The 56,129-nt window shown below is 41.4% G+C and overlaps 2 protein-coding genes across 5 annotated transcripts; one reads left to right on the plus strand and one right to left on the minus strand.

Moving 5' to 3' along the window:
• Positions 1 to 3,386: 3,386 nt before the first annotated feature.
• Positions 3,387 to 40,670, plus strand: LOC138962608 (uncharacterized). 4 transcript variants are annotated; one of them, XM_070334482.1, is made up of 7 exons: positions 3,387 to 4,009; positions 4,605 to 4,683; positions 29,947 to 30,298; positions 30,670 to 30,863; positions 32,466 to 35,145; positions 35,913 to 36,020; positions 36,946 to 40,670. In XM_070334482.1, the coding sequence occupies exons 3-7, from the start codon at positions 30,001 to 30,003 to the stop codon at positions 37,638 to 37,640; spliced, it is 3,975 nt and encodes a 1,324-aa protein (XP_070190583.1). In that variant the 5' UTR covers positions 3,387 to 4,009; positions 4,605 to 4,683; positions 29,947 to 30,000; the 3' UTR covers positions 37,641 to 40,670. The 4 variants fall into 4 exon arrangements, with proteins under 4 accessions (XP_070190583.1, XP_070190585.1, XP_070190582.1 ...); XM_070334484.1 differs by lacking the exon at positions 4,605 to 4,683; XM_070334481.1 differs by lacking the exons at positions 3,387 to 4,009; positions 4,605 to 4,683 and adding an exon at positions 28,967 to 29,104.
• LOC138962609 (fatty-acid amide hydrolase 2-like) lies at positions 14,384 to 28,812 on the minus strand. Its single transcript, XM_070334485.1, has 9 exons — positions 28,685 to 28,812; positions 24,682 to 25,316; positions 23,519 to 23,738; positions 22,501 to 22,710; positions 21,078 to 21,197; positions 18,912 to 19,066; positions 16,893 to 16,991; positions 16,208 to 16,389; positions 14,384 to 14,819 (listed from the first exon to the last, which is right to left on the minus strand). Exons 2-9 carry the CDS (start codon positions 24,862 to 24,864, stop codon positions 14,384 to 14,386), a joined length of 1,605 nt encoding a protein of 534 aa, XP_070190586.1. The 5' UTR covers positions 24,865 to 25,316; positions 28,685 to 28,812.
• Positions 40,671 to 56,129: the final 15,459 nt, after the last annotated feature.

Raw genomic sequence — 56,129 nt, forward strand, 5'->3', positions numbered from 1 at the left:
GTTACATAAGAGTTCCTGGGTATGATATCCCCAGACGGTTTTTTTTCTCATTTTTTCGATAAATGTCTTTGATGACGTCATATCCGGCTTTTTGTAAAAGTTGAGGACCTAGTCACACCCTCATTTTTCAATCAAATTGATTGAAATTTTTGTAAAGCAATCTTCGACAAAGGCCGGACTTCGGTATTGCATTTCAACTTGGTGGCTTAAAAATTAATTAATGACTGTGGTCATTAAAATTCTGAAAATTGTAATAATATTTTTTTTAATATAAAACGATCCAAATTTACGTTCATCTTATTCTACATAATTTCCTGATTCCAAAAACATATAAATATGTTATATTTGGATTACAAACAAGCTCTGAAAATTAAAAATATAAACATTATGATCAAAATTAAATTTCCGAAATCGATTTAAAAACAATTTCATCTTATTCCTTGTCGGTTCCTGATTCCAAAAACACATAGATATTATATGTTTGGATTAAAAACACGCTCAGAAAGTTAAAACGAAGAGAGGTACAGAAAAGCGTGCTATGCAGCACAGCGAAACCACTACCGCGCTAAACAGGCTCATCAGTTTCACTCCGCCGGTTTTGCACAAGCGGCGGACTACCGGGTCATTGTGAAAAAATGCAGTGCGTTCAGTTTCATTCTGTGAGTTCCACAGCTTGACTAAATGTAGTAATTTCGCCTTACGCGACTTGTTTATTCTACCTTGAATAATTATGATAACATACATTTTATTTTTTTCGGGTGAAGCGATATAAAGAAGCCATTTAGTCAGTCCGTATCAACACCGCCAACCTAACCATACCCGAAGACCGTGACGGGTCACGCTCGTCTCCGCGAAGCATGCGATCGTTGTACTTACTGAACATATTTTCTTTCATTCAGAGCACATTTTTAGAATAAACATGACATATCTATATATTTTTGAATTCAGGGGAAGATGAGGAATACAATGCGATCATTTTGTAATCTGCTTCTAATAATTCGGTTTAATGACAACTTTATTGAGCTAACTAATGAACTAATTTCGAGCTGAAACTCTTGTGTGAAGTTTCATGTGAAGATCGGCCGAGTAGGTTTTCTCGGAATTGATTTATACACACTGACACACACACACACACACACACACACACACACACACACACACACACACACCCACACCATACATACATACATACATACATACATACATACATACATATGTAGAGAGAGAGAGAGAGAGAGAGAGAGAGAGAGAGAGAGAGAGAGAGAGAGAGAGAGAGAGAGAGAGAGAGAGAGAGAGAGAGAATTGAATTGAATTGCAATGCAATGCAATGCAATGCAATGCAATGCAATTCCAATTCCAATTCAATTTTATTTTACGAGGGTGACGGAATAACCTTTTTTTCATCCGGCCCTCGCCCATTGAGGGGTAAGAAACAAGAAGAAATAAAAGATAAGTTTAACTATAGTACAAATGACATATTTACCATAATTAACATGTCAAGCAACCAATAAGACATTTTAAGATGCATTAGGATTCTTTAGCAATGCTTGAAAATTATATATAACAGAGAAATATGTGTTTGTATAAAAAAATTAAAAAATAAATTAAAAAATCCTTCATGAATTATATATAATCATGTTTTTTAATATAATCAGAGAGTACAGTTATATTTTGCCAGCTGCTTGATAATATTTCTTATAAGTTTTGTAAAAGAAACAGCATGTAATATTCCTTGAATGATGTTTCATGAATTCGTAATTTAATTATATTTGGAATGGCGTTCCACATAATTGCTCCAGAATATGATAGACTCGACTTGTACAGGTCAATTCTTGGAGTTGGGGTAATTAATTTGTTACATTTTCTATAATGATTTATTTTGAAATTTGACTCGAGGCATTCCCTGACATAATTCTATACATCATCCCACCTTTGTTATATGCAAATCTATCTTTGATAGGAAGAATTTGCAATCGTTTATAATCAGTCATGAAAAGAGATGTATTTTTTAAAATAATTAATTTAACAGCTCGTCTATGTAAACTGCCCAAGTGTTTCAAAGTATTTGCACTTGCAGAGTCCCACACTGTGGAAGCATAGTCAATAGCTGACTGAACTTATGTGCCTGAAAAAACAGTTTTCTTGTGCGAAGGTCTAGAAAGTGTTTGATTTTTGATAACTGAAATATTTTTTTGGATGTGTTTTTACAAAGTGTATCTACATGTTTTGACCAAGACAGGTTATTGTCAATAGTTATTCCCAAGACTTTATGGCTATCAACTTCGGTAACATCTTGATTTCGTATTAGCAATGTCGGAAATCCAGATGTTAGATTTTGTCTTTTTTGCCTCGTGGTAAGTAGCATGCATTTAGTTTTATTTGGATTCAGTGACATATGGTTTAGTTCTGACCATTCAAGTAATCGATCAATGTTTTCTTGGAGGATATTTGCTAGTTTAATAAGATCTTGGTGACAAGAATGAATTGTAGTATCATCTGCAAATAGTTCACACATGCATTTTACAAATAGAGGTAGGTCGTTTATATATATAGAAAATGGTAATGGACCAAGAATAGAACCTTGTGGTACTCCAAACCTTACTCGGTTTGCTTACAAGAGTATGATTGTTTCAGATAAGTACTTTGCTGTCTGTCTGACAGGAAAGATGTTAAAATGTTTATGGAATCTGTTGCAATTCCATAAATCTCAAGCTTTTTGATAAGGAGTTTATGGTCAATTAGGTCAAAAGCTTTAGCAAAGTCAACAAATAGAGCAGCACAGAACTGATTATTATTAATGTTTGTCAGCCATTGGTCTACTAAACTAATGAGGAGAGAGAGGAGAGAGAGGAGAGAGAGAGAGAGAGGAGAGAGAGAGAGAGAGGTGGAGAGAGAGAGAGAGAGAGAGAGAGAGAGAGAGAGAGAGAGAGAGAGAGAGAGAGAGAGAGAGAGAGAATAATCTCTATCACTCTCACACGCACGGCATGCAAGCCGTACACACTCACACCCATTCACACACACACACACACACGCACACACACAGTGGAACCCCCTTTTACGACCCCTCACTTCAGGACACCCCCCCCCCCCCCCCCTTATGACTGTACTCATGGTTTAAGTGCAAGCACTATAAATGTGCCAAGTTATAACCCTGAGTCACCCTGTGATAGAATGATCTCTTGAAACCGTGATACACATTTTATCGGTCGAGAAATTTAAGTTTTACGCCCTCACGGCAAAGTCATTAGGCGCAGTTTATCGGTCGGTCAATGCCTTCATGCTTGTGGGTGCGTGGTGTGGGAGGGGTACTCCATGATAACTGCGCAACTTGATCACACGCCTTGTGACATAGCTAGGGCATGCTGTCTGTAAAATCAGTCGTCATTTCGGAAATTTCCGATTGAGCAGAACCTATTTATATTCTAATTCAAACAACAATATGCCGGCGGCATTACTTGTCTTTAAAAATAGAAAACAGCGGCTAAGTTGGGTATCCCAGTAACCAGCCTATTCTACGTTGTCATTCAAATCAAAAGAAGGATCTACTTAGCAACTGCGCCATACGGAAACGTTCTCTACGTGCATAACTCAACGGAAGAGCAATATCAGGACTAATCATATTGATTCTATGGTGTAGCCTACTGTGTCCCACAAAGCACTGATTGACAAGTGTGATCATGTGCGGTTTCGTTTCACCATCAACGGACACCTGATCGAGCCATAACTCACGAGTCTCAGTTTCTGCTGAAAACAAAATCCTACCAGTGCAGTGACTAAGTTTATCGTGATATAAGCAGAATTGAAGACCGTTTCTGTACTGAGTTGCCGCAGTTCCTCAAAGTTCCAGTGACTGAATTTTCTTTACCAAGTCGGAATTTGTTTATAGTTTCACAGGCAACTGAATCAGTCAAAACACATTTCCAGGAACGAAAACAAAACCGAATCAGCCACCGTGACGAATTTAAGCCGCTCAGTGAACTTTACTGCCTGCGGAATGCTTCCTCTGTCGGTAAGTCCAAGTAATTTTGTGATTCTAGCCAAGACTAAGTCTATAAATATAATTGTAACTTCCACATCAGCTCCGTCGACCTATCTTACAAGGACTGAAAACAAAACCAGCGATCACGATAAAAAGTAGAATGGAACCGATTACCCTACACCCTACACCGGAATGCTTCCTCTTCTCAATTTAGTGGAAGGCAGTATAAAGTGGTCACTTTTTAGCAGGACCAGTGCTGGTTTTAGTGCTTCCGCCCCTCTGTGAGTCCAAGTCATTCTGTGATTCTTAAACAAGGCGTGTAGCTTCCACGCCAACCGTACCCAAACCTCTCCGAAAGATAGGACTGAAAACAAAACCGAATCGCGGATCGTGATATAAACAGAATGACTCGAATCGCCAGAGTGCTTCCTCTTCTCTTTTAAGTCAGAGACCCATTTTTAGATAAAGTTCTATAGATCTTCAAGTGAACTGTTTGTATTTCATTGCCGCTGGGTGTTATTGCAGTTTAAACCGGTAACACACATTACGCAACGTGTATGATTCACGAACGAAGACGTGCACTTTATTCTGTTTGTCTAAAACCACATACCTTTTCGACATTCAGTAAGACCGTCGGACGGTATTAGTACGCAGTACAGCAAACACTGAGGAGGGAAGTTAAAACTCAGCTGTGAATGTGCACGGTAAGTCAGTTTTTCATGCTAACTTGTTTTGTTTTTTTCTTCTGTAGCCGCTTTCAGCCGTTTAGACTGAATTGCGTATCCATTCCAGGTACAGTAATTGGCGAAAACAAATAGCCCGGACGCATCACAATATTGAATTTGTCTTATTTGAAGCTATTTCACAGTGTAACACGTATAATATTCAGTCAGTAATTATGGCAGAAATTAAATAACAAAAACCGTGGTATCTTTACATTATTCAGTGTTGGTTACACTTTCTTGATCTCAACTAACAACTTAAAAAACTTGACTGAAACTGAGACTTAGTTTCAGTCTATGTTCAGTGTCAGCTGATACTATTTTCACTTAGCACCAGTTTAAAGGTACTGGCACCAAGAAACTACTCTGACACGCTGCGACTTGTTTATTTTCTGTATGTAAGTTTGACCGGGAGGGGGGTACCAATAATTAGTCCATCAGCGACCCTCTCAGTTATGTAGAGGCTTCTTCTAAGATAAAAAGCCAATCTCAGCAATTTCGTCGATTATTTAATTGGTACCTTACGCTTCTGTCAGGCCGATTCAAGTTGAGCGGCGGTCACGTGACCCCTCCTAAAGAAATGTTTGATCCAAAAAGTATGCCAGATATCGATAGCGAAACTGAGTGTTTTAAAATGGCATAGAAAATTCGAATGAAATGACACAGGAACAAATGCTTTAAGAGGGGTACGAAAGTTGTTGCAATATGTGTGTGTGTGTGCAGTTTATATCAACGTTTAGCAAACTTGTAATCATGTGTGTGTTATCATGACTGGTACGCGCGCAGGGAGATATTTAGAGAGACGGTACAAGCCAATGGAATCCGGGAAGCCACACACGTTTCGTAAACTAAAATAGTTATTGCTCTAGTAGCTGAGTCGCTTTCATCACATCGTATTCTGTTGGTACTGAGAAGAGTTAGTTTCTCTTTTTCTTAGGGCGGTTTGGTGAACTTTCTGAAACTCTTATTCTGCTGCTTTTTGTTCTTTTTGTGACGATAGCGCCCGAAAGCACGGTTTATACACGTACTGAGAGAAGAGAGAGAGAGAGAGAGAGAGAGAGAGAGAGAGAGAGAGAGAGAGAGAGAGAGAGAGAGAGAGAGAGAGAGAGACTCAGAGAGTTTGTTTGTTTGTTTGTTTGCTTAACGCCCAGCCGACCACGAAGGGCCATATCAGAGAGAGAGAGAGAGAGAGAGAGAGAGAGAGAGAGAGAGAGAGAGAGAGAGAGAGAGAGAGAGAGAGAGAGAGAGAGAGAGAGAGAGAGAGAGAGAGAGAGACAGACAGAGAGAGAGACAGAGAGACAGACAGAGAGACACAGAGAGACACAGAGACAGAGAGACAGAGAGAGAGACAGAGAGAGAGTAGTATCACTCTCTAACACGCATGCAAACGTACACACGCACACCCATTCACACACACACAGTCAATCAGATTCAATTCATTTTTGTACTTTTATTATCAGCTGACCTTATCAAATGCTGTCATGTTGAAGATGTATGTGTACATGTTAACATTCTGTTGAAACAAATGGACTGATCCAAGCACAGTTGGGTCAGTTTAGATTGATGCATGTGTCACATTTGAGACTTACTTCATCAAAATGGCAGGAATGTGCCTTGGATGGCAGAGGTGGCACGAAATATTAGATTAGTTTCTGTTCAACCTGGCTTTTCATTTTTCTCTCAAATTCTTTGTTGAAAAAAAATGCTAACAAAAGTACATGTAGTTTTTTGTCACAAAAAGTATTATTTACATGATTTATGATTTAATGGGTCAGACTTGACTTTTTTTGCAACCTTACAAGGCAGTGTGACAATATATAGTTGCAATCACGTTCAAAACACACATTTATGTGATCAATTCATACCTATTATTAGTCTACATTTACATCTGATCGTATCTATGACAAGATGAAGGTTTTACATATCATTTTCGCTTGTATAATTTGGTCTACATAAACGTAACTTCACTTGGTCAGCAGACTTGTTCTCTGTTCCAAATCTTTTGAGCATCTATAGAAAAGCAGACAGTAAACAAAAGCGTTCAGACATAAACTATGCACACAAAAAAGACAAGAAAATGTAAGACAAATATTCAAAACGCTTCCAGCCATGCCACTGTAGACACACTAAATATACGTACATACTGATAACACTTTTGAAAAGCTCTAGCTTATCCCAAGGCCTACCAAAAGTGCCGACAGTACAGCCTGATGAAATGGGGACGGGGACGTAGCTCAGTTGGTAGTGTGCTGGGTTTGTAACCAGTTCAACGCTATTAGCGCGTGTTCAAATCCTTGGTTCTGCAACTTTGTGCAGACTCTCTTTGGTGTCCGAACATCCCCCGTGTGCACACATGCGCACAAAAAAGATCCCAAGTTCACAGTGAAAGTCTCAGGGCTTGAAAAACACAAAGACATGCATGCATCATCTCTCGTCTCTGATTATCATGATCGTATCTCAATACCGTATTTGACGGACTACAAGCCGCGACTTAAAAAAAAAAAAATCGCATTGCGGCTTATAAAAAGATGCGGCTAAAACGTTACCTAACCTTGAATAGCATTCCCCTAATGGAAGTCGCCGCGGATTTTCATTTCGCTCGATTAGCGATTACCGGTACTTTATTAGCTCTCTACTCAAGACTCGGCGCTTTTCTCTTTCTTTCGCGAATCTTCGTTTGTCAACAAGTCATCGTGACAAGATAGCGTACAGAGAAACACCGGATGTATCAGGATCTCGCGCGCGCGAGATTTCGTTTTTTTGTGTCTCGCGATAGTTGGAGGAGCGAGAGCCGCCATGTTGTGTCGAAAATGTGCGCAAAAGTCGTAAATCATCCCAAAAAAGATTATTCTGGGCGGGACTACATGTGTGTGTTGGTTACAAATTGTGTGTGTGATATTTTTCTTCAAACTTTTTCACTTTTCTTCTTTGTTTCACTTGTTTATTCTCGGAGCCGATTTCGCCAAATACCGTACTTTCGTTTGCCTGGTTGTTTTGATTGATTGACACGATTTGATTATATTTTTTTCGACGGCGGCTAATATAGTGACGCGGCCTATACGTGGCTCGTCCCAATTTTTTTGTTAAAAGTCGGGGGTGCGGCTTATAAAACGGTGAGTCTTGTAATCCGTCAAATACGGTACTTTGACCATGCTGCCATGTCAAAGAAGACAGCCACAGCGGGCTTGTTCGAGTCAAAGTATCCTCAGCGTGTTACTAATACCTGTCCCAATATAGGCCAACTGGTCTAAGAGGACAGTCAGTCTGATCAAATCGGGGCGGGGATGTAGCTCAATCGGTAGCGCGCTGGATTTGTATCCAGTTGGCCACTGTCAGCGTGAGTTCGTCCCCACGTTCGGCGAGAGATTTATTTCTCAGAGTCAACTTTGTCTGCAGACTCTCCTCGGTGTACACGCAAGCACAAGACCAAGTGCGCACGAAAAAGATCTTGTAATCCATGTCAGAGTTCGGTGGGTTATAGAAACACGAAAATACCCAGCATGCTTCCTCCGAAAGCGGCGTATGGCTGCCTAAATGGCGGGGTAAAAACGGTCATACACGTAAAATTCCACTCGTGCAAACCACGAGTGCACGTGGGAGTTTCAGCCCACGAACGCAGAAGAAGAAGAAGTCTGATCAAATGAGAGCAAGCGTTGCTTCATTAAATTGTTCGGTTAAAGGCATATGTACTCGATGACTATACACGCTAATTGCTTTACCAACAGCTGGAGACATGCTAAATTAAGTTCCCTGCAAAATATTGTGGTCTGGGACCCCTTCAATGTTGAGATATGTTAATTTTCATTTTGATCTGGATCGTCCTATTTATAGATTTGGCAACACATGTAACGTTGATGCAAGGGAGCTAACACCGCGGCTTTGTTGACATCCTCACTTTTTCAGAGGCTAGAACAAGCTGTAATGCATGAATTATGGTCCGCGCATGGTGACATATCGTCATTATATGGTCTTATGGTGCGTTTGACATCGATTATGGGCAAACTACACTTTGTAAACACGGGAGCGCGTACATATGCCTTTAAATCTGTTCTGAACTGCATAGGACATAGCATGAATCTGTGAGGAAGAGAAAGTGTTATGAGCCTTCAGTCCCATCATGGTAAGGATATTGTTGTCATATGTTACTATGCCTTGGTTTACCCAGCTTTCCGGAATCTGTAAGTGCTAGTACAGTGGTACCTGCCATGAAAGGACACCCTTGGGACCAGCTAAAAGTGTCCCTTCATTGCAGGTGGCCTGTCATGACAGGTATATTGTGGTAGAGATAATAGACAAAGGGACTCCAAAATGAGTCCTTCTTCTTCTTCTGCGTTCGTGGGCTGAAACTCCCACGTACACTCGTGTGTTTTTTTTGCACGAGTGGAATTTTACGTGTATGACCGTTTTTTACCCCGCCATTTAGGCAGCCATACGCCGTTTTCGGAGGAAGCATGCTGGGTATTTTCGTGTTTCTATAACCCACCAAAATCTGACATGGATTACAGGATCTTTTTCGTGCGCACGTGGTCTTGTGCTTGCGTGTACACACATTGGGGGGGTGTTCGGACACTGAGGATCTGAGAAATAAATCTCTCGCCGAACGTGGGGACGAACTCACGCTGACAGCGGCCAACTGGATACAAATCCAGCGCGCTACCGACTGCGCTACGTCCCCGCCCATAATGAGTCCTATTAAGGGAAGTGTCCTCTCATCAGAGGGGCCCCACATCGCAGGTACCACAGTACATGTCAATTGTATCTCACATAAGTTTGGTAATACTGGTTTGCAAAACATCACAGTTTTGTCAAGGAGTCATTGGTAACTAATGCAAAGTTACTAGCACATAATTGTCTGATAAATGTACATAGCAAAACGGCAAACATGCAAAACATAAAAAAAGTAAATACACTTTTCTTGGACCAGAACAACAGAGGGATTTTCTTTGCACATTGGAAAGACTGCAGGGATACACGCACAAAAGTATGTACAAAATTCAACCACATGCAGAGCACAACAAGGACCAAACTATAGTATACCTCAAAGGGATGGCCAAATCGTCCGCACGATCGCCAGGGGCGAGTACAAAATCTGCCGGGCTAGTAGAAAACGCGTGGCAACTCGCCCAGCTTGCCATTAACAATTCTGGTCTAATGCAAGTCACTTTTGGTTGTAATATCGAGTTTCAAAGCCATATATAAACACTGCAGTTGCAGCAACTGTGGTATATACCCGGCCAACAAAATGTTTAGCCGGGAAGTAACTTTCTTGAAGTTACTCACCCGGTTGGTGAGTTAACATTTTGAGATTTGGCCATCTCTGCCTCACAACAACAAGTACAAGAATCCTGAAAAACAAACCCCAACTTTATTCCAATAAATACAAACCGCATATCTATGAGTTAAAATATTGCAAAATACAGTGGTTTCTGGTGCATATCATAAGACACCACAGAGACTAGATGAAAATGTCCTTCTGTCACAGGTGATCTTTCTTTGCAGGGTTAAATTCCCAAACCAATAGAAAAACTCAACTTGTACTTTTATTTGGAAGTGTTCTATCCCTGAAAGGGGTGTATGGGGTGGTTATACATGTATAATTATATAATAAATAAATAGTATGGAATTTTGTGTGTGTTTACAAATCTCTGACAATACAAAGACAGAGCCCTTGCACCCTCCTCTCAAAGCAATCCATTTTCTTCACATCCCCCTGTAGGAAAAAGAAACAAGTCGCGTAAGGCGAAATTACTGCATTTAGTCAAGCTGTGGAACTCACAGAATGAAACTGAACGTAGTCCGCCGCTAGTGCAAAAGGCAGTGAAAGTGACGAGCCTGTTTGGCGCGGCAGCGGTTGCGCTGTGCTTCATAGCACGCTTTACTGTACCTCTCTTCGTTTTAACTTTCTGAGCGTGTTTTTAATCCAAACATATCATATCTATATGTTTTTTGAATCAGGAACCGACAAGGAATAAGATGAAATAGTTTTTAAATCGATTTCGGAAATTTAATTTTGATCATAATTTTTATATTTTTAATTTTCAGAGATTGTTTTTAATCCAAATATAACATAAGCTACTCACAAAAAGTTAAGGATCACTTGCACACAAATTCATAACTTTCCAAATAAGAAAGCCAATGCGTTGGTATTTGGCAAACGTTTAATTCAATGCTTTAGTGATAACGATACAACATTTCCTTCAATTTCGAGCAATCGTTTGGTCTGTACATTTTATCAAAGTGTGTACGTATCGAAATTTAATTTCACAAAGTCTTTGAAATCACAAGACATGGCATTCAGATGCTCCCAAAAGTTCAGTAACGCGTGTAACCGCCCTGGCTGTTCTGGCACTCGACTCAGCGAGTCCTCATAGAGTTGACCAGGGTGGTGAAGATCCTCTGTGGAAGCGTCTGCCACTCAGCCTGCAGCATCTGGTAGAGGTGCTGGACATCCCTGGGAGGGGGGTGGTTGCTCCTCACTTTGCGATCCAACTCATCCCAGAGGTTCTCAATCGGGTTGAGATCGGGACTGCATGCTGGCCACTCCATTCTATTGACTCCAGACTGCTGCAGGAAGTCGTTGACCACCCTTGCCCTGTGGGGGCGAGCGTTGTCATCCTGGTAGACAGCCTGCGGTCCCATCTGCTGCAGTGTAGGCACAGCCAGCGGTCGAAGGATCTCATCCCGGTATCGGAGGCCAGTAAGGTTACCCTGTACATGAAACAAGGGTGTTCTGTGGTGAAGGCTGAAGGCCCCCCAGACCATTACAGAACCTCCACCAAAGGCCACCTTTTCTTGGACAGTGGCGTCAATGTAGCGTTCCCCTTGGCGCCTCCAGACCCTCAGTCGGTCGTCGTTGTGGTTCAGGGTGAAGCGTGATTCATCACTGAACAGGACCTGGGACCATTGCTGACGTGTCCACCTCACGTGACGTCTGCAGAAGGCGCGGCGTGCTGCCCTATGGGCTGGAGTTAAGCGTGGCCGTACAGCTGGGCGACGACAACGGAGGTTAAACCCATGAAGGCGATTCCGTATGGTCTGCTGGCAGATGTTGGTGTTAGTAGCCATCCTCAGCTGCCTTCGAATAATGCTGGAAGAGGCTGTTCTTGTTTGAAAGGCTAGTCGTTCAATGAGACGATCTTCACGTGGAGTTGTCTTCTTTGGTCGCCCAGGTCTGCGTCTTTCCTGGACCCTCCCAGTGGCTGTGAAACGTTGAATCCGTCTGACAATGACCGAGATGGACACGTGAAGTCGCCTGGCCACTTCTCGCTTGGGGACACCATCTTGGAACCATGCAACAGCTCGTCCCCTCTCAAACTCGTTCAATTTTCGTCGTGGAGGCATTGTCAGATAATGCCTAATACTGGTGGTATGTCTTCTCAAAAAGCCAAGCAAGTGACAGCATCTCACACATAAACAGCAGTGCTTGCACGTGCACACTGGCTTTTCCTTGTGGCTTGTGCAATGTGTTCGGGCTGAACGGTCCAAAACAAGGTCCTTTTTCGCAAGTTTCCACTTTTTCTTTTGCTACCAAGCTCAGTAGTAGAGAATCCCGTGCAATTTTCCCACTAATACAACATCGCCCACTTACAGCTGAACAAGAATTCATAACAATTTTGTTTGACTGAGAAATAAATAACAGTAGCGAACTGATTTTATTGAGCACCTGTTTTCTCATAGTGATCCTTAACTTTTTGTGAGTAGTGTATGTATATGTTTTTGGAATCAGAAAATGACGAAGAATAAGATGAAATTATTTTTGGATCGTTTAATAAAAAAATAATTTTAATTACAAGTTTCCGATTTTTAATGACCAAACTCACTCATTAGTTTTTAAGCCACCAAGCTGAAATGCAATACCAAACCCCGGCCTTCGTCGAAGATTGCTTTGCCAAAATTTCAATCAATTTAATTGAAAAATGAGGGTGTGACAGTGCCGCCTCAACTTTTACAAAAAGCCGGATATGACGTCATGAAAGGTATTTATCGAAAAAATGAAAAAAACGTCCGGGGATATCATACCCAGGAACTCTCATGTCAAATTTCATAAAGATCGGCCCAGTAGTTTAGTCTGAATCGCTCTACACACACACACAGACACACACATACACCATGACCCTCGTCTCGATTCCCCCCTCTATGTTAAAACATTTAGTCAAAACTTGACTAAATGTAAAAAAGAACCCGGTATGGAAATAATTCAGTGAGCAAAAACAAAGTCGGTTTTCCCCCAGTCTCATTCTTTGCTTTATAGTCAGCATTTCAAACTTGTATGAAAGGGAAAGGAAAGGTAAAGTTGTTACAAAAAAGTATCCAAACAAAAACATAACTATATAATTTTATATTGAAAAATACATCTTAACACATTGACAAAATGTTACGTTAAACAATAACAAGCTAGCTTGCATACTGCATTACTCATTTAAAGAAAGACAAAGAATCAAAAACACAGCTGTACATGATTTCTACAATATATACACAACAAAAAAGGATGTTCTTTATTCAGCACCGCAGTCCGTAACATAGACTGTTGGACTAAAGGTAAACAATTACATGTAATGAAACCATCTTGGGTTCCTCTTTCCTCTGTTACAGTACTTGAGATACTGTGAAAACTGAACATCCAACTGGCACAAAATAATCAATAAAGGCTCATGTATAACATCCAGTGATGTCGCTAGTATATTTTCAAACCGGTATGCAAACAGTCCTGAAATAAACGGTAGGCTGGTCATTGGAACCAGTAAGAGTCCAACTCAGAGTACTAGTTTTGCTCTTTTACCAGCGAAAAAAACAGGTAGTTTTAAACATCAACCGGTAGGTCATACAGACTGCCAATTTTGTTCCGGTATTTTCTTATTTCAACCGGTAAATTACCGGTAATTACCGGTTAACACCAATACTGACATCTTGCTGACATAATGTTCTACATGATTCATGCTTTTCTCTACACTTGGCAATTCTTTCTCCAGTCCAATTTTTTTTCTCTTGGAATCTTACCTTTAACAAAGTTACTCAGAAGCTTAGGAAAATGATCTTACAGCTGACATATACACTAATTCCTGGGATGTCCAGCATCAAAGCTATTTGCTATTCTATTTCATTTTGAAATTAAAAATAAACACTAACAAAAACGAAATATCAGTTAGAGTCCAATACATCTTTATTCACAGCATTTGCTGTGAGGTTTCTGAGATTGGCCCCTCTCTCCCATCCTGAGGTGTATTTGACGTGGTTCTTTTTTTTCATCCATTCTTCGTCCCTACCTTTCTTTGGTCTTTTATCTTCTCATCCATTTGTCCGTGATTATCTTTCCACCACTTAAATCCACAGAACCTAAAGCAATAGACATTGTTCTGAAATAACTCTGTTGGGGTATATGCAAAAGTCGCACCCCTAAAAACAGATTTACAAATATTGACACTGATAAGGTGTGTCAAGCAATCAAAATCATCACAGCAAAAATAGAGCTCCAATGCGTATTTTGAGCAGATTCCACTCAAAATGATACCGTTTTCACTCGGATACTGCACCGGATGCACATGGCAGCTAATTTTTCCGTGTGATGATTCTGATCACTTGTCCCAATTCATCATATTTGCCTCAGTTTTTGTAAGGGGCGTAACTCCCACACAGCCCGTATAAAACCCAACAGACTTATTCCCAGAAAACATCTATCACCATCCTAATCCTCCTTCCTGCTCTCCGCCTCCCCCACTCCAGGGGGCACCCAGCCCCCGAACCCTTTCTCCAGGTACTGAGCCACGGCGATAGTCAAGTGATCCTGGTAGGGGGCTCCCACCACCTGCAACCCCAGCGGGAGCCCTTCACGGCTCAGCCCCAGGGGAACCTGGGTAACAGGCAACCCCAGGGCGTTGAAGACGGCTGTGTAGGTGAAGTTGAAGGGTGTGAGGATGGGCATGTTGTGGTAGGGGGCGGGGTTGGGGTGGGAGGGGTAGAGGAGGACCCCGGAGTCGCCCAGGAGGGATGTGAGCTGGTCGTGGAGGGCCTGGAGGAGGATGAGCAGCTTGGGGACGTTGGGGTCTTCCAAGGGAGTGAAGGTCTCCACGATGCCCAGGCCGATTGCGGGTAAGGTGTGGTCTGACTGTCGCACCACCCACCTGTGTGTCAGTTTGGATTGAGATAAAGAATCTAGTCTGAAGTTAGAGTCTAATCTGAGATAAATATGACCGGTTGAAGAAATGCACACATCGATACATTCAGGCGCTGAGAGCAAAATTATGAATATGATTAAGCTGTTATGTTTCGTCATGTTTTGACAGACACACACACACACCCATCCCCCCCCCCACACACACACAGCCCCCCCCCCCCCCCACACACACCCATCCCCCCCCCCCACACACCGGGGGTGCGACATTGATACTTTCTTGGATTTGAACCCGTGACCCGCGGATCACAAAGTCCAGTGCTCTACTATACTAGCTGTGCTACCTGGCCCCCTTCATAAATCATGAGTGGGACTCAAAAATGTCATGAATCCTGAAGAATTTAAGGGGGGGGGGGGGGTCTTGGGGCCCCCAGACGATGAAGGATTTGTATAATTAACAACCAAAAAAACGTCACCACAGACATTACGAATCCGGATTTCCGGCATATACCGCGTACCGGAAGAATCCCACCTATGATTAATTGAATCCTTTCCTCTTTCAAATTTTTGTTGTAAACTGCACACTAAACGCACACATGCATTAAACCATACAACTCTATCCATTTTTTTTAAACACATCTAAATTCTACCTTCAGTCGGCTCTGCTAGCTTGTCTAATTCATTGAAAGAAAATCTTGTGTGTGCTTATGTCAGCCAAGCAGTTACATTAACAGTCTCTTGTTACTCTTATTTACGATACAGGACTGGGTCCTTCAGCTGTTATTCTGTCTGTGCTGACATAAGCATTTCTCATGCTTATTAATAAGTTATAATCCAGCCTTTACACTTACCATGACAAAGTTCTAAATATAACATTAACACAGGACACTTCAAACAAATTCTTTTTAGGGTGAAACACCAAGTTCTGTTTAGGAGAATAAAGTTATACTTCCTTTTGATCCAGCTATCACAAGGAAATAAATCAAATACGGACTTTGTAAATCATGCATCTTTAAACATAAGAATCAAAAAAGAAATAGGGATAAAGGTAATGCCCATTTCTCACAGATTTTGTTACTATGGGTTACAGACTCAAGAGTACTCTCTCTCTCTCTCTCTCTCTCTCTCTCTCTCTCTCTCTCTCTCTCTCTCTCTCTCTCTCTCTCTCTCTCTCTCTCTCTCTCTCTCTCTCTCTCTCTCTCTCTCTCTCTCTCTCTCTCTCTCTCTCTCTCTCTCTCTCTCTCTCTCTCTCACTCCTGGGAACACTAACTGCGAGCCCCACACACAGTGTCACTCTCTCTCATCTCACCCCCAAACATACACCCACACACACGCCAACACACACACATCATCTCACACTTGCAAAAACAAATATACACCACACAAAAACACACTCACTTCAAGATTTCCAGGAAGCAGTTGACTTTGGCCCCAGTTTTCTCGCCTTGTGCCATGAAGCAAGCAAACTTCAGACCCTTGCCTGCCGCCATCTTGGCTGACCACATTTCTAAGCTGTACTTCATTAGGTTCAGATTCACAGGTTCCGCTTTGGCGCCCAAGCTGGCTAAATGCTGGAAAGCCTGGAACATGATTTTGGGTAAACAATCATAAAAACCTGAATGAGGCATAAGCTGAAGCAGTAGTTGCTACTGTTTGATGTGTTTAAGGCGATGCGTGGCACTAAAATTTAACTTGGAGAATACACGGAATAACCTAGTTTTCTGGGTAGTTATTGAAGTGACTTATAAAAATGAATGAAAAAATTGTGAAAATTAATGGCCACAGATTGCCGTTGCTATGGAAACAGCCGCCATATTGGATTTCTAGGAAACGGTTTTACAGCGACATTATACATAAGAAATGCATGATATTTGACACAAAGATTCACAAAACTTTTATCTACAATCATATAGAGCGATTTTTTGACAAAAGACTACAGTCAGGGGTCCTTTTGGGTGGTCGTAATGGGCAGGTGGTCGTTATCGAGAGGTGGTTGCCAGGGCAGTTTTGACTATATATTTGATCATTAAGGCAACCCTTTCCTTGCTGATTCTGGCTTTTTTCTCCATCAGTGGATACTCACCTTACGCTGCGCTTGTTTGAGCTGGGTGTCCACTCTGCCTGTGAGCAGACTGCCCCCATCCTCCTCCATGCTGTAAATTCTCAGCTGGTTGATGTCTACCTGTATTCACCAACATTAATTTAGTTCATCATTTTTGTTGGGCAACATTTTTCTTTCATATCACAGGTGTGCATGCATTTATTGGTGGACCCCCTCTCTTTTAAGACCTGCGCCGTTTGAGAACATTACCCTTTTTTCCCACATTTTCTGTTCATAACATACATTTATATGCAAATTTACCTCAATTTTAAGACGTTTTTATTCTTGAGGTCTTAAAAGGGGGGGGTGCATTGTACTGCTCTGTGCTAAGCATGTGAATGTGGATACAGTTGCGACTTTCTTTACCGTTCCTTGCTCTCTCAGACTGTACAGAATAGAGAGTTTGCTCTCAGTCATTTGTAAAATGAAGCAGAACAGATTACAAACAAACAAGGCCGTCAAAAACCAAGTACTTTAAGAGCTTAATATGTTATTGAATGAAGTGTAAGACAACAATGTATCTGATTTGTTTATTTAACCACAACAACCATCTCCCAGAGAACAAACAACAAGAACCTACATCACTCATAAAGATACCTTTCATAAACAATCAAGGCACTACAGCAGTCCCTGCAATGTACGGCCCCCGGCGTGAGCGGACACCTGACATGTACGGACACATTTGCTCGGCACGGAGTGTTTTCCTTCTATATTTGCCCCCCCTTAAACGGACACCTGCAAAACGTGGACGCGGACACTCATTTTCGGTCCCAACAGCAGGTCATACCTCCAATGTACGGACAGACCATCGTCAAATTTTCACCACAACAAAATCGATAACAGAGCAGTCCGGCTCTTGGTACAAAGATCACAGCCGCAATGGTGTGATGACAGTCACTGATAACTTGAGTGCACGTGTACCCATCGTGTGTCTGTGTGTAACCTCTTTCATTGACAAGATACTCTTGTTTCCCCTCAGCCTTGACCAGTGAGTCGGTTGCCTAATCTATGAACCCTTCAGTTGTCTTGCTTTGTCAAAAGTTACCACACAGTCAACTGGTTTTGCTCTGAGTGAACAGTGCAGCTGGCCTCGATCTCTGGCCACAGCCCCCAACAGTACATGGCTGGAGGGAGTGAGAGAGAGAAAGGGGGGGGGGGGGGGGGTGGAGGGTTAGCTGGCTAAACTCTGTGGGGTGTCCGGTGTCACCGCATGTCAGCAGGAAGAGCATTGGAGAGAAATAGAGAGGTGTACTCTTCCACACTATTTCCAAGCATCAGTTGTCACGGCTTGGGGTAGGCATTAGTGAGGGAGAGTGGGAGCTGTGTTATGTACAGTGTATTTCCGACTGAAGAGTGAAAAGTCACTGCCATGCCACATGATCGGCATGCAGTCAATAAAGCCAGACAAGAAACAAATAAATTACTTGATTATGACATGCAGCTCTATCTGCTGCTATTTATTCAAACTGGTTTTCAAGCTTATTCTTGCAAAGCATCTGCACACGCTCATCTGTGCTGTGTTTGAGTGGCTGCTTTCGTATGTCAGTGCATGGTGAGTGTGTTCACTGCCTTGAGGATTTATTTTATCTCTTCTTTTCAACACTTTTCATACAAATCCTTTTTACAGAACGTTTAAAGAAGTATTAGGAGTTTATTGTTATTGTTTAGTAGCCACAAGAAGTGATTAGCATAGACTCAATCCTGTTGTTTGTGTGTCTCTGTGTGAGTGTATGGGGGAGGGGGTGGTGTGGTCACCCCTCCCGTGACCGGACACCTGCAATGTACGGACAGTTTTGCTATGGCCCAAGGGTGTCCGTTCATGAGAGGGACTGCTGTAATAGATTTTCTTCAAAATCTGCCACACAGAAACGAGCACACTTTTTCTCCTAAAGCCTGATAATCATATTATTTGGGCGAAGTCTTCTTCACGAAGCTTATGCACTGAATTTTTGGTAAAAAAACGTTGCGAATTCAACTCAATTAAGGAAGTCCTTTACATACCTTGGTGTCTAGTTTGATCTTGGAAGCGCCGGGACCAGCCATGATTCTAAGTGATGGAGCAAGATCTTCAGCGTAGCGGCATATAGGCCCTGTGGCCAAAAGCTCCACCTGACCTCCTGTGGCGGGTGGGTGCTGTCCCTCGTTCGGTACTATATCTGTGCAAAGAAAAAAGCATGCATTAACCCTTGAAGCTCCAATGCTGCAATTTCGCCACAGCATATCTGAGTCCTATTTCTAACATGGCTTGATTTACTTGTCACATACAGCAGTACCTGCGATGTGTGGACCCTCCCATGAGAGGACACCTCCCTTAAAAGGACACCTGCTCTTGTCCCTGTTTATATTATCTCTACCAAAGTATACCTGTCATGACAGGCCACCTGCAATGTAGGGACACTTTTGGCTGTTCCCAAGGGTGTCCTTTCATCGCAGGTACCACAGTAGAACAATGCATTTAAAGCTTATAAAATATCTAAAAAGTAAAGCAAGTCAATTTGTTTTTAGCTACAGTAGTACCTGCCATATCCGGTCACCCATTAGTCATTGCAAAGGTGACCGCAAATATCAGGTGGCCGTTCATTACAGGCCCCATCCTCCTCCAAAAAAACCCAAAAAACACGATCAAGTTTTCATGAAGAAAAGAAAGCGATCATCCACGAGCCGCCGATTCATTGTCTCTGTTAGTTTTGCTTTCGTTTATACATCTTAATTATTTGCGTGTTTAACTCGATCGTCCTGGCTAAGCTATTGTTTCGTATGTTTCTATGTGTGTTGTTTGGATTATTATATATGTATTTGAGTGTCAGATAAACAAGTGTTTCAAACTCACATCAGCTGTGATCGATCCGGAAGTGACTGCCGTAAATGTACATGTATGCGCATGTCTGTATTTACAGTTTGCGCATGCGTAAGTATTCATGTCGTCTGCTCGTGCTGTGCCGTCTGTGCACACAACACATCTTGAGTTTGACTCGTCAGCTTTATTAACAGGCGATACATGTGTTAACAGTTATAGAAAGTGGACAGGTGCTGATTTCTAACGGCCAGATAGCAGGTGGGAGGTGGGTGGGCGGGGAGAGCCACAGCCGCTCGCCCGCGAAAGTGACAAGTGGCCGTTAAGTGGCCGCTCCTGTCGAGTAAGAGGGGCACCTTAGGGCAAAAATCAGTGACCGTTGACCGCGTCAGACAGGTTAACGGCCATTAAGAGTCAATTATAGAAGGAAAACTCATTAGTCATGGGAAAGCTGGCCGCTCCGGGCAGGTTCACGCCCACGAAAGGGCCGGAAATGGAAGGGACTACTGTACTTCAAAGTATATAAGCAGTTGAAGATTGTAAGTAAGGTTTTGCAGATCTTGTAATCTTCTTCTTCTTCTTCTTCTGCGTTCGTGGGCTGAAACTCCCACGTACACTCGTGTTTTGCACGAGTGGAATTTTACGTGTATGACCGTTTTTACCCCGCCATTTAGGCAGCCATACGCTGCTTTCGGAGGAAGCATGCTGGGTATTTTTGTGTTTCTATAACGCACCGAACTCTGACATGGATTACAGGATCTTTTTCGTGCGCACTTGGTCTTGTGCTTGCGTGTACACACGGAGGTGTTCGAACACCGAGGAGAGTCTGCACACAAAGTTGACTCTGAGAAATAAATCTCTCGCGGAACGTGGGGACGAACTCACGCTGACAGCGGCCAACTGGATACAAATCCAGCGCGCTACCGACTGAGCTACATCCTCGCCCCTATCTTGTAATCAATCTATTGCTATAACTCAGGGTGCTTGTTCCAGGCCCTGAGCTTGGCTCTTCTAAACAGCGAAGCAGACACATATCATGCCGTGCCATGTGCATGTTGCAATGTATGGACAGTGGAACCCCTCTTTTAAGACGTTCAAAACTCTCCGTAAATCAGGTCTAAGGCAGGAGTCTTAAAATGGAGGTCCAATTTATCGAGCTTATGAACAGAAAATCTAAAAAAGCAAAGTCTTAAAATGGAGGAATTCTTAAATTGGGGGGTCTTAAAATGGAGGAATTCTTAAATTGGGGGTCTTAAAATGGAGGAATTCTTAAATTGGGGGGTCTTAAAAGGGAGGTTGCACTGTAGTAAATATTTTTGCTTCACAGAAACACAGACAGACAGACAGACAAAATGCTGCACTTATCTACTGACCTTTACTAGGACGATGGCCAAACACCCCGTTGAAGAAAGCTGGCATACGTATACTGCCTCCAATGTCTGACCCCACCCCCATCAGGGATGCTCCGGCTGATATTATGCAGCCCTCTCCTCCTGCGGACAGTCAAATACATGTACATTGTAATTTGTAAGTAGCTAAACAATTGTACATGAAAAGGAGCCATGGACTAGAACACGGAAAAGAAAGATTTCAGAAAGATTTTGATTATACACGTTTATTACCAATTCAGTGCCCCATATGGCTTTTTGACCAATCAGGACGGATTCTAGGTGACCCTCTAAATGTTATAACATTCAGGCAGGGACCCTTTTTGTTTATCACGCTAAAAATTAACAAGACAAAGTAAAAATGTAATTCAACAATATCAGCGTGATTTATTCTAAAGAATAACACTTCAAATGCTGTCAGGTAATACTCTCTTTATCTACAAAAAATACTGATAAGCGATCAAGTTTTGTCGGTGGGTGCGTAACGGAACAGCAAGGCACCGCCCATCGTCTGAGTGTGCAATGCCGACCGCTTACTTGAAATCTAAATGATCAAAGTTTGGAAAAATCAAGTGAAATTGTGCCACTCGCTTTACATCAAATGTATCTTTACTTCATTTCCCATCCGCCTAAATCTGTCGCTCTCTGTTCATCGAGAAAAAGCGAAGCAACCGAAACGCATGTTCAACATGGTTTATCTTGTGAGATTGTTGTGTGTCAAAGGCATTTGACCTGTGAATATTCATCACGTAAGATGTGTTACTCTGATTGGCTGACTCAGGTCACGAGAATTCTTTGACTGACAGGCATAATCAGGTAGAAGCGCTCAAGTTCCCATTGCGGCTGTTCTGTCTAATTCGCGGGGTTGCTTCGAAATTTCTTTTGGTCGAATTAAACGGTAATAAAACCGTTATTTCTAATATGCTGACTCTTAGCAAATGATAACAGACATGTCTCACAAACGATATCAGCATTCGCCTAAAAGGCTCATGCTTGATATCTTTTTTCTCGACATGTCTTGTTATCATTTGCTAACAGTCAGCATATTAGAAATAACTCATAATATTATTGCAGGGATCAAACATCACATTCTTATTAAGTTATTCACATCAAAGGTGCTTCATTTTTCTTTTTAACACAACAGTGCAATCTCTCTTAAAAGTGACAGATACACAATACAAAAGCAACTTCTACAGTAGCTGAAAAAACAAATAATTATGCCTTGAAGGGGGGAGAAACACTCAGAACGAGATTGACTTTTTTCCAATGATTTTAGTAGTATTAGTACATCCAAAAATATCGAGTTTCAAAATCTGTACCATAACATGAAATCACACACTGTTTGCTTTCAAACATATATCATCACAAGCAATCATAGTCATTCCACCTCCCACACACACATACATACCTGAGCTTCCGCCAACAATCTTGGTGTCATCGTAGGCGTTCTTGGTTCGGCCGTAGACGTTGTTGGCGGACTCGTACCACATGCACAGTTCACTGGTGTTGGTGCAAGCGAAAGGTATCATGCCTGCCCCTTTCAGTCTATGCACCGAAGCCGAGTCAGACTCGGCTTTCACCCCTTTTCTGCTCACCAGTCCAGAAGTGTTTGGCATCCCTGAAACGGGCCAGAATGAATGGTTAGATCCAGTCGGGTCTGAATAAAAAAAACAAGAAAGAAGAAAAAAAAAATGTTGGCAGTCTATAAAAAAAAACAAGAAAAAAAAAAAAATGTTGGCAGTCTATTTGTTTTTTTGATGACTAGTCGGGTCTGGTTCTCATCCAACACCTTCATGTTAAAAGGTACAAAGATCATATTTAATTTGTAGTCTTTGTTCGCCACAAATTTCCCGGATTTATTTTAGGTTTAAATTTGAATGTATTGAAAATGTAACTGGCAACCGCTTCTATACAAATAGGCCATAGCAAAACAATCACTGCTTAATTGCTTGATCTTATTCTTAGTTTGAGCTTGCTAGCTTGAACGTTGTTTGAATGACTTTTACAACAAATTGACTGGTTTGGTTTAAACTGTTTTATTCAACGTTTGTGCATTATTTACAAAAAACGCATATTGAGTAAACAACAACAAGCATAATGCTTATAGTGGTGTTTACAGTTTTCTAGAAAATTACATATAAATGCCGGCTATTGTACAGTTTAAATGAAAAGCAAGCAAACATGAAAAGAAAATTGAATGAAAATTGTACATCAAAACAAAAATCCGTTTAAGAATACATATATATAAAATTGACTGGTTTCTGTGTAAGCAGGTACTTGTTTTTTCTGAGATATACTGCATTGTAAAATATGGGCAAATCACTGCTTTAGGTCACTACGTGCTCTCATTCTAGAATTTTGCACCAACAAGCAACAACAACAAAACACCAAAACACCTAAAAAGGTACAAAATAATCAAACTTTACCTTCCAGGGCAAAGGCCTCTTTCACTGTAAGCGGCACACCCAGTAAGGGTTTGTTCCCTTCGCTCAGCTCTTCTGGAATGGAGTCTTGACTGAGTTGTCTGTCTACCTCTCTCGCCTCTTGCAGTGCCTCCTCGTACCTCTCTGCTACAATGGCGTTGATGATAGGGTTCACTTCTTTGGCTCGTTGAATGAAGGCCTGCATCACTGTCTCAGCAGTTACCTGCAAAGGTGAAAAACAAATACTGTATGCTGAATTTGCACCTTCTTAATCTTATCATAAGCTGATATACTGTCAGGTTTATTTGCTGATCAAAACTTGTATTCAGCATTACTGTGTCTTCTTGCCACAACAACACTAAAGTCCTTTCCAAAATTATAAGTTAAACAGTAAGACCACTTACACTTTTTATTTCAAACCTTTGTACATGTACTGCAAACTGTATAAATTACCATGGTCGTTAAAACATAATTTGTTTTTGTACACTGACCCAGTGTTACTGAAGCTAGTCTACTGAACTATGAACAATAACAATCTGTATAAACAAAACATACTGATGGTTTTTCTTTCTATATGTTACGATGTACCAGCTGCAGAGTTATATCTCCATTAACACTTATCTTAACAGAACATAAACAAAACAAGATTAATTTGAACACTACAATTGTACAAAACAAATGACCACAACAATGACATAGAAAACTGTGCACTGTATGTCAGTTCTCACAAATCTTTGCTGCAAACACTACATTTGCTGCCACCTCCTCAACCCATCAGAGCTGTTATGAGCAGCTAAATAGTTCATCAAATGAAACAAACCTTTAAGGCCAAACAAAAATAATGATTGTTTCCGATGACAATGCCACAAAAATTACAGTTGCTGAGTTGGTAGGGTGGCAAATATTTTTTTCTTCAGTATTGAAGTCTTTTTTTCTGTTTCTTTTTTACCCAGGAAAATGTTCCTTTTCATTGCCTGGAATGCTACTGTGTCCCCTGATGTCGAAGAAGGGTAGCTTTCCTTGCAAAGTCTACAAAATCGAGTTTAATTGAACTTATTTCAAGAGTAAAAAATAAAAATAGAAATTCCATGGTCGAGAGAAAAAACAGGCTTGATGTTTTTTTAGGCCTTAGCTACAGAACAATTTTACCAGCAAATTAAACATACCTGACGAGAGCGAATCTTCTTTGCAAGAGAGGTGGCACTCTCCAGGAGAAGGGGGTTGGTGACCTTTGGAACACTCTGACCTCTCTCCCCATAGATCAGACGGAAGATCGCCACCATGATGGGTTTTGCTATCAGCGTGAACGCTGATATCACATAATACAGAACACTCCGTAACACAGACATTGTAACTGCCTTGTGAAACTCTTTCCTTTCTAAGTTGCAAATAAATTGAAGATCCTTAGGTGTGGTCACAAATTAATTAAGCCTGTGTTCAAGCAGGCAGTTTCAAACTCGAAGCAGGAAGAAGAAACTACGTTTATGACTTAAGGTGTGAATGGATGTCAACTCAGCCAAAGAGGAAAATCTACAGTGAAAGTTGATTCACAATCACAGCAGGGGATTTTTCTTTTTACAACAAAATTAAATTATTCTATTGTTCAGTCCTTCTGCTCTTGTCACATTGACCCCTAGCTGTTCTCCCCATTCAGCAGTGCTTTGTGGTGTTGTCAGTCATATATTGTTTCCTTTTTCAATTGTGTTGGTGGTCATGTGTTTCCTCCTTCCAGTCCTTGCTCACTCAGACAGCTCTTCATTAGACGGAGAGGCAGTCAGCCAAGGTTCAGCACTGGTCTAGCCTGCAGAAAAGAGAAAAAGAGTTAGAATATCCGTTTGTCGTTTTAATAAGTTAGCGGGACACATTAAAATGTTCTTTTTAAACATTCTTGTACAAGTACAGTAGAACCGTTCTTTTAACTTTAAGACACCCCCTCGGCCTCCCGTCTTTAACTTGTTTGAGATGTTAGTTTTGTCACATTTTCTGTATATCTATGAGGTCTGTACATTTATCTCCATTTTAACTCTGCCTCCCTTTTGAGGGCTTATTTTTGTTAGGTTTTAAAAGGACAGGAGGAGGATGGAGGGAGGGGGGGGGGGGGGGGGGCTGTACAAGCAGCACTAACAGTAATGCCCACCACTTAGCCTTTAGAAGTAAAATGCATTATTTTTTTTAGTTCAAAACAACAAACTTTTATTTCAAACATCTCTGGTTTGTTTCCCTTTTTTCCAAAAGACGAATCTTTCTTTCTTTATTTGGTGTTTAACGTCGTTTTCAACCATTCAAGGTTACCAATAGACGAATTCCGGAAATAACTTTTGCTGCGGACCAAAAGAGGGCAAATAAACCCGCGTGACAAAATAGGCCTGGATCACTATTGAGTTGCGTGTGACGGTGTCTTACACGTGCTCGCGACAACATGTAGCAACACGCCGCTCACTAGTGATTGGCCTATTTTGTCACACTGGTTTGTTTGCCCTCTTTTGTTTCTTTTATTTCCGAACATTGTCTATTTTTAAATATGCTCTGATATATTCTCTATTTCATTCTTGGCAAACAAATGCCCTTAGTAGTTTATCAAACCTGAATTTTTCCCTTCCTTACCTCTTTAGTTATAAAATCTAGTGGAGAAGAAACATATTTCTGCAAAACGTTAGTTAAAAACAAGAAGAGCAAACGCTCGATCGAGTCACTTTCGCAGTTCTGAATATTATATGAGGCATCAGATGGACAGGAAGAAATTGCTATTCACAACACAATGAGTCACGTTCACATAAAATTTGAGCCCGGTCACTTTTATAGTTTCCGAGAAAAGCCCAACGTTAAGTTGTGTGTTGCCGAACAGAAAAGGCTAGTTATCTCCCTTGTTTTTCTGATAACGTTCGTAAAAGGCTACAGATGTAAATACTTTGATGTAAAGAATAATCCTACAAAGTTTCAATCACATCCGATGAACTTTGTCAAAGATATAAAATGTCTAATTTTTCCTTTGACGCTGACCTGTGACCTTGAAAAAGGTCAAAGGTCAACGAAACCATCGTTAAAGTGTAGAGGTCATTGGAGGTCACGACTAAACAAAATATGAGCCCGATCGCTTTGATAGTTTCCGAGAAAAGTCCAACGTTAAGGTGGTGTCTACGGACGGACGGCCGGACGGCCGGCCGGACGGCCGGCCGGACAGACTAACACTGACCGATTACATAGAGTCACTTTTTCTCAAGTGACTCAAAAACCAAAGCAGTGCATGTAAGACTGCATTATAATTTATACAAATACACATGATGCCCGAACCATACATTCCCTGCCACAGAATGATCCCATAATGAATCACTCAATCAGACTTTCACTGAAGAAGAAAAAAAAAGTTTGGTGATTCAATAGCAAAGATGTGACGAGTTTGAGCTCAGCATGGTGTTTGAAGAGCCATCATAACCAAAGTAATTATTCCACTTCCACAGGTGAAAATCGAAACCGTCAATTCAGAATAAAGACTTCCCTCTAATTACAAGAAGTTATGCCACACTGCTGAATCACAACAAATGATCAAGTGGAAGCTAGAGTGCTGACAGAAATAACATGCATAGTTATATTTGTTTGTTTGTTTGCTTAACGCCCAGCCGACCACGAAGGGCCATATCAGGGCGGTGCTGCTTTGACATATATTTATATATAACGTGCGCCACACACAAGACAGAAGTCGCAGCACAGGCTTCATGTCTCACCCAGTCACATTATTATGAAACCGGACCAACCATTCCTAGCACTAACCCCATAATGCCAGACGCCAGGCGGAGCAGCCACAGTAGTAGATTGCCAATTTTAAAGTCTTAGGTATGACCCGGCCGGGGTTCAAACCCACGACCTCTTGATCACGGGGCGGACGCCTTACCACTAGGCCAACCGTGCCGGTATGCATAATTATATATATAAAATTTATGCATGTAAACATAGAATCTATGATACTGATAGATAGACCTGTGGTAATTTTACTTTGTGGCTTATGAGGAAAGGAAGATCTGTGTTAGAATATTATTGCTTGGAAAAAAAAGTACCATATATAATAGTTTCATAATATGGATGGCACATCTGGCCGTTATCCTGTTTGACAGCATGGGTACACCTGTTCCCAAGTTAAGCGACATATTCAATTCTAAGAGTCAAGTTTCTACCCAGACTCTTTGTCGAAGGGTGTGAGAGAGAGAGAGAGAGAGAGAGAGAGAGAGAGAGAGAGAGAGAGAGAGAGAGAGAGAGAGAGAGAGAGAGATTGTGTTCCATGTAATTGTTCTTCCCATTTTCATCTTCGTTCGCTTTGAAAGTCTTTGTTCGGTAATCTTGAACTTTAGCGTGTTAAATTCATAGCTCAGAATCCAGTGACATTCTTTACTTATTTTTGATACAAGTCTATGTAAGCAAGCCAAAGAACATTTGTCGTGAAATTAATTGACGGATTGAGCTCCGAACTTAAGCATAATTAATTAATTTGGTTGTTCAATCGACAAAAATGCACCAAAAATTGCATACGTTGTCAACCATGGGACATCATTTACACGAAAGAGTTGTCTCCCTTGTCCGCTCATACGGATAATTCTTTCTTTGACCCATGTAAACGAAATGCATTCGTACAGTTCATTGGAGTTCATTCCGTTACTTCAAAGGGATCTAAAATTACTTGTTATGATTAAAATACAAGTGCAGGTTCTACAAATTTGGAGACTTAAATGCCTCTGAATTATGAGCTATAAATTTAACACGCTAAAGTTCAAGATTACCCTTTGTTCTCTTTGTTCTCCTTCTCCTCCTCTTCGTGGTCTCTTTTTCTTCTTGGTTTAAACAATGTTTTATTCTTGTACATCATCAACATGTCTAACATAAATATAATAAAAACAACAACAAGCCTACGGCGTCTTCAGACTAGAAATACTGCCGTACAACCAGTAGACTAATTATATGAAAACGGCATGCACACAGTTTTTGTGGACTTTGGATTGTGACTCGTGTGGGCCCAGTGAATAGCTTGCTTGCTCACTTACACTACAGAAAACTGCAGAAATAACCTAAAATCAACTTATCAGCTCGCGTACACAAATACAAACGAAAAGTAAACGCTGTCTTTCCTGCAAAAAAGAGAAGAATATCAACCAAACTGCTTTCGGTATCAACTAGACTAACCTGTGTTTCGAGGCTGGTATTTTGTCATATTTTCGGTTTCATCTGGGTTACAGTCAGCCGACCCACATACGGATGTCGTGAAAAAGGATAACAGTTCCATACTCTTCCAGTGTTTTTTTTGCAAAATTGTAAACATGTTTGAGCCGTTTTAATGTACTTGCCTCAACTAACTATAACTACGGTACAACTGTAATGATAGACAAACGTGAAAAAGAGCATGTTTGGGATAACGACTTAAGTGGGGATTGGCTTTTGGCCAAAAAAGCAGACTAATCGGTCACGTGATCAAATTTCCACTGGGGGGAAGTTTTGGGGAATCCCCTTTCACCTCGTAGCCATTTATTGTTGAGGAAGCAAGTGAAATATTTTTCTTCAGATACAGAACGTGGAATTATGAACAACATCCTGGTAGAATAGACGGTGAGTGATCCATGTTCCGAACAGCATGCTTATTTTTTGCATAATTGTGGTTTTAAACGGATGAAACAGCGACAACTTGACACGATAACAAGGATTGACAACCCGGATTGACACACGACACAAAAAGGAAGGATTACCTTACCTTCTGCCGTTCTGGTATCGTGCTAATTCATTCCAAGTAAACGGATATTCGTTTCTGCGTAGATGATAATACAAAAACGCAGTACCTGCTACCGACTTGAATCTAGTCAGTATAAAATATTTTGTTATTTCATTTTACCGTTATTTCCCACGGACAGTTTGTGTATTTCAATATTTAGCTTTTAAGTATATTATTAATATTTCAGTTAGTTTTCATCGTTCACGCTCTTATTTTTGGTTTAGAATTAGAGACATTAGATTTAGATCTTTTGTGGCTCATTCTAGATTCACAAACTCGTAGTAATTGTATCCATTGTGTGTGTAATATGATTTGAACATTTCATTGAGTGCATGGGGCTCTTCAACTTTCACTCAGTGAATCTTATCCCTGTTGTTGTTTGTTTTGAGAGAGAGAGAGAGAGAGAGAGAGAGAGAGAGAGAGAGAGAGAGAGAATTAATGAAGCACCTGGCTGTTGAAAGTTTACTCCACAGAGTTTTTATTGTTTTTCTAAAGATAATTTTAATCTTTTCCAGTATCTTGTATAGATCTTTGAGAGAATACAAAGACCATATGGTAGGATTCACTAACCATGCAATATATATGTTCTTGCTGAAATGCTTGTTTTTCCTCCAGATTTTTAGCCCAACTCATTCCAGATCCCCCAAATCAGCAAATGAACAAAATTTTCTTCTGTTTTCAGGAATGAAGAACACGAATCTTACGAACACTTCACAATACAAAGCCTACAGCTACAATGTCAAAAGCGTTATTGTTCTTTGAAGACAGCAACCACAGGCGGAAAGACATGTTGCTACAGTGGGTAGTATCCAACATAGACTACTCGCAACTCAAGAAAGAGTTGCCCGTGTGCTTCTACCGCAACACGTCCTTTTACCTGACGGAGCTGCCAGACTTCTCAAGATGGCCTCAGGACTTCAAAGCCAGAGTTCTGGCGGTGCTGGTGGACGCAGATATGAAGGACGATCTGGAACGGGCTGGTGTGATCAACTGGTGCCGTAATGTGAGGATCGTGGTGCCCATCAATGTGCCCAGTGAGTGATATATGGACTTTTCGTTTTCTGTTTAGTGAAATAAAAAATGGTTTGTGTCCGTGTCTGTTTGTGCACCTGTCTGGCTGTTTGTCTTGTCTGCGTGTCTGTTGTGTGTCTGTGTATTTGTGTCTGTGTACATGTGTGTATTCACCACTCAAAGGTTTGCTGTCAAGATGGCTAATTCTTCAGCCTTCCAGTGTTCCACTGCAAACATGGGAAAATCTTTATTGTGATATGTTGTCTGTCTTTGTATTAGGTAATGACTACCTTTTCATGGTAACAGGCTGCTAGTTCTTCTCTACAAAAAATAGAAAATAATCTTTCAACAGCTTTTAGTTTTACTCTCACTGACGTTCACTTGTGTTTTACAGAGGATGGCAACTGCCTGCTGCACGCAGTGGGCATTGCGGTGTGGGGTATCCTCGACAGTACCCTGATGTTGCGACGACTGCTGGGACTTGCTCTCAGCGTGGATAAAGGCCGCCGCTTCTTCAGCCGCTGGATGTATCATCGACAGATGCAGATGTCCCAAGTTTCTGGTCGCCTTTTGGAGTCTGGCACTGAGGTATATGGCAGGGATGTCGTTAGGCGTCGGACATCGGACATATAACGATGAAAATCCCCAAATGTCCGATTCACATTGCCGCATGTCGGTCAGCTGTCCTATCGTGTTAGCCTGAGCGTGGTCATTGTCCGATATGTACTCCATTCCTTCGGACAGCGCGATATTCGTTAATTTTCATTTCAAGATATAGGCAAATCTTCTAAAAGACCGAACGCTCTCGTGTTCAGCTGACACTGAAGTTGTCAGTGCCGCGTGCGGATCTTTTCTTTTGTCGGGAATTCCCGAACCGTTTGCGGTATGCGCCGTTTGGGTATAACCGTCTCGGTGCAGCGCACTGATCTAAAAATAGTGGATTCTTTTTAGATCAGTGCATGCTACAGGAGTACGGGAGACAACTCCAACTGACTAAATTTGTAGTCTGCTTTTGTTTTCGATACGAGACGAAGCACTGAATTATGCCGCTGAAAAAAAACTAAAGCCTGCAAAAGATCAGCATTAGATCAAACCGATCATGTTGTTTGTCAACTTTTATCCAAATCATGCAGTATTTAATCAAAGTACGAGCTCTGAAGTTGTTCATGTTGGTTTCTTTTTTGTGGTTTCTTTGAAACTAAACAAATACAACATTATACGCACACTGTGTTGATGTATTTACTATATTATGTGTGTGTTCTACAGCGCGCGCGCGTGGGTGTGTGTGTGTGCGTGTGTGTGTGGGCGCATGACTTTGGAACAATTCCATGGAATGTGTTATAAGCTGTTTGGCGCAAATTCATAATGTCCTATTACACTTTCTGAAAGCGGTCAAATGTCCTATTGATGCTGAAGAACTCAGGACATTTGTCCTATAGGTATGAATTTGTAGCAACATCCCTGTATATGGGGTGAAATCTGGAACGGGCAGCGCTTGGAAAGAAGAGCAGAAAACAAAACGATTACATAGGAACGCCACTGTTAAGACCTTCAAAAATCTGTAAAAATCAGGTCTAAAATTGGGGTAAATTTATAGAGGTTATTAACTGAAAGTCTGAAAAATCAAGGTCCTGAAAGGGATGAGCCTTAAAACAATTTGAAACAAACTTTTCAATGTTTCACTTGTGTTTTACAGAGGATGGCAACTGCCTGCTGCACTCAGTGGGCATTGCGGTGTGATAATATCTATTAATATTTTTTGTCTGTATGAGTTGTAAAATATGGAGCAGTTGCATGGATCAGTCAGTGAAAGAAGAATACAAAACCGAAAGTAGGAAAATGTACTTTCCAATTTTGTTGAAAAGAAAAGTACAGGAATAAAGGTGTTGCCGTGTGAAACAGGTGAACTCGCCAACTTTCCTCAATAGAATGAGAATTTTTTTTATACAAACCTATAGATTCTGTAAACATAACACGTGTTCATAGAAAGAAAATTCATATAAAAAATATTTGAGTTTAATGATTCAGATGTACAAATGTTGTGTGTGTGTGTGTGTGTGTGTGTGTGTGTGTGTGTGTGTGTGATAAATCTATTAAGTCTCTCTTCATTATGTTAGAGTAAAAGAGCTGTAATAGTGTAAACTGTATGCATTTTTTATTGTTTTTCTTTCTTTTTAATCGTTGTCACAGGCCTTGAAGAAAGAGTGGTCTGAAATCAGCAACTGCTTAGACCCTGACCACTCTAGCTCAGCTGCCGTACCTCACCGATTTCTAGAATCCATACACGTTTACACACTTGCGAACATTCTGCGTCGCCCAATTATCATCATGACAGACCCCACCATGCGAGCATTCAGCGGGTTTGCCCTGCAGGACAATGACATGGGAGGCATATACCTCCCCTTAGAGTGGAACTGGAAAGACACGCACCGAACCCCTCTTCTTCTTGGCTATTCCTGTAACCATTTCTCCCCCCTTCTGTTTGCGGATCATCCAAACCAAGCCATGGCTGGGGCTACTCAGAAAAAAGACCTTGCCCCGCTGGTGAACGCTAACCTGGAGCAGCTGCCGGTGAGGTTTCTCCTGCAAGGGGAGGAACCAGAGGTAGGAGAATTGCTGAGAAAGTATTTGAGGATCAAGGAGACAGTAACGACACTCAACGGAACAGTCCAGAACATTCTGTGCGCCGAGCTGGAGATTTGCAACCTCCCAGATGAGCTGAATCTGGTGAATGACTACTTTAGAGAGTTCTTCGCTAGGTGCAAACAAGAGCAGACCTTGATTTACCCAGCAAGGATGCCAACACAGGGCCTTCCTGGACACTTGCATCGCACAGGTCAGCCTAACATGCTGAGCCAGTCTGCTTTGTACCAGCCAGCTCAGCAGAACGCTCTCAGCCATGCTCTGGGGTCATCTCAGAGAGTAGTCAGAGAACAGCTGCAAGGGATGCGTGAAAGTGAGTACGGTCTGGGAGAAACAGCCCTTCAGATCCCCAACCCCTGCGGACAGGGGTCGGTTCGTATCCCCCCTCCCAGCTTCACACCCAGGTACAGTTTTGGTGAGAACAGCGTCAGCCTGAATCCTCCTCAGGACCGAAAATGTGTGGTTCCAAGATGCAAGTTCTTTGGGGACCCAGACCTGGCCATGATGTGTAGCAACTGCTTTAAGGACTACACCATCAAGGAGTCACGGCGGTTGGTCATCACCGGCGGTGCATTCAGAACACCCCCTTCTGCTCCGTTAGATTCCATGCAGGGAGAGGAGCAGCAGTATGAAATGTCCATGATGACTGAGAGATGTCAAACCGGCTGCGGCTTCCGTTGCTCGACCAAAACCTACCCCTACTGCCATGAATGTGTAGGAAGACGCCAGAAGCAAGCTCAGGAGGAGGCCAACAAAGTAAGAGAGTCTGAGTCTGCAGGCGCTCATCTTACTACTTCAGGGCAATGGATGGGCGCTAGTGGTGCCAGTCCAGTCATGTCACATACCTCCCAGCATCCTCCAGATGTCTTCAGACAAGTAGTGTCTACCCAGCCTATGGACCAGAACCAAGCCGAAGCCACTCCCCCATCCAGCCCTCTTCCTGTGTCTAGTGCAGAACCTGGGATGCCCAGGGTGAACCAGCCATCTGGAGAAGCCTCTGCATCATCGGCACCAGCTGCAGAAGCCACATCTCCGACACAAGCCCTGGCTGCTGGCCCACTCTCTGCTCCTTTGACACCGCCTGATGACCCCAGTGATCTGATGCTGTTTGGCAGCGGAGAGCCTTCTCCTGTGGAGTCACCCGCTAGAGCCCAGTTGCTGACACCTGTCGCAGCAAACTCAACACAAGCCCCAGTTCTCACCTCTGGGAACGCAGCCACTGTTTCAGCAACAACGACAACCCAGTCACAGCCTCAAGCTTCAACAAGTCAACAGACAGCTGGTCTTGCACAACCCACATCCCAGCCACAGATGCCACTTGCAGGAGAGAGAAGTGAGGAGTCTAGTAGCCAGCAGAAGCTACAGGAGCAAGGTTCTCAGACAGGTGGCATTGACGAGCAGAACATGCCACCAGGAGGAAGACTGATTGGCAGACAGAACTCTGTTGCAGGAGAGAACAGACAGCAACTGGCACCCACTTCTTCCATCACCGAACAGAAACAACAGCAGGAAAAACAGAAAACGCATCCAAGGTGCCTGACTGGGCAAGCCATGCTGTCCTCCGGACTAACAGAAAGTCAGATAGCTGAGGCAGTGCTTGGACCAGCACAAGAAGAACCAAGAGGAAAATGCACTAGTCCCAGCTGTGGCGGTGACGTTGTATGCAAAAGCCTGTGTGGAAATTGCTTTGTAACAAAAGGAGGAAAAGGTGCCCCTGTGCAGAAGATAAAGAATATGAGTTTGAACTCCACCAGGAGCTCTGCACCGGCTTCTATCGGAGTTCAGGCCACGGATCCCAAGTCTACCTACGCTTTCATGGGAGACACCCAAGGGACCTTCAAGTTCCCCATGAACCAACCTAGAGCCTCTAGCCTCACTTACCTTCCAAATGAGTTCCCCCCTCTCAGCGCAAACAACACTGTGTACGTTCGGAACTGGCTGGAGGATGTCAGCAAAAACCCTGTTTCGAAACCCCCAGCATTGTCCAAGCAGAAAAGCCAGCCAATGGGCTTGCCAGAGAACCAAGAGAGTGAACCTCTTCCAGGCAGAGGCAGTGACCTGTTGGCATCCGGAGAGCAGTGCTATTCAGCTACAGCAAGATGCATAGGGGAAGCTTGCAACAATAGTGTCAGGCAAGAGGGTCAGCTGTGTGACCAGTGCAAGGAGATACTGCGGCAGGCCAGACAGGGACAAGGACTGCAGCAGAGCTCCAGGACTTCTGTCCAGGGTAGGTTGACCTTTCACAGATTGGTTTTACATATATTTACCACATCTCAAGTTCAAGGTCAGAAAAGTCACAAACTGACAGACTTATTTTGACATAAGCAAAGTTGGTTATTTGGTTTGTGAGAAAGAAAAAAACAACCAATAAGATGCTTTTCACAGAAAAGTCTTTGTATTGATTGTCAAGATCCGTATGAGTTATGTATTATACTTTTAACCTTGGCTACAATGTCAAGGTCATGGTGGCAGGGAGGTAGGGGGTTGATAGTAGTTACCTATTTGTTTGGCTGTAATTGTTTGAGGAAGAATGTTGCACAGACTTGTATACATGTACTCAATTTTCTTTTGACTTTTGAGACAGCTCAGGTAGGTTAACCTCAAGGTTTGTCATGTTGGTTACAGTGACCTTGAATCTGTTCAACACTTTCTACCCCACCTATGTTGACCAAGTTTTTTTTAGCCGAGACCAGCTGTGCTGCAGCAGGTCACTCAGAATTGTAGGAACTGTGTAGTAACTGTGTATCAACATGCTGGAATGCAGGCGTTTGATGGACGTTACAGGAAGCCACTGAAGCTAACAGTCTGAGCGGATATATCGGTACCTGGTCAGATAGAGCCATATGAGTGGGTATGAATAGATATATCCGTACCTGGGAGACAATGAGTTAAGGAAGCACATTTTTCTAGTGTTTCTAAATACAGTAATGACAACTACAGCAAGACAAATTATGAATAAAGGCCCATGATGTTTATTTCTTTTGCACTTTTCAGAGAGCCTTCCACCTGCCCAGTCGCTTTGTAAGACAGACGGTTGCAATTACTGCGGCAACCCCATACAGCTGGGCTTCTGCTCCCACTGCTACGAGCAGCTTGTCAAGAGTGAGTTGCTCCTGTCATGAATTTTGTCTCTCTTTCATTAAGTTTATTATTAATTTATTATTGGGGGCTTTTGGGGTGTGCTTTTTGGTGAATGCTTCTGTTTTGATCATTATTTGGCTGTGTTCTTGTGTTTTTGTGATCTGCATTAGGTCTATTTGTGGTGTTTGTTTCAGGAGCAAAGAGAAAGAGTGAGTGTGTGCTTGTGTGTGTGTGTGTTTTCAGATTGTTTTCGCTTTTTTTCTTCTCATTGGCTCACGTAAGTGTAGCCTATGCGATGCTAACTTTTGTCTGTCTGTGCGTGCGTGCGTGCGTGCGTGCGTGCGTGTGTGTGTGTGTGTGTGTGTGTGTGTGTGTGTGTGTGTGTGTGTGTGTGTGTGTGTGTGTGTGTGTGATAGAAACTTTAACATTTCCGAGTCTATGGATAAAGCTCGCATAAGAAGATTACGTCTCGGTCAAAAGTGTTTGACGTGTATGATAGAAACTTTAACATTTGAAGACGTCACATTATGACGTAAGAGGGTTAGACGTCACGCGAAGGAATTACTGAAAGTCTCGGTCATTGTTATTGTGAGCGGGCCGAGACTAGTTGGCAGATCTAGTGTCTCGCTTTCTTGCACAGTTTCACCTATGCTTACTGTGTGTGTGTGTGTGTGTGTGTGTGTGTGTGTGTGTGTGTGTGTGTGTGTGTGTGTGTGTGTGTGTGTGTGTGTGTGTGTGTGTGTGTGTGTGACGGAGTGATTGAGTTTGTGTTACTGTTTGTCGATTTCTTACGTGAGCCTTGATGGCTTCGCCTCTTGTTTTCTTCTTGTGATGCATTATGAACACACTATAATTAGTATAAATAACTCCGCTAAATCAGAAACTGAATTTGAAAGCCACTGTTTCCAAATTTCAACTCTAACAAAACATTCTTCTCTGTTTGCAGGTCAACAAGAAGAGGAGAGACGCTACGTTCAGCAAGTGAACAGACGTGTCCCTTCCCCTTTACCCCAAAGCGCACCCGCAAACATCAGGGTGCCCGAAGCGTTCCTTCATGTCCCCATCCCTCAAAAGCGACAGGGCGAGCTTTGCAGAGCGGCAGGTTGCAACATGTTCGGTGACCCCAAGCAGAGCAACATGTGCTTCAAGCACTACCAGGAGTATCTTGCACACATTCCTGTCGGTGCTCCTAACGCTCCACCACAGAGCGCTACGTTCATGCCCCCGTCTCCAAGGCGTACACCTGTCAACATCCCGTACGCTGAGGAGCTCACCATCACCCCGAGCGGTGCGACGTTTGTCACGCCAGGCGGAGGTAGGCAGGTTCTTTTCGGGACGGCTGAACTCCCTGGGTCAGGGTTGGGGTTGGGGTCCTTCCCTCAAGGTGAGGTGTCCGTCCCTCCCCCTTCCTATCCCACCCCGGAGTCGGCGCCAGGTGTCGCAGTGAGGTCGCAAGGGCAGTCTCTAGACGAGACGTACAACCGAGTGGTGGGTCGTCACGTCAGCAGGTGTATGAACACCACCTGTTCTAACTATGGAAACAGCAGCAAAGGGGGTCTCTGCAACAGCTGTGCCAGTAACCAGCAGCTTAGGGAGGAACAGCTTCGGAGGACTATCTTGGGGGATGAAGAGATTGGGTAAATTTGGTTTTGTTGTGAAGTCGGCCTAAACATGGTATCAATTTACTTGGAATTACTTACTTACTTGGGCCCTTTGCCCCCAGCAGAGCAAAGACCATTGACGACGTTTCTCCATCGCTTTCTGCCCCAGGCTATTCTTTCCGCTTCTGTTCAGCAGTTGCCTTGCGTCTTTAGTTGATGGGGGCTAAATCATACTGGAGAGAATGCGCCAACAAAATTAACCTCAGACCATGTGCTGTTGTTAAAATAATAATAATAATAATAATAATAAATGAGCATTTATATAGCGCAACATCATAACTTTACAATTATGCTCTTTGCGCTTGACAATTAAAATTTAAAATACAGTTATACAAGCATTTACATCTACATTCGTATTCAGCAACGCTTAATTAAAAGCATACACCATCAAACATACATTACAAAAGATTCTTCCACTAACTAAGTAATAAAAACATGAATAAAATAGATAGTGAAAACAAGGAAATACCAGCTGAATACCCTTAATCAAACAGAACATGTTATCAACAATACTGAAAACAGCGCTAGATGTTTATATACATTATCACATTATCACTAAAACAACAAATACACTACATGTAGCCTACTGATGGACTGAGAAAACAAAATCAGGGGTTGTATTTCTTGAAGAGGTGCGTTTTAAGTGCTCGTTTGAATGCTTGGGGTGACTGAGAGTGGCGGATGTGAATTAAGGGGAGAGAATTCCATTGTGTGGGTGCGCAGAAAGTAAAAGTGCGTTGTCCGTATGTTTTGGTTTTGGTGTGTGGAATGGTGAGGATGCGGCAGTCAGAAGAGGCACGGAGTTGTCTTGCTGGAGAATAGACGGTGAGGAGTTCAGAGAAGTAAGCAGGAGACGAGCCAGAAAAGAAGTTAAAGCAGAGGGTGGACAGTCTGTAGTCAATGCGGGCTTGAATAGGTAAGCATGACAGTGCTCATAAGACTTGAATTTGAGGAAGAGGGAGTAGAGTGATTTAGATTTTAAGGCCAATAGAGCTTGATTCTGAGAATTTGAACATGGTATCACTTTGCTTGAATTTGATAGAGGCTGAATGACATTGGAGAGAGTACGTGTTTTGATAAATGCTCTTGACAAATCGGTTTCAGGCTAAGCATGACTGTGCTCATAAGACTTGAATTAGGAGGAAGTAGAGGGATTAAGGTCAAGAAGAATTAAGGAATGGTCAAGAGTTGTGAAATACTCAAGAGTAAGAGAGCCGCTTGGAATGAAGTGTTGAGTGCCAAGGAAAAACCTGCACGCGCAGGCGTTGCATTTTGTATGTGAAACATGCACAGAAATTACTTTGAGGCTATAACGACTTTCCAGAACCTTTCAGTTTTAGTTTTAAGTACGAGGGCATAAATGTAATTTTGTAGTGTATATTAATGTATATATGTGGGCATCAAGTTAAGCTCTGAAAGGGCTTAATTAACAATATAAGTGATATCAGGGACTATAGATACTGTTGTTTTTTTTTAACATTTTATTTATATATTTATTTTGTATAGATAACAAGAGGGCACCTTCTCTTGTTCCTTTGTCAATTATCTTGAGCAAGGTATACCCGTCATGATATCAATAGGCCACCTCCAAATACGATGTAGGGGCACTGTCACTGTGTGTCTGAAATGACCATCCTCAGCTTCCCCCTAAGGCTGTGCTTGTATTATTGATAAGTTTTGATTGAATATTTTTGTTATTCTAAATACTCAGACTTGTGGTGAATATTGAAAATGAAAGCTTCAAACATCTTGAAACTTTGCTGGTGTTTCTGTTTTGTTTTTCAAAGTGAGTAATGTGATGTTTGTGTAAATTGTTGTTTTTATCAAATCATGTAAATATGGCACACACGTGCAACGTTTTGTGTTGTAGTGTACATACTGGTACAGATTTTGACGGAGTCAATGTATTTTTTGTTTTGCGGGGAGGGTATGGATACTAAGAACTTTGCTATCTTTAAAAAAAATATAACTATTCATTTGCTATGATTTATTGATCTTGAATACACGCACTATAATCCGTCATAGGTATACCGAGCATGAGCAGTCGTATTGGTCTATAGATGAATAATGTTTCTTCATTATTTGATATTTACGATAGTTTCTTTTGTATAATTCAGTATCTGAAGTTAACAACTGTTGTTTTTGCAAATGTGTCTGTACATTTACTGTGTAAAACATAAATTGTATCTGTACATTTATTGTGTATACTTATTGTATAAAGGCCTTTCTTGATTTAGCCTGATCATTTCTTGATTTTTGGGGTCTTTACTTCTAAAGGTTAGATACTAAGGAACACACATTGTCATTTACATAAGTGGAATTGACCATAACTCAGCTACATTCAGTGTTGATTTTGAAGGAGAATGATCCCCCGAAAGCGGCGTATGGCTGCCTGAATGGCGGGGTTAAAACGGTCATACATGTGAAAACCAACTCGTGCAAAAAACATGAGTGAACATGGGAGTTTCAACCCATGAACGGAGAAGAAGAATGAGATTTCAATGTATAATAATCATTTGTATGCAGCAACAGATCAAGACTATCCTTTTTTCTGTGTGATTATATAAAGCGCTTTTTTTTTATTTACACTCCCAAAACAGAGAATTTCTGTTTGGAATTCTTTTTAGGAAAGTAAACTGTTCAAGGTGGCGTTTTTGTGTGGGTTTTTGATTTCAAATGTATACATTTTAAAATACAAGTGAAGGAAATATAAGAATTCGCCGGTCATAGTTTCAAATACTGTTTGAATGCAAAATTCAGGCCAAAGGACTGGAATTAAGCTCAGATCTAAACTTGAGGCCAGATCTAAAGAGTTATGTTGCGAGACAAATAAATTACCATCTTATTCAGTGTAGAAGCAGATATATAGCCTGTTTCTTTAAACAGATGCAGAGCCTACAGATCGATAAATGTGGAAGTAGTTTTTGTTTACATTGTTATTGTTTGTTTCAGTTTGGTATTGTACATTTTGAAGAATTTGTGTTGTCATATTAAAATGTTAAATCTTGTTGATCCAGCTGGCGAGCCTATAGTGTGTGTATGTCTGTCTTTCTGTATCTCTGTCTGTCTTTCTGTATCTCTGTCTGTCTTTCTGTATCTCTGTCTGTCTGTCTTTCTGTATATCTGCCTACGTGTGTGTGTGTTTCTGTTATGGTTCGTGTGTCTGTCTGTGTGCATGCATGCTTCTGTGTTTTGGTGCGTGTTTGTGTGTCTGTGTTTGTGTATTGCAATAGAAGTCAGTATCATATTTGATCCATATACCGGTGTAGGATCCGGTCCGGTCCCCCCTCTGAAGTAGTCCCCCGGGGGAGCATTTCGTGGCAAAAACTGCTCTATAATGGTCCCCCCTTAGACATCCAGCCTCGTTTTTGACTGGTCCCCCTGGGCGATTTTGGTCCCCCCTCGCATCCAAAATAGGCCCCCTCTCGAACTGGTCCCCCTCTTTTCTAACCAATGTAGAGCTATGTCAGTATTTATTTTTAACTTTTTTTTTATCTCTGGAACCCGGCTCCTCTTTGCTACGAGGATTCCGTCGTGGTAGAGCACATCCTCTCGAATTGGGTATTTTGCAGCAGTCTTTCTCAACTGTCTCTTTTTAACTTTAGTCACATCACGGTTTTCCCCTTTCGCGGTCAGAGGGTAAGTGCCATTTTTCAAATAGTTCAACACGTTGTCATACAGAGTGTCGTCCATGATGATAGTCAATGAAAAACGAAGACTGGCTGACGGAATGAATTGTCGTGTACTTATAATTATAGGCATGTTTGACACGAGTCACGTGACGTGTCAAGAAGCGTGGCGACCGTTTTCTCATTCCACAAAAAAACAAAAAAGAGAAAATAAAAAACAAAAGTATAGGCTACATAGAACGGCAAATCTACGAAGTTAAATCACTTTTAAAAGTTTAGATTTGACACTGTAACCTTCACCCAGTTCAAGATCATCTTGAATAAATTCTCTGTACAAAAATGAAAATAATTATACATATAACGAAAGAGGTGTGTGTGTTTGCGTGCGTGCGTGCGTGACGGTGAGTGTGCACGCGTGCGTGCGTGCATAATGTGTGTGTGTGTGTGTGTGTTTGAGAGACTGGGGGGAGGAGAGAAAGTGTGGGGGGCGAGAGTGAGAGAGATCCAGAGTCACGTTTTCTACTGAGTTGACACACATTATAACAATAAAGTTAAAATAAATACTGACATAGCTCTACATTGGTTAGAAAAGAGGGGGACCAGTTCGAGAGGAGGCCTATTTTGGATGCGAGGGGGGACCAAAATCGCCCAGGGGGACCAGTCGAAAACGAGGCTGTATGTCTAAGGGAGGACCATTGTAGAGCAGTTTTTGCCACGAATTGGTCCCCCGGGGGACTACTTCAGAGGGGGGACCGGACCGGATCCTACACCGGGCGGGGATGTAGCTCAGTCGGTAGCGCGCTGGATTTGTATCCAGTTGGCCGCTGTCAGCGTGAGTTCGTCCCCACGTTCGGTGAGAGATTTATTTCTCAGTCAACTTTGTGTGCAGACTCTCCTCGGTGTCCGAACACCCCCGTGTGTACACGCAAGCACAAGACCAAGTGCGCACGAAAAAGATCCTGTAATCCATGTCAGAGTTCGGTGGGTTATAGAAACACGAAAATACCCAGCATGCTTCCTCCGAAAACGGCGTATGGCTGCCTAAATGGCGGGGTAAAAAACGGTCATACACGTAAAATTCCACTCGTGCAAAAAACACGAGTGTACGTGGGAGTTTCAGCCCACGAACGCAGAAGAAGAAGATCCATACATACCGACATAAGAAGCGGAGAGAGACGGGGGTTGAATTCGTGAACACATAAATGGCACAATCTAAACCTAAATCTAAATCGTATTTTAAGCACAGCTACGTTAACAAAGTGCTGCATACTAGTGATACTAACTACTGTACAGTTGCAGTCAATTACAATTACCAAAACAAGTCGCGTGGAGCGATATGATACCATTTAGTCAAGCTGTCGGCATCAAAGTTACAGACACCAACAAACAGTTATCGCCGAGAATATATTAATTAAGACAGGCTGGACTAACCATACCGAAAAAACCGAGACGGGTCACGCTCGTCTCCGCGTAGCGCGCGAACGCAGTACTTACTTAAAACCTATTTCCTTTCATTCTGAGCACATTTCTATGGAAAACATGACATATGTATATGTTTTTTGAAATCAGGAGAAATTGAGGAATACGATGCAATCTGTTAGTGAAAATTCGATTTTAATGACAACTTAAATGAGCAAAGTACGCCGCCGAGGTGAAATTCAATTCAATTCACTTCGTCGAAAATTGCTTGACCAAAATTTTAATTAATCAGTTTGAATGAAAAATGAGGGCGTGACAGTGCGGCCTCAACTTTCACAAAAAGCCGGATATGACGTCATCAAAGACATTTATCGAAAAAATTGAGAGAAAAAAGCTGGGAATTACCCAGGAATTACTCTCATGTGAAATTTCATGCAGACCGGTCCAGTAGTTTTTTCTGAATCGCTCCAATCACGCACACACACATACACCCATGATCCTCGTCTCGATTCCCCATCTAAATCATTTAGTCAAAACTTGACTAAATGTAATGAGCATCATAAGTACAAATGTGGTAGATTACACGATTAGATTCAGTTCCAACAGGGTAGGCCTACTAAATAAATCTGCACACTCACTCTCTCTCACTCACACACACACACGAGCACGCGCATTGGCACTCTGTTTCTCTGTCTCTCTGTCTCTGTCTCTGTCTCTCTCTCTCTCTCTCTCTCTCTCTCTCTCTCACACACGCACACACACCACACACACACAGACACACAGCGCTGACGATGACAACACGTTTTTTTGGACACGTCCTCGTAGAAGAGTCAGACCGAAATCATATACATAATCAACAAACTTGCAATTCACGCGTTCTAAAAATACAAGCGATACAAGTAGTGATTACTTGGATTTGTTGGTACCGGTGGTCAGCAGATAAAGAGTACTTCGTTATTCACTGATTCCTTCCTTGTTTGCTCTTTCCTTCGTTTATTTGTGTGTGTTTTTCCCCCTTAGATATATGTGAAGCTGTAAAATTAGTTTGGAAACAATTCGATTTTATTCTCCATTTCACATAATTGTTCTGGGGCGGGGATGTAGCTCAGTCGGTAGTGCGCTGGATTTGTATCCAGTTGGCCGCTGTCAGCGTGAGTTCGTCCCCACGTTCGGCGAGAGATTTATTTCTCAGAGTCAACTCGGTGTCCGAACACCCCCGTGTGTACACGCAAGCACAAGACCAAGTGCGCACGAAAAAGATCCTGTAATCCATGTCAGAGCACAGGCGGAAGGTAGTCTTTCTGTGATAGTAGTAGTCCAGTGGACGATACCTTCCGCCTGTGGTCAGAGTTAGGTGGGTTATAGAAACACGAAAATACCCAGCATGCTTCCTCCGAAAGCGGCGTATGGCTGCCTAAATGGCGGGGTAAAAACGATCATACACGTAAAAGCCGCGGGAGTTTCAGCCCGTGAACGAACAAACAAACAAATATAATTGTTCTATTGTTGGTATTCAATGTATCAACAGAAGCACTTTGTTACTGGAATTATTTTGTTGCTGTTCTGCGCGCCTCTGTTCTCTCTCTCTCTCTCTCTCTCTCTCTCTCTCTCTCTCTCTCTCTCTCTCTCTCTCTCTCTCTCTCTCTCTCTCTCTCTCTCTCTCTTTTTCATTACAAAATTTAAAGCCAAACCAAGCCGAAAATTCAACGTCCCTATTCCGCGGATAGATCTCTTTAAATCAAGTTTAGCTTATTCTGGCAGCGTTTTGTGGAATTCTCTCCCGGAATCAGTTCGAGTCCCAACAAGTCTCAATACTTTCAAAAAACACCTCTCATTACATTTAATGTCAAATTACGAAAAGTCACAGTGATGGAAGACTTCTTTCTGATTATTTTCATATTGATCATATCTGTCCATAAAGCATCAGTGTTTCATAACGCAAGAATGAATGTATAGCCTACAACGTGTATATAGCCATGTGAATAGTTTTTCTGCCTTTTTTTTTTTAAATTTTAATTTTTTTTAATTTTTTTTTACTCTCATGCTTATCTTTTGTAATTGTTTTACGTTTGTATATATATATATATATATGTATTTAAGATTAGAATAGTCCCTCTCTGGGCGAGGGCTGGTTGAAAAGAAGCTCGTTTATATTGCTTATGCCACAACCCTCGTAAAATAAAATTTGATTTGATTTGATTTGATTTGATTTGATTTCATCTCTCTCTCTCTCTCTCTCTCTCTCTCTCTCTCTCTCTCTCTCTCTCTCTCAGTCTCTCTCTCAGTCAGTATTTCTGTCACACACACACACACACACACATACACACACACACACACACACACACACACACACACACACACACACACACACACACACACACACACACACACACAATATGTTAATGTTTAGTTGACCTATGTCAGAACTTGTTCCCAAGTTGCGTAATTGTGTCATGATTTTTCTGTAAATCCGTCAATTGGACTGAGTTTTCGGGAATCGTTGGTTTTGTACCTTTGTTTTGGTGACGAGTGTTATGGGTAAGGGTGTGTATTTGCAACGAAGAACTGCTTAACAAGATATTTTGATATTTATCCAAACAAATTTCGTTTTTGTTTTTGAACATGTTTGTATTTGTGTCACATTTACCTGTGGATTTCTGTGTATACAACATGAAAATGCCGGTGCAGGAATGTTTTTTCTTGTATGTAATTAGATATTGTTTTAAGCTTTTGTAATCCATTTGGAACAAAGCCTGTGAGATCTCCCTTTTCTCTGTAAAACTGATCAGACATTGTTTCTTAAAGTATGAGTAAACGTATTAATTGTCAAGAGATGCGTTTTTGAGTCACTTGAGAAAAAGTGACTATGTAATCGGTCAGTGTTAGTCTGTCCGGCCGGCCGTCCGTAGACACCACCTTAACGTTGGACTTTTCTCGGAAACTATCAAAGCGATCGGGCTCATATTTTGTTTAGTCGTGACCTCCAATGACCTCTACACTTTAACGATGGTTTCGTTGACCTTTGACCTTTTTCAAGGTCACAGGTCAGCGTCAAAGGAAAAATTAGACATTTTATATCTTTGACAAAGTTCATCGGATGTGATTGAAACTTTGTAGGATTATTCTTTACATCAAAGTATTTACATCTGTAGCCTTTTACGAACGTTATCAGAAAAACAAGGGAGATAACTAGCCTTTTCTGTTCGGCAACACACAACTTAACGTTGGGCTTTTCTCGGAAACTATAAAAGTGACCGGGCTCAAATTTTATGTGAACGTGACTCATTGTGTTGTGAATAGCAATTTCTTCCTGTCCATCTGATGCCTCATATAATATTCAGAACTGCGAAAGTGACTCGATCGAGCGTTTGCTCTTCTTGTTTCCTGTAAAATGATTTCAAGTTGTTGTTTTTCATGTTGTTTTGTAATTATGAATTTATCAATATAGAAGATTAATGTAAATATGCCTGGTGCTGTAAGCCCATCGTACGGAATGTGTATGTGTGTGTGTTTGTGTGCGCGCTTGTGTGTTTGTGTGTGTGTGTGTGTGTGTGTGTGTGTGTGTGTTTGTGTGTGTGTGTGTGTGTGTGTGTGTGTGATTCCTGAAAGTTAAAGCATTGCTGATAAAAAAGAAAAGAGAGAGAAAGAGAGCGAGATTATGCACAGCTGAAAGTGACATAGCATTTATTTAAATGCTTTTGTAAGGGACTATGGTTATGTTTCAGAGAGAGAGAGACATATTGTACGCACACAATTCAATAATATTCTTTTTATCGATGTCCATCATGTTAAAGCGAACGAATGAGTTATTCCTTGAGTAAGTATTTGTTCCATGTACATTTCTTCTCTATTTCATCTCCCTTCTCTTTGTCCTCCTTCTCCTCTTCGTGGTCTTTTTCTTCTTGGTGTAAACAGTGTTTTATTCTTTAACTTCATCAAAATGTCTATCATAATAATGAAAACAACGACAAGGCTACGGCGTCTTCAAACTAGAAATACTGCCGTACAACCAGTAGACAAATATGAAAACGGCAAACAGTTTTTTGTTGTTCCTCTCTATCTTGTTCTTCACTGTATAGTAACTCGGTAATATAGAGCTGGAAGTCTAGATTGACATGAGTCATATATATATCTATTTCGTCTTGACCTCGTCAGATGCAGTATGCGTGTCACGTGCAGTAGCTGAACTTGCCGTGGTTTTTTTTTCTCTCAGAAGATTAATCACTGCTACGTTGCGAATATTTAGCTCTGGGTTTCTTTCTCTTGAAGTTGAACAACGTCATGGTTACCGTCTTATATAACGTCACCGTTATCTCCATACACATCATCTGCATCGGCGTTCTCCTTCTTCATATCACCATCATCGTAGTCTCGTTGTCGTCATCATCGTAGTCACGTTGTCGTCATCATCACCATCATCGTAGTCACGTTGTCGTCATCATCGATCGTTCATTTCTGCAACTCTCACTGCCCCCGCTTCTCTCGTTTTGTTCTTGTTTCAAGCAATGAGTTACTTGTGAGTTTTCAACGCGTGTTGTTATTGTCTGGTAAGTATTTCTTTCCTGCTCCAGTGGTCTGTCTCACAGCTGTTCCATTTGGAACTGTTTACTTTGAAAATAACAAAAACAAAAATGCTCTCTCTCTCTCTCTCTCTCTCTCTCTCTCTCTCTCTCTCTCTCTCTCTCTCTCTCTCTCTCTCTCTCTCTCTCTCTCTGTCACCCCCCCCCCCCCCATTTCTGAATCTTTTCACTTGTAAATCTACAGTGTAAAGTACATTTGCTTAGTTAGGCACAGTAGCATTTTTTCAGTTCAGGCAATAGCTACAACAGTACATCCGTACGCCGTTTAAATTTTATCAGACTGAATAGGAACAAGATGATCAGACTGGCTAGAAAAGAGTCGATGACCTGTAAAACCAGGAAAACACACATTCATATTTTCTTAGTTCATACAATTAATTGCTCGATAATTATACAAAAAGCCACAAGGGCATACAGCTTGCCTGACATGAAATATAATTTTATGTCACGGGCTCAAATAAAAATGTAATTAAACTCAGAGTGCTTTAAATGGAATACTTTGTAATGTTCATATGTTGTTCCTGAGTGCGAGAGTACTGCATGGTGTGTTATGTAAACGTATGTGCGTGACTCCGTGCGTGTGCCTGTGTGACTGGCTTGTTGTTTGTATGTCTGCGTGACCGTGTGTGTATTTCTGCCTGTCTATCTAGCATACGTTCGAATGTAAGCGATGTGTCTTTGTGCGCTTCAGTGGGTGTGTTTGTGTGTGTGCGTTAGTAGCAGTAAAATGAAACGCTGGACAACAAGAAAACTGAACTTGAACCTCCGCATAGCGTCCTGAGGGTTTCAGTATCCGTATCGTCGTGCGGGTTTCAGTGTCCATAACGCCCAGAACCCTCAGTTGATATACGCGATTTGGAAATTGAAACCCCGAGGACGATATGGACACTGAAACCCTGAGGACGATATGAAAACTGAAACCCTGAGGACGATATGAAAACTGAAACCCTAAGGACGATATGGACACTGAAACCCTAAGGACGATATGGAAACTGAAACCCTGAGGACGATATGAAAACTGAAACCCTAAGGACGATATGGACACTGAAACCCTAAGGACGATATGGACACTGAAACCCTTAGGACGATATGGACACTGAAACCCTAAGGACGATATGAAAACTGAAACCCTGAGGACGATATGGACACTGAAACCCTAAGGACGATATGAAAACTGAAACCCTAAGGACGATATGAATACTGAAACCCTTAGCCTGGACGATCTGGACACTGAAACCCTGAGGACGATATGGAAACTGAAACCCTAAGGACGATATGGACACTGCAACCCTAAGGACGATATGGACACTGAAACCCTCAGGACGATATGGAAACTGAAACCCTTAGGACGATATAGACACTGAAACCCTCAGGACAATATGGACACTGCAACCCTGAGGACGATATGGACGAATGAAACCCTAGGGACGATAGTGACACCAACATCCTCTGGGCGACATGGACATTTTGGCCCTCTGCATTATTTGGACACTAAAACAAAAAACAAACAAAAAACTCCCCAAGAAGCAAAATCACTGGAACCGAATAGAAATGGACTTTTAAGTTTCTAAAGTTAACCCAATCAGTCGGGAGGAAAAAGACACTGATCATGATGTGGCCATTGAAATACTAGCAAGGTAAGTATAGCATTATCAGTTCGTTTTTCTTAACACACTGTCCGCAAGTAAGCTACATGTTTGTTATAAACTTCGACAAATTATGTCATGTCTGAAAGATGCTGCTCCGCTCAGAACACTGTTGAAGCCGCAACGATTTGTCTTTGTTTGTCGCAGATAAGGATATAAACAGTCAAAACGTTTACACAAATATCCCACAGATAACTATACACATACCTTTAGTGTTGCCAGCCAAACGAAACTTTATGCGGTTCGTCAGTTCGCATCTCCCGCCAACATGCAATCGACATTTCCCATCTTTCTTTCTTTATTTGGTGTTTAACGTCGTTTTCAACCACGAAGGTTATATCGCGACGAGGGAAAGGGGGGAGATGGGATAGGGGAAAGGGGGGAGATGGGATAGAGCCACTTGTTAAGTGTTTCTTGTTCACAAAAGCACTAATCAAAAAATTGCTCCAGGGGCTTGCAACGTAGTACAATATATGACCTTACTGGGAGAACGCAAGTTTCCAGTACAAAGGACTAAACATTTCTTACATACTGCTTGACTAAAATCTTTACAAACATTGACTATATTCTATACAAGAACCACTTAACAAGGGTTAAAGGAGAAACAGAATCCGTTAGTCGCCTCATACGACATGCGGGGTGCAGAGAAATAAGGATGTGGAAAAGAAGTGGTAAGTGAAATAAAGGTGATGGATCCAGTCAGGTAGAAATAAGACAACAAGAAAAGAATTGGAAAACTGCAGGGAATAGTAGGGAGAGTTTTCTTGGAAGGAAATATAGGTGAAAGGACTGGTAAGGCAGAAATAAGACAAAAGAAGAGAAGAAACAGAACCGTTAGTCGCCTCTTACGACATGCTGGGTAGCATCGGGTAAATTCTTTCTAGTCCCAACCAATATGGGACTCCCCCTAACCCGCGGGGGGTGACATTTCCCATGATCACGTTCTATGCTATAAAGGCTGTGTGTAGTATGCCAAACTGGAAACGAATACAGTGGAACCCCTCTCTAGCGACCTTGAAAATGTTGACAAAAATCGGTCCTTATGGAGGGGGGTCCTTACAGAGGGAGGGGGCGGGGTCAGGGGGCCACAAAGAAAGTCACCTCAGATTTTCTTAAAAAAAGAAAACAGAGAAGTTTGAGTTGCTGACGACAGTTTCCTCAAGCAAACTGCTTCGATTTCATGTTTGACATTGTCAATGGTGTCCACCAGTTCTGGTGCATGTACTACCCTGGCCAAGTTTCCTCTCAAGACATCAAAGAGACCGCCCCATAGGTTTACAATTTTCCAACGTTATCAAACACAATATTAAACTACCCCAGATAGAAAGAATTCTCTTTTTCGTGGAGACTAATAGACTTCCATGTGCATAGGCTTTTGACGTAATTAGTTCCCGTTCGGGGCCTGATCGAGGCTTACGCTGTCGTGCCCGTATAATGATGAAAATGAATTTGTACAAAAATTGCCCTTTTCGACTCCTTGCAAGAAAGTAATTGAAACTAGGTATAATCAAACGAATAGATGCCCGAGACAAGACTGGGCATCTTGAAGTGACAAGCACAGGCACTTTAACATTGAATCCTATTGTAAATCAAACTATATAATGTGTTTATATTCTCATTTCCCTCTGAAATCTTCATGATATGAATGCAACACCCTTTTCTGACACAAACAAGTAATCCTTATAACAAACAGTGGGAATTTTCATCCATAAGAAAGTGTAATAGGGTACTTGCATTCATACCTCATCATCCATCAGGCTACATAATTATGTCACATGACAAGTCTACTTGTGGATACATCCAATCTCTCTCTCTCTCTCTCTCTCTCTCTCTCTCTCTCTCTCTCTCTCTCTCTCTGGCTCCCTCAATTATTCACACACAGAGACGCACACACGTATTCTGTGATGTAAAATATTTTTTATTGAATTGTATGGAAAACCTCTGCCCAACAAGTGAACGTACTTTAACGTATGAACTTTAAACACGGACAAATTGTTTACAAGTATCAACATGGTAAGAAAAAATAACAGTAACAGCGTGCTCTCTGGTTGCTAGAACAACATGTGGTCTTGCATGAATGCATGATCACTAACAAATCTGCACAACATTCTTAACGAACATGTACGATTTAAAGAATAGAAAATACGGCACACATGCCAACATCGATTCTAGTGTCTCAAAATACAAATCATCCTCTGTTTCAGATCTACATCTGACCCGAATTGTGTGCCTCTGAAAACGTGCACTGCTCATTTTTGTCAGCTCTGTTCAACTTAATTGTGCTAACAGAACCGACCCTGAATCTTGAAAACTGTCTTCATGGCACAGCACAAACTAAGAGCAGCAGAAGTTTAAACAGATTCAAGAGACTGCAGAATTGTCAACTGTTCAATTCAGCCAAACGGAGCCGTCTTTTGCTCAACCAACTACAATGCGGTAAATAACTCAAAACAGGGGGCGAGGAGAGGGTTTATCTCAAATCTCTATCATTTTGACATAGATTGGACGTGAATGCATCACATGTTTATCACAGAATGTTTGCATCACAACACATTTCTCAGGTAGTTTAATTTTTTCGTTTGTGAAACTTCTACATTCAAGTGTACACCGTACATCCACAAACACGGACACCACTTTGCATAAGAGAAAAAAAGAAGAAAAAATCTTGAGGAAAAGATGAAGTGAATTGTGGTCCTAAGGAGCGGACCAGTCAACCGATAAAAACTGCCACAGTGGTACCTGCGATGTAGGGCCCCTCTGATAAGAGGACACCTCCCATGAAAGGACATCTTCTGTTGTCCCCTTGTCTATTATCTCTACTAAAATACACCTGTCATGAAAGGACACCTGCAATGTAGGGACACTTTGGGTTAGTCTCAAGGGTGCCCTTTCATTACAGGTACCACTGTAGTATTAACAGGCTGTCAAGTTACTTCCTTATTAGAGAGACTTGACCAGGATATTTGCTTGACACCACACGTACACAGAGAGAACACAACAAGAAAATGTGTGTACGTATCCTGTTCCGAGACTATTACATGTACAGTGAAACCCGCATATGGGTTAGTTAAGTTGGCCGTACTTGGTCTTGTGTTTGTACATGTATTTGCACACTAAGGGGTATTGAATACTAAGGCACTTGCAAGTCTTCGCAGAACCTGACCTACCAGATAAAAAAAAATCTCTGATTTTTACCCGTCAGGATGTGAACCCCAAACCTTCCACATGGAAGGCCGACATGTAAAATCACTGAGCTACTACACGTATCCCCCCCCCCCCCCCCCCCCCACCTTTACTTTTCAAATTTTGAATTCATAGTCAACAAATGTACCTCTATTTTAATATCCCCTCCCTTTTAAAATCTGATTTTCTCATAGTTTGAGAGGCATTCAATTGGGGGAGGTGTTCCATTGTACATTCAGTTCACACACTGCTTTTCTGTAATCATAAAAGCATTTTAATTCAAACTCTGGTTTGAGAAGCAGGTTGTAACATTATCAGTTTTTTTTATCAAGGTAACTTGGGCCCATTTCAGTTTTAATCTAACTAACCCAACTCTAATTATACCTTGGTCTGAGCGGGAAAAAAAGGTCTAAAAATAGTGACTTCGCGTTTGTAGGTTTGGTTTCATAGTACTGCCACGTCATATAACTTTTGATTTTCAGCACAACATATTTTGCAGTTTAAATTCAAGAAAAGTTAATCAAAGATGCATTTGTATGTGATTTAATAATAACAGCACAATTAACACAGAACAGTCAAAGAAAGGAACCAACACACACACACACACACACACACACACACACACACACACACACACACACACACACACACACACACACACACACACACACACACACACACACTTAATCAACAGTGAAACTAATACATGTACGAAAAAATGTCAGTAAATATTAGCAATGAAAGCTCTCTCGTTAAATCCAGTATCTGTTTCAGAGATTCTCACAAGCTTACAACAAGATGATTTTCAAACCAATACAGAACAAGAGAAAACAGTATGACTAAATAATCTGTACATTTTAAACAATTTGCAGACAAAAAATAACCTTTTCTCTTTAGCCTTACACAGGAGTTACCTTGAATTTTCTATTTCTATGCTAGAGTATGCTACACCTAGTCGCTCACATATCCAGGAAGTAAAGAACCAATAACGCATACAAAATGTTGCAGGGAAACTACCTGCTTGGTCATATCCTGTTGCCTACACAAGCTTTATCACAGAAGAATACACACACATGAATGTACAGTGCAGTGACACTGGCCTTTAAAGTCAATAATAATACCGTGACGTAAGTCTTCTAAAGAGGAAGCGCTTTTCCTCATGCAAATGCACATTGACTAAAATACAAACACACAGATTTAGTCTGCCTCATTTCGTTATGATTTGTGCAAACACACAACTGCTCTTTCGTTCTTCAACAGAAACGGGAAGGAAACAGCTGTTAAGATAATTTTGCATTTTAATAAAATAAAAGAAGCCTTTTCATTCTTGCAGGAAGAAGACTGCTCAACCTCAAAGAAAGAGAATTACTCATCCATACAAAACGATTTCTCATTCCTACAACATCAAAATCGACATTCAAATTCTATTTTCAGAAGACTGTGTTAAAATTTAAATCTAAAAAAAAAAAAGTTCCCCTTTACATGTATTGCTAAATATAATATGCAATGTTTACAATGGGTTCCATGGCTACAAACCATTTAGTTTATTTTTGAGGGTGCATTCTCATACAAAAATAATATGAGCTAGTCTTTCTTTCTTTATTTGGTGTTTAACGTCGTTTTCAACCGTTCAAGGTTATATCGCGACGGGGAAAGGGGGGGGGGATATGAGCTAGTATTTTAAAGCTCACTTAGTCTTAGTTCACGATCAACTAACAAGCTGTTGCTAGCATTTCAGCATCCTTTGTTTTTGTATCAAGTTTAAATTTTGTAAATCTGTTCTCATTCTTTTTAAAGCAGTGACATGCTGTTAAATTTGGAGAAATAAACATGTGCTTGATATCTAACTCCTTTGTTAATCAAATCATTCTGTTAAATTTGGAAAAATAAACATGTGCTCAAATTATAGCCCTATTTTCATCAAACTACTTCGTTAGTCTGGATCGAAAAAACGAGTACACCAAAAGATCCTATGAAATACATTCTACTGCTGTAGTACGACAAGGTTATAGCCTCATACATACTCACAGTTACAGTTTCTTTTGCCTGTACACTACTTAATCTGTTTTCAAACATCAAAGCAACATCAGAGAGAAAACTGCATGTATTTAAATAAAAGATGAATGAATCTATGCATGTTTGTGGCTGTCATACTCAACAAGGTACAGTTCAATGATAAATAAATAAACAAGAGGCGAAGCCTTCAAGGCTCACGTAAGAAATCGAGAAACAGTAACACAAACTCAATCACTCCGTCACACATACACACACACACAGTAAGCATAGGTGACTGTGCAAGAAAGCGAGACACTAGATCTAGATCTGAATGGCCGATTTCGAAGAATAAAATAGTCTCGGCCCGCTCAAAATAACAATGACCGAGACTTTCAGTAATTCCTTCGCGTGACGTCTAACCCTCTTACGCCATAATGTGACGTCTTCAAATGTTAAAGTTTCTACCACAGACATACATACATACATACGCACGCACGCACGCACGCACAGACAGACAAAGTTTAGCATCGCATAGGCTACACTTACGTGAGCCAAAAACAGAAAAAACAGAGAATTATAAACGTGATGTATAAACAACATTCCAACACAGGTTTAACATGACGGACCGAAACCAGAGAGAGTGTAAGATATGAAGTCCATTAGACTTGAGTAGAACATAAATCAACTACATGTATAACACAGGTATATAGTTATAGAATTTCGCTACAAAACCAAGACAGGCTGAATGGACAGCACAAAAATTCGTCACTGCTTTGGTATCAGTACAGCTGATAGCAACAAAAGTTAAGACTACAGGAGAAATAAAGATCATGGAACAAGACAAAGATCTGCTTAGATTCAGGCTTTGGAATGACAGTTGCTTTACAATAAATGTGAACTGACACACACATATACACAAAAACGTCAGGCATCTGCATACAAACATATTTTTTTCTCGGTAAATCTTGCCATGCACAATTCTTTTCTACAAGTCTCAGGCTTCGTATTCAAAGGAAAGCAAGCTTTGTGTCAGCTCATAATATTTTACAGTAAGTTTTCAGAAATTCTACCCCAAAAAGAAAACAAAGGGGTTAGGGGGTAATTGGGGAATTATTAAGATGAAACAAGCATACAAAACAACACAACACAAATACACACAAAAACCAACCAAACAAACAAGCTGAATCAGCTTCTTTTTTCTAAAGAACACTGAAAAGGGCTTAAAAGTAATATCAATGAGCATACAGCATAAGACATATATGGGTGTTTTTCAAAAATGTACGAAAAACGTGTCTTTGATTTTTAAATTAATTCAGAAAGAAACATGTCCTATCTATCTTAGTATAATACATATTTTTTGTACAAAAATGAATAGACAACAACATGAACATTCATTAAAGTACATTCTTGACACTTGAAAGTTAGTTTTGCATGGTTTAAACATGTAGGGGTATCTAAAAATGCCTGTCTTTTTGAAGGCACTCAAAACTTCCACCACCTCTACAAAGAAGAAAAAAAATTGTAGACCATTAAAAAAATATCCAAAAAATTGCTTACGGGAGCACATTTGGATTATTGCAACAGATTTTGATTGTAAGGTTGACCCAGACTCTGAATGTGGACTTAAACTCTCAAAAATGAGTGTCTCTCACTTTTTTGTCAGTGGTGTTACCAGAACAGTTAAACAGACCTAAACAATGAGTACTCCAGTTTTTTGAAACCATTTTGGGCCTGTAGTTATCCCCCATCCTTCAGCAGCTTCCTGCAGCGGGAACAGCTAAGCGAGTTTGATCGCTTGTGTATGGTGGACCCGACAAGTGTAGAAAGGTAAGATGTGTTTTTTAACGAATCAGTTGTGTTACTGTGTGTCTCTAGCGATCTGAAGGAATTTACATTCTTCTGTTACTTTTTTATTGTTTCATGTAAGGATCAAAACTACTGGAACACATGTTTGTTCAGAACGCATGGCCTGGGGAGTGATCATTATTTTCTCAAATGAATTCTATCAGTCGTGTTA

The sequence above is a fragment of the Littorina saxatilis genome, linkage group LG3 (genome assembly GCF_037325665.1).
Source record: "Littorina saxatilis isolate snail1 linkage group LG3, US_GU_Lsax_2.0, whole genome shotgun sequence".
Taxonomy (NCBI): Eukaryota; Metazoa; Mollusca; class Gastropoda; order Littorinimorpha; family Littorinidae; genus Littorina; species Littorina saxatilis.

Excerpts from the sequence above, each read along its gene's own strand:
- LOC138962608 (XM_070334482.1), top strand. The coding sequence starts at position 30,001 with ATGTCAAAAGCGTTATTGTTCTTTGAAGACAGCAACCACAGGCGGAAA. Across the intron at positions 30,299-30,669 it reads GGTGCCCATCAATGTGCCCA|AGGATGGCAACTGCCTGCTG; the intron begins GTGAGTGATATA and ends TGTGTTTTACAG. Across the intron at positions 35,146-35,912 it reads CTCCAGGACTTCTGTCCAGG|AGAGCCTTCCACCTGCCCAG; the intron begins GTAGGTTGACCT and ends TGCACTTTTCAG.
- LOC138962609 (XM_070334485.1), bottom strand. The coding sequence starts at position 24,864 with ATGTCTGTGTTACGGAGTGTTCTGTATTATGTGATATCAGCGTTCACG. Across the intron at positions 21,198-22,500 it reads GATTGTTGGCGGAAGCTCAG|GAGGAGAGGGCTGCATAATA; the intron begins GTATGTATGTGT and ends GACTGTCCGCAG. Across the intron at positions 16,390-16,892 it reads TCAAACAAGCGCAGCGTAAG|GCTTTCCAGCATTTAGCCAG; the intron begins GTGAGTATCCAC and ends ATCATGTTCCAG.